Raw genomic sequence first — 72,089 nt, forward strand, 5'->3', positions numbered from 1 at the left:
GTGAAAAGAGTCATCAAAGATGGCAAAGACCTTCCTTTCTTGTACAGCTCAAAAGGAGATCCAGCCTTGCTTCCTAGAACTAAAAGCTTTGGTAAGTACAAAAAGGTTAAAGAAAACTTCAACAGAAGGAAGGACGTCGAGTTCATGACAGAGGAGTTGATAAATTTTTAGAAAACCCCAAGAGTTGGAGTGGAGTTGGGAAGGAGTGACTTTACAGAGCCTAAACCCTCTCTTCAGGATCAGCAACTATGACCTCATATCTACGCTTATCTTCCCAGTTTTCACACAACCTATGATGCCTACGAAGGGTCTCAGCATACTCATTATCAATAACAGGAACGGTAGAAAGAACAAATACATTTACCCAAGTTAATTCGGATGAGACTTTAGACGACATATTGAGCTTTACTGGACGAGACATAAAAGCTACACCTACAGTACAACAAAAGAAGATCATCACAATAAGTTGGAAAGTCGGATACAACAACACAAGTATTCAGGCAAGTCCGCAAGCGGTCAGGTCGTCTTCAACAAACCCAAAGAACGTTATATTCTTACAACCTCTTGTACACAAAACAAATACAAAGCATTGCCAAACATAGAAATAGCGCCATCTTCGATAGATAAGGTGGCACCATTTGGGGCACAAGGAAAAACCTCACACTCAGATTCACAGTGGCAACAACAATTAAAATTTAAAGAAAAGAAAATTTTTAAACATGTAACAAGTGAACAAAGAATCATCGCTGAAATGAAAAAAATGATTCAAGACAGAAGCATACCATCAAGAATGTAAATACAGAGAAGGAAGACCAACCTTGATTGAAAAGCGAAACGAAGCACACACAAGCAAGCAAAAATATGAATGTTCCTCTCAAAGTCTTTAAAAGATAAGTAAATCTTGAATAAAAGAATGGTCACAGTAAAGAAGTTGAAAAATATGAAGAGAGGAAAAGAGATGAACAAAAACGTTTCAGAGGGAGCGAAAAAAGAAGAAAGAGAAACCGTTTGGGTATTTATAAGACACTAAGGGCAAAAGAGTAAGATCATGCCCTCTTATTTATGGCGCACGGTTACCAAGGTAACCATAGGGTAACGTGCGCAAAACTACGAAAAGACCTAACACCTCAACTTTTAAAACAAGTCGAGTAGCTGACCTAGCCCCAAGGAAGGCGGTTTGCCCGAGCTGATGTTCTAATCCACAAGAAACCAATCAGACCTACAAATGCTCGAGTTTGACCTCGTAAAGCTCAGATTTAAACAAGGGCATTGTTCATACCCTGACCCAAAAATATAGCTAGGTCCAAAATGAATAAAAGTCCACCCAAGAGAGTTGGCCTCATCTACACCTACCCGATCTCATAGAGGTCAGGCACAATGACAAACAGCTCAGCTCTACTTATCTGAACAAGTAACTAATTTTTAAGATATCTTTCACTCATCTAGAAAAAAAATCTCAACAACTTTCCTAGAAAAAATGAACGGTCATCCACCATCCTAGGTGGAACTACTCTAAAAGGTGGGTTATCTACTTTACTATAAATACACTGACACTTTCAGGTATATTGAGGACTCAATCTACTAAAAAACCTGCTTAAACCCTTACTAACTTAAGTATCGGAGTTCCTTGCAGGCACCACCCCTACCTCCTCACAAGGAACTCGGACGGCGGCACCTCGACACCGAACGCTGTTCTAAAAGGAGTCTGAACCTTATATTCAAGCCCAAAAATAACCCAGTTTCAAATAAACTCCAGAAAAATTGTATAATTTTAAAATTTTATAGATTTAACTATCTAATTAAGTGACAACCTAATTTTTTACCATATATCCATAGGAATTAAATTCGTTAAAAAAAAGTATAATCAAGACACTTAGAAATATTAAATTTTAATATTTAGTTTAATATATTCTGTAAATTAAAAATTTAAAAACTTACTTTAGTTGGATCAAAATTTTTTGAGTAAATAACTATTTTCGACCACAAAAGATTTAAACGCCGATAAAACTAACCATAAAAAAATAAAGTAAACCTTGTTTCATAAATTATGGGCTATGCTACACATTTAAATATTTTTTCATCCAAGTTTTATTCAAGTAGGTCCAACACCAACAAAAATCACTCATTAAAAGAGTGTCATTACATGCGCTTTATCTTCTTCTCCTCCCCCGCGCTTCTTCTTCTTCTTCTTTTTCTTCTTCTTCTTCTTTCAAATACACGCATACGTCATCTTCTTTTTTCAAATTCACGTATAACTCCTCCTCCTCCTCCTTCGTTATCATAATCACCAACAACACCAACATTTTATTAATAGATTATTTTTTCAATCGATTTAAATGGATACAGGTGTTCAATTGAATTGAATTGATAATCTCTAAATTGTAGCCAGAGGTATTTCGAATTTGATTTTATATAATGGATTAATGTTTGTTCATTCAGTACTATACAATTGTTTTACCATGAGTACGTGTTCGGTTCATTATGTCAAAAGCTGTTTGAATTTGAATTTATATAATGAATAATGTTCCATTCGTTTAGTATTATACATTTGTTTCACCATAATAACATGTCCGGTTTATTTCTGTTTTGCACAGTTCAAAACTCTTCCTGCTCATCTTCTGCGGAAAAGACAAAAAATACAGCAACAACAATAAAAGAATGATAATGATAAAGAGAAAACACGAGAAGAAGAAAGATCGCGAAAAAAGGAAGAGAATAAGAAGGAGGAGGAAAGAAGGCGAAGAAGAAGAGGCTAAACCAGCGTGAGAAGAAGAAGAAGAAGAAAAGAAGCATGAGGAAAGTAGAAAGCGAAAAAAATGCGTGATCTAAAATTACTAAAATTGCTTGGATGAACTTGAATTTAAAATTATTTGGACGTGGAGATATCTCATAAATTATCCCTCTTATTATCTTTCACACTTTTTTTAATCTCTTCCAGAGTTGAATTTTCTCCTCCTCTGTACACATCCACCTTCTTTTTGCTTTCCCAACAGAACCCTTTTACCCGCCGATTTCCCTCCTCCTCCACGAAACAGCAGAAGAAACAACCATCGGAGGCTACTCCACTTTTTCTGTTCCAGGTGCAGGGGAAGAGTGATGTGGTTTTGGCGGTTGGGGTGCAGAGGATGAGGAAGTGCACAAATCTCCGAACTCATCGTCATCTACAACTCATCCCTGTACGGACCTTATAATTGACGGCCTCGATGACGTCGCTGCCGTGCCACTGGAGCCAGTCGTAGGCGCTAGGGTTCCCCTTGGCAGCAATGCTGAAATCACCCCAAGGGTTTCTCTGGATTTGAACCGCGGCAAGGAATTGACTTCTGGCGTGGACGCTGGGACAAAAGGCGATTGTGGCAGACGGTGATCCGAATCAGGAGGGAAGGAGCAAGACTGGGGAGAGAATGCTGCATTGCCTTCTGATGGCGAGACGAAAGATGCCGAGTTGGCCAAATCCAGCAGTGGAGTGGCTACGCCACTCAAAATTGGGTATAGCGGTCATGGTTATCATCCATTCCATTCACAATATGAGATTAGTGTGTTGTGCTGATTGTAAAGCAATTACTTGTGTTGAGGTTTTGTTTCCAACCGCCACAACCACATCCCTCTACCCCTGCACCTGGAAGATGGACATGAGCGACGTCTTCGAACTCATCTCTCCCAGAGCCACTCGCCTCTCATCGCAGTTCCCGCAAAGCGCATGCTCTTTATAGGGTGACTGTGACTGAAAAAAGGAACATTGGAGCAAGCTCGATGAGGGATGGTGAAGCGGAGGAATTAGATTCAGGGGTGAAACTATTTTGTTGGAGGATATGTGTGTCCAAGAGGAAGGGGCTTTAAGGGACTTGGAGGAGTCGGGATGTTCGGATAATGACGTTGACAGGGAGCCGTACCAGGTAGAGCAAGGTGGTAGTTGGGTTGCAGATTTGGAGATAAACAGAGTAGTTTGGGATTTGGCGATGGAATCAGGAGCTGTTTCTTATGACGAAGAAGATGATATTATGGCTACTCTTCAAACTCAGAATGAACTTATTGTATAGAAAAGGAAGCAAGCAAAACAAAAAAAGAAAGCAAGAAGAAGTCGTCCTAAAAATCGGAATAAGGTGTGTAATACAATTTTTAAATGATTTTAGTTTTTGGAATGTAAGGGGCATACGGGGTGTTGGAAGCTTGGGTATGGTGAAAATTTGAAGACAAAATATAGTTTGAACATGTTAGGATTAATAGAGACGAAAAAGCATATGAATACAAAGTTGATGCAGTGTAATTTTGGAAAAATGATGCAGTGGGTTGGGTTCTTGTGAGTTTCGGACGGTGCTGTTAGAGGTTTTTTGTTGTTGTGGGACGTACTGATATTTGACTTGCGTAACTGATGGTTGTGTGTGAAAGGGGTGTTGAGTGTTAACGAACAAGAATTTTAATTGTGCGTTCTGCTGGTTGAGTTTATCTATGGTTTGTGTCAAGTTCCCATTGATGACTTAGTGAGGTTGTGCAAGTGGAAGAAAGGAAATGAGCTAGTATGTTTACAGTATCAGCAGTAGTTTTTTAAACATGGATACAAGATATGGAGCTGGTGGTTCTAGAGCTAAATGATCGGAAATTTATGTGGTTCCGGGGTCAATCGTCCAGTTGCTTTGATCGGGTATTAACGTGGATGGATTGAAGAGTTTTCTGAGACGATGTTGAAAGGCGAGCAAAAAGGTTTATCTGATCATTGTCCTTTGATTGTGGAGAATAATAGATTGCTAGGGAATTCGAGGCTGTTCCGGAGTTTAAATTCTTGGTTCACTCGAGGGATTTTTCAGCTGTTGCGGAATTTTTCAACAAATCAATTAGGAGTTACAAGAGTGGACTGAGATTTGATCTTTTAGTTGTTGATGGCATTGGTAGATACTATGGAGGGATATCTGTTTATTTGATTAGCATCTGTTTTTTGTTTAATTGCTCTAGTTGTGTTAAGCTTTTTCTTTGAAAAAAAAATAGTAATTTTATTGTTCACAGACAATTGAGTTGAAAAATTTAGAAGGTTGAAAATGATAAAAGAGGTAAAGGTAATTTGGATATTTTAATTAATTTTATAATGAAATTAATAAATATTTATTTTTGTTGAATATAATTCATCCATCTTTTATAGACACGTTAATTTTATTTTTTTTATAGACACGTTAATTCATCTTTTATGCGTCTAAATCTTTAATGATTGAAAATGGTTATTTACTCTTTAGTATTTTTGTAAATCAATAATGGATGTCATAACTCATAAGGCCAATCAATATTCAAACCCTTTGTCTCAATAGTTAAGACCAGTTCCTTGTTTTTCATGCATATGCCAAGTTATGTGAACGGAAACACACGGCCCTGAACATCGAATTGTTATGTTCAGGCATAGAAGTCTAGAAAGAACTACTTTAATGTTCTGCCCTTTATCCCTGAAAACTTCAAATTGAGAAGCAAACTCCTGCTAACATTTTTGCACTGAAATTCTACGGAGTTGATTATTTATAACATACAATATTCCCATATCCGTATAATTGACACAGTAAAGTGAAAAGTGGCAAAGGGATGGGGAAAAATCATGCTACAAATGCATGTTAATGCCAAGGCCATCATCAATGCTATTTATCTTCTAAATAAAAACCACCTCTCATAAACAACTTTAGGAGAGAACAATAGGTTTGCCACACAGCTGCTCCAACTCAGTTTCTAAAACTTCGTACAAGTTTGCTTTGTTCCGTCTATAAATCCAAACTTTACTCCCTTGATCCCAATCAAACCTTGAGGGGCCACTGCATAAGATATGGATTTTTGTTTAGATAGGTCTTAGAGAGTGTATAAAATGTACAAAGATGTCATTTTGTTTTTATGCTTAGATAGCATAGCAACATTCTAGGAAATTAAGATATCACTTAGCGATGAATGTATTCTGGTGATGATTATAAATGCAGGGAAGGAAGATTCAATAATTGTAAGAAATTATCTCGTATGGAATTCGCTGACTTGATTGCTTCGGAAGTTCGGATACACTATTGGATATGTTAAGATAACACCATTTATACATGTAAACTATGAACAATGAATCTATTCACTAATCTCAGTTTACTTAAGGAACTGTGAATTCTTTATGAAGTTAGATAGATAAACATGTTTAAATGATCTTTGGCATAAACTTTCACTATGTTCCCACACTGTCTAGTATCCAGCTAAGGAGCAATTTAAATAATTGTACAGTGCTTCATGAATCATGAATTGTCCCATCTCTTTGTAAAACATGTTAATATACTTCAATCATGCAGATTTTCCTCAACAAGTGCACCATCATTAACACTTGAGACAATACATTTGGGGAAAAATATTATATTGAATTTTTAAAACCCAATTTCCCAACTAATCACATTTCTTTAGTTCTTTCTCATGTATAAAGACACCAATAGAAATATATGTATGGCAGACGTATTGCAACGCATAACTAACACAGTTTGGTTATATATCTACATGCAATCTATTGTATGAAGACTGATGTAAAGCATAGTAAAACATTCTAAAAGGATTGGAAGTGCACTTGATCGAATACCTTACAGGAGAAGACAACCAAAGTTGCCTATTTGGTGTTTGTTTGTTCAAGACATAGGTGCCCAGATTGCCGAGTTTTACAGTCAAAACATCATTCTGAAATGAGAAGCAATGTCAAATCAATCAACAAAACACCCAAGCAAGAAGCAACTTGTTAGAACAATAGATAGAAATTAATTAGGATCATTAAAATAATAGTACAAAAAATCAATTATTCAGGAAAGACCAAATTGTGTTTTAAGTTTTATCCAACAAAGGGTGTTCATCTCTCATCAAGTTATAAATGAAATAATTCGAAACAATTGCAGTTACACCAAGATAACTATTAAACACTTTAATCTTTTAAATACAGACGACTTCCATGATACTTCTTTTTCATAATCAGTCCCTTATAAATCATTTCAATATAATAAAAAAGCAATACCCACCCCATAGTCTATGTCAAATCCATCAACTTCAACATCATCTCCGTAATCCTGCCAAGCAACAAGAAACCAGAAATAAAATCTTCAGTTGGGACTTTGGATCATATAAAATCGATGTTTTGACATGTTAATGTACCAATTGGAGCTAACATTACTCTCAAATGAAGCACATTAGGCCTAGTTTTATCAAATTTGCAAATTTATTAACATAAAGCAAATGCTAGGGATACCTCAAGTTTCTCCTGTAGGCTATGTATAGTGGAATCAGCAAGATTGTGAAATTCACCCTCCTGCAGTAGAGAACTGCATTCACATTAATCATTAGCAAATTCCATCTCCACCCACTTTTAAGAAAAAAAAAATTAACAAAAAAAAAACTTTACAACCATTTCTTTCAACACTAAAAGATCCCATCTCCATAAATGCTTTCAATTTCAAAAGTAATGTATATTAAAACTAGCTAGAAATTTGAAACAAAAATAACCCCAAACAAACAAACAAAAGTTTCAACTTTGTTTCAATTGTCTCAGGGAATCAAATAGGAAATGACAGGAGCTGAACAAACAGAAAAGGGTGGATGACATACCGGTAATCAATGGCGGCGGGGCCCTGAGATTCATCTAGAAGTTTCGAACTGCGAGAACAGAAGGTTCTGGAAGAAGGTGATAGCGGCGGGGGTGGAAGATGCGCGTTGTGGCACATTTTACCAAAGATTTCTGATGAAGCTTTAACATAGAGAATCCGGAAAGAAGAAGGTGAGAATTGCGAGAAGGACCTAGAGAGACTTGCTCTTGCTCTCTTCAGAAGCAACTTGGTGGCCATATGGCGTCTCAACGGTGAATCTTGTTTTCGCTGTGTTCCCAAATGAATGAAAAAAAATTCCCAAAATGGGCTTCAAGAGCCTAACAGGCCCGAATCGTATCCAATCCCCCCAAAAACTAAGATCCTAACGCCGTCAATCCAGTGAGCAATGAGCCGGAGAGAGCTTAGCGGCAGATTGGCTGTAAGAGGAGGATCTTTTTCCTCGAAAAAAAAAAGGAGGCCAGGAGGGGGCAATTAGTTTTACATACAATTTATCTAAACCTATTACAAATTAAATCAATCAGTTTTACATACAAATACAATTGCATATTTCATATTTGCATCAATTTGTCTCTTGACTCTCTTTTAAACAAGGTTGCGAGAACTAGACCGGTCAATGAATCGGTAAGGTGACTGGTTCACTAGTTCAGTGGTTCAATCAGATTCAACCGGTTTAATTAAATATTAAATAAATTTATTAAAAATTTAATATATAATTTCAAATATTTAAATTCAATGATTTCTAAACTAAAAATTTAAAATTTCACAATTTCACATAATAAATTATTCATAATCTATCATTAAAAGCTCACAAACAACTTCAAACATCAAAGTTTATAACTAAAAAAAATCAAAATACACATGAATGACAAACATATAATATTAGACTCCCAAAAAAACAACACTAACAAACTATTAACTAAACAAAAACGCTATTCATCATAATCATCATTAAGTGTTCCAATATCTCCATTATAAATAAGTAATCTAAAACCACCATCTTCAGAAGTACCATCAAAAGAGGTCGTATTTGAAGACTCAATTACAAATTTACAACACCAAAAAACATTTCAATATATAATTTATTAACTCTCTGAAATAAAAGACTAAACAAACAAGTTTTACGGAAAGAAAAGACCAATAAGCACAATTTCAAATTAAGTTTTCAAGGTTAAGAGTCTCTATAGAAAGAGACATTGTCAAAATCCATATGGATGCAAATATCTGAACAACAGTCCTAGAGAGTAAGCAATCCAGATGCAGGCTAAACAACTCATCCAGGAATTACAATTGTACTGAAGTTTGCTATACCTTACATAGAGAGCACATTTAGAATGCCAATAGTTTATGTATAACATTGTAGCTACAGTAAGTAGTAAACAGAAAAATAATAAACTAATATCAATCAATATACATTCTTTCTAATATTGTTCAGTCTTCTCTAGCTCTGTTTGGTAAACATAACTGCAGCATCAATATAAAGAACAAGCCAATCAACCAAGGAAATTAACTCAGAGAAACAACAATTAACTTAGAAAACAAGAATAGTTAAAAATACCTTCCAGAGCATAGAGCACAGAGGCAAGGGAGAGGGAGCACGATGGACACACGAGACGGAGCGTGGGGAACTGGAGCAGGGAGGGCTGGAGCACGGCAGATCAGGGGCTGTGCGACGGAGGAACGAGGACAAGAGAAATTAATATAGAATAACTATATAAAAATAGAGGAGGTGCTATCTCAAGAACATGAAATTACTGTACAAGAGAAATTAGATGTCACTCAAGAACAAGGAAGGAAACACTCGAGTTTCAAGGGCTGTCTTCAATACTAGTTTTCCTTCCTTCCTTGGAAAGAATCTTATTCATATATAAAAACGTTGATCTGCTATAGTAGAGGGAATTCTTTCCTCATTTTGATCCTCTTAGCCGTTGCATATATCAAGGTTGAGACGGTTGGTAATAAAAGAGGAAACTTCCTTGTTTTTCTTGATAATAATGTGCAGCATCTTTTTTTTATTGTGTTTGATCTGATATTGAAGAGTATTTTCTTAATGTGACTGATTTGCCTAAGATCTTGCTTGTTGGTTGATTTACATTGAATACTTTTCAATTAAGACTTACAATACTCATAACAGAAAGTTAGAAAATAAGACAAATTCAAATGTTGGTCATCATCAAAATTTATTTCAATTCTTGACTCAACATTTTTTTTCTTGATGATATACATTTTAAACTGCACAAAGGGATAAGCTAAGCTAACTTCCCTAAAAGTACAAGAAGCTTTCACTGTCTATGTGCTTTATGATAAACAAATAAACTAGAAAATCAGCACAAGAACAATCTAAGCAAATCCTCCAATAATCAAAGTTCAATCAAAACATATGAAAAGGTCATAAACCAGTTTAATTTCTCCCTCTTTTTGTCATCAAGGGGGAAAACAAAAAGCACCTACACAAGAGAAAGTGTTCTAGCAGACTAGCAGTCCAGAATCAAAAGAAATTAAAAAAAAAAATAGAATATAGAATAACTATATGAAAAAAAAACTCACCTCAAGTACAGAAGTAGAACTAAAGTCAGCAGTCAGGGATAGGTTGGGTCCATTCCACCATTGCAGAGGCAGGCCACCAGCGAGGAGAGGTGGCCACACAAGCAGAGATAGAGGAGGCACAAGGCGGAGGCAGAGAAGGCGAGCCACAGCGGAGCCAAGACGGCCGGGACAACGCAGACGGAGGCGCGCAGGTGGACGAAGCAGATGCGAGCAGCGACTGGCGGCGCGGAGACAAGGCGGTGATCGTGCGGTAACGGTGAGTGAGGTAGAGAGGCGAGAGTGTATGTGCTTCTGTGAGAGAAAGAGAGTGATTGAGTTTGGGGATAGGGAGGGGGAGCCGTGGGAAATTAGGTTTTTTTTTTTTTTTTTTTAAACCGATAGTCAAGCTGACTGTAATTGATGGTCGGATGATCGATTTTCGGTTCGTCCAAGTAGATTGGTTTGGTTTTTACAACAATACTTATAAAGAAGAATAGGAACGGTCAAAAATAGTTCGTGATATTACCCATAAAAAATAAAATATATGTTGTTGAATACCTTAAACATTACACATATATGAAGTTTTTAAATTTTTTTTTTTGCTAATAATAATTTTTGATAGTATAGTTAGCAAATTCTTTTGTTTTTAGAATAATACTATATGATCAGTAAATATTATCATTTTAGGTTAGCACTTGATTAACAATAATTTCTATCCATATTTATCGGAGTTCGCACACAAAAAATATATAGTTTGCACATATATTTATTAGAGTTTGTACACATAAATTAATACAATTTGCATCCACACTTTTCATAATTTTAACCCGAAAATCGAATTCATCCCTAAGATTTTTTTTTTTCATTCAAATTTGTCCATAAGATTCAACTTGGTTTTAAAGTCGACATTTCTTTAATTTTTGGACAAAAATACCCTTGTATAGAAGCACACTTTCTCTCACTTTTTTCATAGATCCACCATTTTCGCCCGCTAAAATTTTTGACAATCTCAAATTCAAACAATTTCAGACAAGAACTGAACATCTATACAAGTAACAAGAAGAATCAGTAACAACAAGAACAACAAAATATTAACAAAGGCCGAAGAAGAAGAACTAGCAACAACAAGAACAATTAACAGAGGTTGAAAAAGAAGAATTAGCAACAATAAGAACAATAATTAACAGAGGCTAAAAAAAATTAGCCACAGATAACAACAAGAATCATCACTAGAGACTCAGAACACAGCAACAAGAGGCTAAAGAATAAAGCCTAAGGAAACACAAATGGGGGCGACCATCGCCGTGAGCATAGCTAAAGGCAACACGAGAAGAGGACGACGAAGACAAGGTGATGAGCACGATGGAGGAAGACCACGACAGGAGAAGAACGTGGCGATCGGCTAGAGAAGAAGCTAAGGGAACGGTCGACATCTCTGCTGTACCCTCCTTCTTTCTCTCTTCCCTCGTCTTTTGATTCTTCATTGCTGTGCAGTCCATCTCTTTCTCAGCCTTTCTCTTCGCTTCTTCCTTCAACAATGACGGCGACGATAGCACCTTGGTTTGCTGACGCTGACTTCTCTTTCCTCCTCCTTCATTTTCTCTTCTCTTCCCCTACTTCTCTTTCTTCCGATCTTTCTTTCTTTCTCAGAGAGTAAAAGAGTATTTTTGTCCAAAAGGACAATTTTAAGACCAAGTTGAATTTTAGGGATAAATTTGAAGGAAAAAAATATTGGGGACGGATTCAATTTTCGGGTTAAATTATAGGGACCAAAATCGTAATTAACCATAACATATATTTTTTAAAAGAGAATTTATTATTTGTGCTGATTAAATGATAACCAAAATTAATATAAGTTGTTGCTCCCAAAAATTTCTCTTGTTTTATATTGTAGTTACTAGTTACAATATGGTATGCAATTTTATTAACAAGTTTTTAATTATTGTTTAGAAGTAGTTAGTTTTTATTTTATGTTAATTAAATTTTTAATTATTAGTAATAACTCTATTTTTTGATAGTGTAGCAAACAACTTATTTTTTTTGTTAATAATATGGTGTTGCAGTTTTATGTTACTAATAGATATTATGATAGTATTAATTGATAAAATGATTATTATATAGATATTGGGCTATGAAAAATTGCAAATAAGCCTAACAGGAAAAGTCTCTCGTAAAATTTAGGATTTTTTTTTTACTTGTTAAACTAAAAAAAATGTTAGCAATGTGTTTGTATTATTTTTATATGGTTAAAAGAGAAAAAATTATTGTGATTTATGAGGACACATGAGATATTTGATCGAGGTGATACATGTTTTTGTCATTTTTATTACTGCTACTGTAGTTCTTTGTTGTCCTCTTCTTTCGCTACTCCTACCATCTTCTTCCTGCTTTATCTCTACTCACAATAGGTCTTTGACTCCCAATTGCTTCTACTACCCACAGACCAAATGCACAATGTCACTATTTCTCTCTCTTTGGCCACTACAACTAACAAGTCTTATTCAAATCGGTAATAACTAATGACAGAGTTTTACTTTGGTAATGTGGCCATGGCCCCCCAAACCTTTCATAAAAAAAATTAGTAGTTCTATTGCATATAGTACTATTTGTTTTAATTGATTTTTTTATTTTTTAACTCAACTAACAAATATATAATATTGGACTAATCTATAGAATAAGTTTGGATACAGGATGTAGCGGTTTATAATATGTATGTAATCTGCTACAGGATGAACGGATTACATTGAAATTTGTGTAAAATAAAAACCTTTACAGGGTATTACGGTTTTTAAAAAAATTTGGCTATGTATAAACCGCTATAGGGTTTAGCGATTTATGTAGAAATAAGGTGTAGGGTAATCTGTTGTAGCCTGTAATAAATTATGTGTACGTAAATTCTCTAACATTAGACATGTTTTCCAAAACTTGTGTGTTGAATATAGGCTATGGCTTAAATAAATGGGAGTATAACAAAGACTATAAATAGTGAAACAAGTTGGAGTAAATCACTGAATGCAAGAAGTTCTATCATATAACAATTTGTCATATCTTTTATTTACTTATTTTATTTGAAGTCTATTAGGTATATTTTGGTTGTTAGATTTTATGATATTTTTGGTATAATTTTGTATTATTTATGATTTGTGATTGTACTCGATAGCAATAAAGAAGGGGATAATTTATAAATTAAAACTCTTCTCCCCAAACTTGGGTGGAGTATTAATAAACTATCTAAAAAAAACAAGCTAAGCTAATTCAACAAGCATCAATTGTGACCATGCCTTTGAAAAGAAAAACAAAAGTCATACTATATGGAGTAGTTTATTCTTGTTCACTTAAAAAAATTTTGAATTTTGTAACAACATATGTTTTTGTTAAAAAAATTATAACAAAATATATATGGTGTTATAAAATGTGATTATTTTGCATTAATATGTAATTTTTATTACAAAATATCATAATTTGAAATAAATTTAATTTTTTTATAACAATTTTGTTACAAATATAGTTTCTGGTGTAAATATAACTGATGACTCGTATTCTCAACTATATCAACAAACTATTATGTGATGTTTACCAGTTTGTAAAGTAATTCTGAGAATAAATTGATTTTTTTATTATTAATTTAAGTTAAAATTATTTTAACATAAAAAAAGTGAATTATGTTTGTCAATTTCATGGAAAAATAATAATAACAAAAAATTTTTTACAGATGCTGGAGCATTATTTTATCTTTGACTTCTATCTAAATCAATTTTAAGACAAGAATATAATCAATTCTGAATTGGTTAAAGAAGATAAAATTTGAGAGTAATTTGGACAACAGTTTGTAACCCAGTTAAGAGAGCATCTCTTCTTGATTTTTCTTGTGTTAATTCTCCCAACGGATTATGTGTACATGGATTTCTCTATATATCCTTTTACTTTTCTGAATTCTTCTAGAGTAATGCAATAAAGCTAGGAAACTCTTCTCACTATCAATTATGAAAATGACACTCTACTTCTTCACATTTGTCTTCCACTGGCATATATATAGAGAATCTCACACATAATCCGCAGGCGGTAGCAGATTACCCTACACCCTATTTCTACATCAACCGTTGGATCCTATAGCGGTTTATACATGGCCCAATTCCTTTAGAAACCGCGATATCCTATAGCGGTTTCTACTTTGTACACATTTCAATGTAACCCGCTATACCCTATAGTGCATTATGTGCATGTTGTAAACTGCTACACACGGTAGCAGTTTACATAAATTAAAAAAAATACAAATATGTAATTTGTTTTAGAAAGTCACAAATTATTTACGTAACTTACCCTAATTTTATCTACTAAAAGTATCACTTAAACAAATTCAAGTACAAAAACCTTTTCTAATTTTGTCGCTTGCGGTCTCGGTGAGTGAGATTAGAATCTTTTTTAGTCGAATAGTCATTTTTTGTGCAACTAGAACACTAAAGTTTTGAGATTTATCACTCGTGGTAATTTTTATTTCTTTCTTTCTTATACACTTAATTTAGTTTTATTTTATTCTTTATGAGTTTTTTTACTGAATTTGTTTAGATAAAGACATTTAAATATTCAATAATTATTGTAATTTTTAATATTTATCATTCTAACTATAATTTCTCTAAATATTTTTTAGTTTATCTATTCTAATTTTTTTTTACAACTATATAAGGAAAAATAAAAAAAATTGATACAATTTTTAAAAAAAAATGCTAATATTCAAAAACAATAAAATATAACTTACAACAATAATTGTATTCATAATTTTTATCTGTAAAATTGTTCATTTATTACCACACTAGTAACAAATTTTAAAAGTATTTATATTTGTAAATTTTATTTTAATATAAATATCATATAATTTTCCTGTTAAATTCATCATTTGCAAAAAAAAATTTTCAAGCAAGCTTCACCACGGGCAGTCACTACAAAAAATAGTTTAAAATGCATTAAAATATTGCAATTTTGTAGACTCGTTGTAATATTTGGGTAATAGGGTGTAAAAATAGATTAAACGCATAAATCGCCATTTTATTTAAGTAAAAATAGCTATCTACCATTTTAAATAATGAAAAATGACATTATATCCTAAAAAAATGGCAATTTTAAACTGTCATTTTAACCAATCAAAAATCACATTTTTACTCGGTTAAAATGGTAGTTTGAACCATCATATTAAATGTGATAAAAATTGCCATATTTACCTTGGTAATTGTAGCGATTTTTTAAAAATTATTTTTTAAAAACCACCGCAATAATCAGAATGGCACTCTCGATTACAACAGTTCTTAAAAATGTCTTTCTTGGGTATAACAATGGTAATTACCTCAAAAAATTACCGTTTTAACCATAACTTTTTTTAGTGAGTGACTTTTTCGGCTAAGATGGAGACAAGAAAGAAAAAGACGATGGTGTACGCAATATAATAGAGGCAAAACCCATCTCATAAGAGTAAAGAGCAGCATATGGCACAAAGAGATACCATACAGATACCATCTAAAGTGGTTCTTGATAGAATGTCATTAGAATCTTAACTTCATTTTTCTATGACTTTTGGCCACTTTGGGGGTAGGGATAAAAGATGGATGTTGGTTGGTTCTGGTAGGAGTGACTAGAGTCTAGATTACTTATCAACACATCACAAACATTAACGGGAGTATGATCAATTTAGATATAAATATTAGTAAATATTAGTGCACTACTAATTGAGGATGAAGTTGAGAATTATCTGGTGGATGCAAACAATGATGATGGTGGTAAGCCTAGTGCAGGTAATCTACTTGTGTTACATTAGATTGAATTCATTTTAATATTAGATGTTCTTATAGTGTAAGAAATCTAGTTGTGTTTATATTAGAAATGCATTTTTATTTTATCTACTAAGTTTTGTTGGTAATGATATGAACTAATAAAAGGTATCAATTTATGTGTAGGTAATGCAAATATCGATGTAGATGGTGCTTTAAGTCCAAATATTTAAAATAAGGACTATGATATCAAGATTGGTCCATTACGGTGAAGCAAAAAATAGACATATCCCTTTGATAACTAAGAACATAATAGTTAAAAAATATACAAAGATGATAAAAATATAAAAAAAATTGAACAAATAGAATATACTTTTATTTGGGTTTGCATGATTGATTGTGATGTTTGAAGATATGATTTTGAGTTAATGATTAATATGAATTTGTTTGTAATGCTTTGTTAATTAATTTTTAGGATTAATATTGAGTTGATGATTAATTTGAATTTTTTATGCTTTGTTGGTTAATTAATAGGGTTATATTTGTTCATTTGTTATGTTATGATTATATAATGATTTAGAATTAATTATTCTATAGTTAATAATGTAGTTACTAAAATGTTGAATTATAAATTTTGTCTAAAATCTTATTTTATTTTAATGCGTCATTGTTTGATATATAAACATTAGAAAGTAGAGTAAAAGACATATCGGTCCCTAACCTTTTTAAAATTGGACATTTTCGTCCCTTAAGATTTGAAAATACTTTTAACCCCCTCACCTTGTAAAATCTGGGACAATTGAACCCCTCCATTGATTTGGGTTGGAAAACGTCACCGGAGAAGGCTGATGTGGCTGGGGGGAGTGTGACCTGTCCGTTTAGGTTGCTGAGCTAGATGGGATATTAAAATTCGTAGGACAAATCGATCCCTCACACACAAAACGACGTCGTCCCCTTCCCTTACCCCTATTCAGATAATGTTATTCCTATAACACCCAGAAGCCACACCTGTAATTACTGAAAATCCTACCAGAAGACAAACAGTTTCTTTCTCCCTCCAAAAAAAGAACATCTTCAACTCGTTGAGAAGGTGTTGTGTGCTCAGTGGATGTTGCGGGTGGCGAAGGGTTTGACAGGCTTCGTCTGGCAAGAAGCTGCCGTCTGCTACAGAGGTAAGGGTATTAGTGGAATATACTGTTCGTTCGTGTTTAACTATTTGGTAGAATATAATGCATCGGGTTGGGGTTAGTCATGATCGCATACTCTGTTTCGGGGATGAGACTGGAAAAAATTCTATAGGGATTTAACTGATTTAAATTTCTCAGGCACTTGATCTAGGGTTTAATGTGTGATTGCTATATCTGTGCATAATGCAGATGGTTGATATATATGCTGTACCTATTTTTCACCATAGAGGTCATTTTGGTAGAGGACCCAGTGGCACTCTTGAGTATATTGGTGGGAAGGTTGAGAAATTTCCAGAGATGGATTTGGACTTTGTGAATTTTGGGGATTTGGTTACACTATTCAAGGGTCTAGGCTATGCAACATACAGGGCAGTGTATTGGTATGACCCAACCAGCAATGATCTTGAGTCTGGACTGCACATTCTGAGAGGGGATGCAGGAATAAATGAAATGCGAGAGAACAAGCTGAGAAATTCAACTAGCAACGAGTTCTACATTTACTTCGATCACCCTGTTGATGAGCCGCAGATTGTGAAAGAAGATGCTGTTGCCGAACAAGGGCCAGAAGAATTTGATGATGCAGTTGATGTAGACAGTATCATGCGGGAGCTTCACTCATCACCATCAACAGCAGGGGATGGGAATGGTAGTGGGGAGGACGAGCTGTATAAACCTCCTCCGAATGGCACTGGAACTAGTTCTGATGATGACTCTTCTAGCTGTGATGAGGAGAATGATGTTATGAAGAAAAGAAGAACTCTGAAAAGAAAGGAGAAAGTGCTACCAAAAAGAAGGGTCAATGTCAAGGAAGGGCCAGGGACAGAGTCAAGTGGGAACAAGAGAGGTGCTAGGAGAAAGACTGCAGGTGTGCCTGATGGCAAAGGTACCAGGCCAGCTGCCAAGCCCAAAGGAACTGGGCCTAGTGCGAAGCCCAAAAGAAACAGGCCTACAGCCAAGCCCAAAGGAAGTGTGCCTAATGTCAATCCCCAAAGAACTGGTGCTACTATGCATGCTGAAGAAGATGTCCCATCTGTACAGCCCAATGACAGGCCTCCAATAGGGCTCTATGTGAATGAGGAGGATTCAGATGATGATGACCCAGTTTATGAGTATGCATCTGAGGACCTTCACACACTAGTATCCTCAGAGGATGAGGGAGACAAGCATGAATTTCCAGTCTTTAATGAAGAGTATGGGTTTGGAGAGGGGAGATTTGAGGTGGGTACCAAGTTTGCAACCATTGATGGTTTCAAAGAGGTTGTCAAAGATATGTTCATAGCTGAGGGGAGAGAACTGTTGTGGATAAAAAATGACAAGGAAAGGGTGAGAGTTGCCTGCAGAGGTGAAAGCTGTCCATGGCTAGCACATCTATCTTACAACAAGACACTGCTATGCTTCTAGGTTAAGACTTACAAGTCTGAGTACACATGCGCAAGAGATCTGGGTAGTAATGCTGCTGATCAACACTGGATCAGTAAGAAGGTGGAAAAGAGAATGGGAAGTCAACCTCATATGACAACTAATAAGGCAATTGATTTCCTCAGAGAAGAGTTTAACTTAGTTGTGCATCCGAAGATGGTATATAGGGCAGTAAAGGAAGCAAAGGAAAGGCTAGTGGGAAACGAAAAAGAACAATATGAAAAGCTCAGGGATTATGGGATGGAGATTCTCAAAAGTAATCCTGGGTCGACAGTAAGAATTGATGTAAAGCCTATCCGTCAGTCCCTCCCTGTCTTTGACAAGATATATATCTGCTTCGAGGGCTGTAAGCAAGGCTTCAAGAGTGGATGTAGGCCTTTCATCCATCTAGACGGAGCCTTTCTTAAGACATACCATGGAGGCCAGTTACTGTCAGCAGTGGCCCAGGATGCCAACAACCAGTTCTATGTTGTGGCATTTGCTGTTGCAAGATCTGAGACCAAGGAGTCATGGAAATGGTTCCTGACACTAGTTCAGGAAGATCTGGGTGATGCCTCCCAATTCGCTTGGAACTTTATGTCCGACCAGCAAAAGGTAAGACTCTTACTTTCCTTTATGTGTTTAGTTGTTGGTGTTTATTGAAATAGCCTATAATATGCTTAGTTATTGGTGTTTATTGAGATAGCCTATAATCTGTTTAGTTGTTGGTGTTTATTGAATTAGCATATACCCTGTTTAGTTGTTGGGTTTGTTATGGTAGGCTATAATGTGTTTAGTTGTAGGGTTTGTTAGGGTAGGCTATAATGCTGTTTAGTTGTTGGTGTTTATTTGTTTTCAAAAATATATTTGAATAGGGCCTGCTACCAGCATTAAAAGAGGTGATGCCAAGGGCACATCATAGAAACTGTGTCATGCATATATGGAAGAACTTTATTAATCAGTTCAAAGACATGCACATTAGAGACATTGTGTGGGAGTGTGCTAGGTGTACAACTGAACCAGAATTCAAGGAGAAAATGGATAGGCTGAAGGGGGTTAACAATGCGGCATGGGAATATTTGATGAAATTTGAACCTACCACTTGGGTTAAAGCCTATTTTAGTCATGGACCCAAGGTGGATAACCTGACTAATAATATGTGCGAAGTGTTCAATGCAAAGGTAGTAAAATACAGAGTTAAACATGTGTTGACAATATGTGAGGAGATTAGGTGCTACTTAATGAGGAGGATGACCAAGCACATTAGATTGTTAGAACACCATAGTGGTAAGCTAGCACCAGTTCAGGAGAAAAGGTTGCAGATGAAGATAAAACCAAGCAGTAGGTGGATAGCTGATTGGGTGGGGGATAATGAAAGAAAAAGGTTTGAGGTAACCAGAAAGAAGACGAAAGTGGATGTGGATCTAGTCAAACACATCTGTTCATGCAACACATGGCAATTGACTGGTAAATAGTTTAATCCAATTAATATGTGCTCGTCTTATGTAAAGTTATGCTGGTTTACATGTAAGTTTTACTGATTATGCAGGCATGCCGTGCATACATGCTATTGCTGCTATCAGAAAGAGGCATGACCAGGTTGAGGATTATGTGCATCCATGGTTGTGTATGGAGTCCATTCACAAGACATATGCACATTGCATCAAGCCCGTTCCTAGTGAAGAATTCTGGGCTACAACTGAGCAGCTGAGGCCTGCCCCGCCACCTATCAAAAGGCCTATTGGGAGGCCAAAGGTGCACAACCGCAACAAGGACTCTGCTGAGGCTCATATTCAGGGAGACAAGCTGAAAAGAAGCTTCCAGGTTACATGTAGCAAGTGCAACGAGAAAGGGCACAACTATAAAACTTGTAAAGGAGCTCCAAGCAACCCCAACTGGAAACCAAAGAAGAAAAAATCCAAGGAGACAGTTGACAACTCACAAGCTCTGGTGCTGCTTCCCCTTTCACAATCAGCCCCTCAACCAGAGGTAAGCCAGCACAAAAAATACTTTAGGACCATTTTATACTTCTTATTAGAGAGTCACTTCTAAAAAATTGGTTAGGTTAAGCACTAATTACCCTATTTGGTTACATTGCTGTCTCTTTGTTACATAGGATCAAAATCAATCACAGGGTGAAAAATTGACTGAACCTAGTGCTGGGGAGGCATCTGGGTCTGCACCAGTTTCTGCACCAGTTCCTCCATCCCAGCTGCCAAGAATGGACCAACCAGTCTCCAATGCTGCTTCACCTACTTTCAGACCTAAGTAACCAATTGTCCGACCCCCAACAAGTGCAAATCCACCACCAAATCTAACACCACACACAACAAACTCAAAGCAGATACACCAGCAGGGGACCCTCGAAGGAGACCTTGAAAGCAGCTACCAGTGCCACAAAGAGAATTCTCAAGCCTCAGAGGAAGTGAACAAAGCAGCATGATTTCTGTGTTTTTTATTTTTGGCTAGTTATTAGCATGACATTAGACAATGTTTTTTAGAAGAGTAATCTTGGAAAACTTGTTTACATGCCAACCAGACATTTTCATATTTTGGATTTAACTCATGCTGTTTAGCAATGTTTTGGATTAAATCAGATACATTGTCATTCTAACATTTTGGTTAAAATCTATCCAGAATTACTATCTTGTATAATGCTTGGAATAATGTTTAGATGTTCTAAATACAAAACAAAAATGGATTCAATCCACTAATACACTTTTCATTCAAAAGCCACCAATGGCAAGTTCCATTACAACTAATTCCATGTACATCAATCATACCCCTTCAACATACATACAGCAACAACAACAACTACTATACCAATCACAGTTATATGCCACAAACTCAATTTTTTTTTGCTTTCAATAGACAATAGCTTTCTCTCTAACTCTTCTATTTTTTCCTCAATATCTTGATTTCCAAGCAGCTGTTCTTCAACGGCTACTCCCTCAGCTTCATCCACCGCACCCAAGGCTTCAGGCTCCACGGCCCTAATTTTTTCAAATGTTCATCCATCCAGACAAAGTACCGGCAGTACGGTTCTTTAGCCTGGAACAAAATTTCAATGAATCACCCATCAACACCCAGCACACTATAACCCAACTATTGTAAAAATCGCTCACTTACCTTGAATAATGGACACCCAAGAAACACTCTATTAGGGTTACTAGTCGTTCTTGACTTGTACATAATGGCATAAACGCCACAGTAGCACTTGGGCGCAATCGCAACTCGCGAACATCCTCCTAGCACAGCGCACGAAGATCCCCTCCTTGTCTTGTACATGAAGAGCTCCCTTCACTCATCATGGACGATCGCAGCATCAACACCCATGTCTTCCTCCAAGGTTATCGATCAAATAGGGGTAAGGGAAGGGGACGACGTCGTTTTGTGTGTGAGGGATCGATCTGTCCTACTTTGTTGTTGTTTTTCAGATGCAGGTCGCAACCCACCTCGGTGAGTTATTTGATGGTGACAGAGCGGAGGACCTTATTCCATTTTTGTTGCCATTTTGGCCACTTGACTAGTTCTTTCACTTTTGTGTTTATATTGCCTTAGAGGCTTACTTTGAGAGAGGTACTTTGTATAAGCTGCTTTACTTTCAAAACTCTATATGTCTGTATATTCTAGTCGACTTAAACTCCGCGAGCTGCGGCTAGTTCCTTATAATTATTATACTCTTATATCTATATATGTTCTATTCTCTTGCATCTATACCTTGTATCTTATGCGTTAGCTTCGTGTGAACGTTTTGCGCTTTTGTAATTCTATTTTTGAGCTTAATCCTTCATCGGGCTTCTAAAATATATTATTTCCTTCTATATAAATATGTATAAGCCTTAGAATTGTCGTAACTTTTGATTAACCTTTGCTAAGGCTTAGGGTAATTTGGGTGTTATAGTATTCATTCTGAGACATAATTGGTTGGCTCATGCCAAGTCCAACCTCAGCCTGACCTTCATGTTGAACTTTTTGGTGTTGAATTAAAGGTAGATTGTGTAAATCCTGAGTAATTAGTAAATAATTCACCAATAAATTAATTATTTAAAAAAATTAACTATAAAATTAATATTTGATCAGTTAGAAGAGTAGAAATATCAAAAATACAAATTTTAACACTAATTTCAAAAATTTTAGCCTAAAATTAGGCCAACGGACTAAACTGGATGAACCGGGTCCAAGTAAGCCCAAGCCCACACACTTACCCATGTATATAAGCTTTATTCAGCTCGCTCTCCCCCTTCCATCAAGTGAAACACGCTGCATATTGAGGGGAGGAACCAAAAACCAAAATCATCTTCCACTTCAATCTTCCATCGACCATAACTTCTAATCTGAAGCTCCGATTGATGAACTGTTTGTGGCCACGCATTCGTCTCGGAGTCCTCTTCATTTCTATTTAAATAAAGTAGTAAGAAACTTTGTAAATTATGAGCAGTTTCTTTCCCCTTTTAAATTTGCATTTTAGTATGAATCTTGAGTGATTTTGATGATTTTGGTGGTTTATGTACAATTTAACACTAGATAATTGTTGGGTTTTGCCTCAATCATCAATGGATAAGGTAAGAAAACTCTAAACTCTTGTAGTTTATCCAATTTGATGTGCCCTAGTACTAATTTGAGTAAATTATATGAACTAATTTGAGTTTATGTTGAATTGGAGTTGAATTAGCAAATTGGAGTTCTTGGGACAAACCTTTGGGGACTGGAATCATTGAATTTGATTTGGAGTCTTTGAAACTTGAAGTTTGGCATTTGAGCTTAAGAAGGAATCGGCCAAGGTATGTTTTTGGTTTCTCGTAGTTAATGTTTAATGTCACGTGAAAATTTAGGCAAGTTGACCGTAGGATAAGTTGAATATGTGAACTTGTTAAGGTTTAGTGATTTGGTGAAAGTATTGAGTTTAGTTATGTGAATGTGTTGATAATTGATGATTATTATTATGAATGAGGTTGGTGATAGTTAATGATGATTGTGGTGATTAACGATAATGATATATTATTGTTGATGATAATAAGTGATGATGATAGAGTGTGTGGTGGAGTTATGGAAGGAATGGAATTAAATGAATTATGATGATGATCGGGGGTATTGTGGGGGTATGAGTATGAATTGGTTGAATGGGTATGAGTTGATATATGAAAAATGTTGTTGGTTAATTATTGATGAGTATTGATTTTAAGTATATTAAATTGAGAACTTTGAATGAATTGAGAAATTGAGAATTGAATAGTTTAAATTGGTTGAATGATTGATTAATGCTTGATGAGTATTTGGTATTGATTTTGAGTGTTTTGGAATTGATTCAGTTTATAGTGGTTTGGTTTGGAAATGAGAATTTGGAAAATAGAGGTTTTGAACTTTTTTGGGCAAAACTTGATTTTTAATGAACTTCAGCGGTTCATAACTTTAGCCTCGAATTTTGGATTTGAATGGATTTTGATTCAAATTAAATATAGTTTTAAGAGCTTAAAAACGATATAAATTTTATAGAAAACGGAGTTTTGTAGAGGAAGTTATGGATGTCAGAAGTTGGGTGCTGAAAACTAAACTTTTCCTAAGTTGCAGAAAACCAGGGTTTCTGGTGTGTGTTCGTACGCAAGCTCGTGTGCACACGCACAGACCAGGGAATGCATTTCGGCTCGTGCGTACGCATGAGAGGTTGTGCGTACGCACACCCTGAGGATTTTGCAAGTGTGCGTATGCACAGGAATGGAAGGCCACAATGATGCGTGCGTACGCACGACATGGGGAGTACGCACAACACCCTGTTTTATACTAAAATTCTGTTTTTTGTTATTTGACCTCTCTGGAAAGTCTGTAAACCTCTGAAACCACTATTTTGATGAAAATTCACCGTTTTTGAACTATCGGCCATTCCTCTGATTTTCCAAACCTTTTTTACACTTGTTTAAGGTTTGTTAGCAAGCTCTTAAGCCTTAGAACGATGGTGAGTATGTCAAATAAGTTGAGAGAATTTTTGGAAGGGTTTTGCGAAATGATAACTAAATTAATGAGGCGTTGGTAATGGTGAATGAGAGGAGATTGATAAAGATGATGAAAGTAATGATGAATAGCCATTAAATGAGATATTGTGACCGGGTAAGAGGCAGTGGTATTGTCCACTTGCTCTGGGTAAGTGATAAAGAAGGAGAATAAAAAGAATATTAAAAGTAATTACGAGGATAATGATTATGATTGAACAGTGTGACGGATACTATATCCCAAGAGTGTGCTGGACATTATATACCTGATAGATAGTGACTGTGACTATGATGAGGTGGATTGACAAAGGATTATGTTGAGTTGTGATTTCTGCTTGTAAGATTGGTTGTGTGTAATATGTTCTACTTTTGTTGCATCATTTTCTCTCTGTTGTAAAGTGTGTTAGGCACTTTATCCCATGAGTGTGTCGGGCACTATATCCCAAGAGTGTGGCGGGTACTATATCCCAAGAGTGTGGAAGCACTTTACCTTGTGAAGTGTGTCGGGCACTATATCCCATGAGTGTTGCAGGTACTATATCCCAAGAGTATGGCGGGTGTTATATCCCAAGAGTGTGGGAACACTTTATCCCGGGAAATGCAACGGGTACTATATCCTATGAGTGTGATGGACACTATATCTTGAGAGTGTGACGGGCACTATATCCCAAGAGTGTGGAGGCATGTCAGAGAGACGATATCCGAGTTAGCTACTGGGTGTGTTGGGTTCTGGCAAAGTAACTAATACGTGAGCTCACGGCCAGTAGGACAGGCATACATCACATGCATTTGTCTGTATTGTTTGAGCGTGCATTACTTGGGTTTGCCTAGTTGATTATCTATGCTTATCTGCTATATGTTCTATCTGCTATGACTGCATTCTATCTGTATTTTTCCTTATCTGCATTGTATGTGTTTGTAACTGAGAGATCCCTTGTTTGGTGGAGGAGTGACGATGGTTGTTCTACCGGTGATTTGAAGGGTTGGAGGAGACAGAAAGTGAAATGTTGGGTTGACAAGAGTGGAATAGTTAGATTAGAATTTGGATCCCTGGATAGATTACCAAAAACTTATGGTTTAGTATAATCTTTAAGTTTAAATCTAAATGTTGGAGTTTTAGGATTGCCTCTAGCTTTTCTGGGACCTTTTATACTAACCATGCGAGCACTTTACCATACTGAGAACCCCCGGTTCTCATTCCATACATGTTATTATTTTTCAGATGCAGGACGTGATGCACCTTGCTGAGCGTACTGGATGTTTCTTGGAAGCAAAGATCTGTATTCTGGGGTTTTCTATTTATGTATTAGCTTTTATATAGATGTATATTCTCCACTGTTGTATTAAAAACATGTTTTGTCCCTTTTAGAGGTTGACTTTCAAGAACTTGGAATTGTATTTGTCTTTTGGTTTATTTGTGGGTTGTGTATATATATATATATATATTTTAGCCGACCTTTGCTTCGCATGTCGAGTTTAGAGCTTGATTATGTATCTATCTTTTGAAACTCTGTTTATATACTTGTCTCTTTAGTTTTTTGTATAAGCCTTTTATCCTATCGCCTTTCGAGTGTGACGCGTTTTTAGTCTTGTTTTGATCTTTCTTCCTTCTAAGGCTACTAGTTAAACTATTCTTCATATATATTTACGTATTTTTATTTTAGAGGTCGTAGCACCTCACCACCTTTAATTTATGTCTTAGGTGTAAAGTTCTGTGTGGTAGGGTGTTACAGATTGTCATTAGGTGCACCAACTTGATATGGTACATCAGCAGGTGGAATAGCATGGGCAGGGTTCACAACTGGAGCAGCAGTGGTAGGAACGGTAGGGTTGGAATTTCCACCTTTAGCAGCAGCAGCAGCCGCTTCTTCAGCCTTTCTCTTTGAGCAATTTCTCTTGGTGTGAGCTTTTTCCCCACAATAGCAACATGAACCTTCTTTATAAATTCTTTTAATCTTAGTCTTTTGCTTCTTGCTTCCATCGGGGCCCTCATCAGCATCCTTTCTACATTTTTTCTTAGATGCTCCTGGCATCTTTTTGAATTTCGGAGCTTGTAGTCTATTGAATGGAGACTTCTCCCACATTGCTTGGCCAGGAATAGGATTTAAATGGAATGCATATGTGTCATTATATGCATCTATTGTCAACCACTTGTGGCAAAATTCATCAGGATATTTTCCGGCCTTAGCCAATACAACACAAACATGGACACAAGGCATCCCTACACACAGAATTACAAATGATACAACCAACAATATATCAATATATTTGTATCAGAAAACCAAAACATGGTATCATATAAGATGAATCTTGATCATGTAACAAAAAAGAATTCATTAACTACCATTTAGTTGCCAAAAACCACATGAACATAACGTCTCTCCCAAATCAACTACCATATTGGTTGGGTGGCCAATGACTTCAAACTTTTCATACTTTTCGTCTCCAAACCATACAAGATTTCAACTCTTTTATTCCTTCCTTAACTTCTCTAACCTACTACACTGTATTGAGGGTAAAATTCCAATGTGGCTCCTAAGTTTCACCTTATTCCTAACAATTGTCCTCATAGCATACATTCTAACTTCTTCCAATAGTGTGATGATAAGTTTGGCTCTGGCCTCCTTAGTCCGTGAGTTTGAAATCTCATAGGCATTGTTGCAAATATTGTTCATCTTGGGTACATTATTGAAAAAAGATCTACTCCATGCATCCTTTGGCCACTTGCTCAAATATGACCATGCCTCTTCATTGAGCTTCTTAATTCTTCTCATTTCCTCAATTTGCCCTTCTTGTGTTGTTGACCTTGCACATTTCCACAATAATCCTCTAAGCTCATTGTCCTTCCATTGCTTGTTAAAGTTTTTCCACAGATGCCATACACAAAATCTATGATGGGCATTTGGAATAACTTCCCGAAGTGCTGGAATCATCCCCTGTACAAAGTTAAACAAAAAACCACAAAATGTAGTTACTGTCGAGTCTCAGAAAGGTCCTTAAACTAATTTAAATAAACTCAAACTGGTCTTTAAACTAATTTTAATGAACTCAAAATGGTCTCCCATAACAAGCTAACACAACCACGATGTTAAAATAAGAATAAATTAGTAACAAGGCCAATCCACTACTAAGTATGGTTAAATATAATATTATTAAACGTGATTAAACATTACCTTTTATCAATGTCTAATTCAATTAGTAAGACATAACATGATTAAACATTTTCCATTACGAATATCTAATTCAATTAGTAAGACATAACATGATTAAACATTACCTTTTGCATGTTAAAAATGAAGGACCACCCAAGTTGGTAATCATCAAGATCTTCAAGTAGCAACTCCAAGAACCATTTCCAATTCTCTTTGTTCTCTACACTCACAATTGCATAGGCTATTACATAAATTTGGTTGTTCGCGTCTTATCCAATGGCTAATAAGATTTGTCCACTAAAACGTGTCTTTAAAAAATCTCCATCCAGCCCTATAAAAGGTCTACACCTAGTCTTAAATCCTCTCTTGCATCCATCTGAACATATATATATATTTTCAAAAATAGGATCTTCATCAGGGCTTGGTTGAAGGATAACCCTAATTTTAATTATGGACCCAGAATTGCTCTTAAGAAGGGTCATACCGTAGTCTCTAACCATATTATGTTGAACAGTTGCATCTCCATATACTATGTGCCTTGCATCTCCTAAAGCCCTCGTAAGAGAAGATTTATTAAGATCTAAGTCACATTTGTTCTTAAAGTAGGCAAGAGTTTAAGAATGCTTTAGATTAAGAAACTTCCTTAACTTCTTCACCAGCTTACATACTAACCATCTTCTGTTTGCCAGCCTGTTTTTACATTCTCTTGCACAGGTATGATCATTATTAAAGGTTTTTATCTGCCAGCAAATTCACTCACTATCATTTGAGTCATAAACCACCCAGTCACAATCTTTGGTCTTGCACAGGGCTCTATACCTAACAGTATCATTCTTCTTATACTAAATTCTCCTACCTTCCTGGATACAATACTCCCAGATAGGCTCTTCAAATTCCTGCTTTGTGTTAAATTTCATACCAACTTCAAGCCATAGCTCCCTAAATCTAGCACCTTTGTTAAACACAGGAAATACATCATCAGATTCCACCTCAGATAGCTCGTCTTCAGAGGCTGGAGGTTTCTTCATTTCCTCCAAATACCGTGAATCTCTTCCATTCGAATAATCATGATAGCCATCATGAGCATCATACGCTACGACCACATCATGTATTGCATCAGATCCACCAAAAAGTAATTATCATTCTCACCGGAATCAGACTCTCCCACCACTAAACTATCATACTCTAACAAAATCTTTCTCTTCTTTTTACTTATATGGCCCTGTGAAACATGTTTTGATTTGAATTTCTTTATTTTAGCAGCTGAAATCTTCAATGAATCTTTGTCTTCATTTGAGCTTTCCTCACCCCATGCTTATAAAGGCTGTCTTCCGCGCTATTATAGCTATCATGGCTGTTCGATGAGGAATCTATCTCTATATGAATTGCCTTCCCTTTAGATGATAATATTGTTGGAGACCCTTTGCTTACTTGCCTTATCACATGCCTTCTAACATATCCTTCACCCTTGTTCAAATTCATTTTTGCTCTACTATCTTTGAATTCAGTTAATTTCTTAGGCTGGTTTGATTTGTTGAATTGGGTTGATTTATTGGGTTGGGTTGGGTTAATTTTTTGGGTTCAGTTGATTTCTTGGGTTATAACTTTGGGTTGCAATTAGGCTTGGATTTGGGCCTAACTTCAGTTACTGTGTTTGGAGTTTTGATTCGGGTAGAGGTGGATATTAGGATAGGAATTAATTTTGGATAAGAGGTGAGTGTTGGTATTGGGGGCATGGGTGGGTATTGGGATGGGAGTTGGTTTTGGAGTAAAGGTGGATATTTGTGTGGGAGTTAGATTTGGGGCAAGGGTAGGTATTTCGGTGGATGGGTCGATTCATCTGAATACATCAATTCTTTTTCCTTAGCTGACTTAAATGGTTGTTGTTCTTCAACATAATCCAGTTCAGAGACTCCAAACTCATAATACACATGAGCAACTCCGTTGTTTCTCTTAGCATAGAAGCACATTTTTAGCATCTCATTGTCATTAGTCAGGATCTTCAAACCAGTTGTCAGGAGCATGTTGGGAACCAACCACCTACATTGCTCGACCTTATCATAGCCAAGGTGTTTGTAGTAGTTCCTGACTGAAAAAACATCCAATGTGTCTGTATCTAACCCAAGTAACTCTAAAATTTGCTCTTTGTAATATGTCAAGCTTCCATCTTCATTTCTGTTAAATGATCTGCCGTGGTAATATATAATTTTAATGAATTGATCTCCCATCTGCACACAGAAAATTTAAAAAATGATCAACAACAACAATAACTAAAACTAGTGTGCTTGATATATATATATATATATATATATATATATATATATATATATATATATATATATATATATATTGTTATGTCAGTGCAACTAAGTAGAATTCTCAATTCATTCCACCACTACAATTTCAATAGTAAATATAAAAAACCAACAAAATTCACCTCAATGTTTATTCATAATTCAATTGATTTAAAGAAAGAGAAATGCAATACGACAAAAGAATATAATTTGACTACTCTTTATCATATCTTGACAAGGTTAGATTTGGTAAAACATAAATTGCATTGTTATTATGAGACAACAACAGACCAAAAATAGTTCATTTAAAAAATCAGATCAATTACTCTATATATGATTAATAATTAAATCTTCTGGATCAATTACTCCATGTTACAAAATACAAGAAACAATTGATTTAATTAACTTGGCTACATATAGAGATTAAGACTTTGATAAAATTGCACCTCTCTTTTAAATAAACAAGAGGAAGAATCAAATGTAACATATTGCATATGACAATATGATTCTATCCTTTTATTTCTTAATCCACTGATTCTCAGATAAACACACTAATATTAAAACCCTAACCCAAAAAAACTCCCCTAAAATACTTTAAATCAAATAATGGTATAGAAACAGAAATGATTGAAGATCTAACTAATAAGCTAAAAAATTAAATGGTAGTCACTGAAAACATAAACCTTAACAGAGAATAAGCACAAAATTAACATATACTAACATACAAAACAACATGCATTTAGTTAGAATGTATACAAAAGAAAAAGAGGAGGAACCAAAAGTGAAGCAAAAAAACAAAGTATTATCATGGGTATAGAAAAATTTTTTTCACTATTTTTCTTACCTCAAACTTAGTCAACGTAGGTGAAGAGAAGACGGCCGATGCAATGTGAAGTGGTTGAAGAGAAGAGAACCGTGACTTCAACGAATCTGATAAGTCAGACTCGCAACAACGCCATTGAAGAGAAGAGAAAGAAGAATAGTCCTATTATGAGGAAAATATGGTGTAGTGCTTGTTTAATTAAAACGTTTGCCATCTCAAAACATGATACGGCATTGTTTTGGGCTCTTTAAGCGCCAAACTAAAACGACGTTGTTTTAGTGGAGTCCAGCGTAGTATTCTATTGTACACGTCATCTCTCCAATAATGACTCTGTGATAAAAATTTAAAAAATTTAGAGACTAAATAAAAACAATTAAAATTTTAAATACTAAATTAAGATTCGATTATAACTTCTGAAACCAAATCGAATATTTTCTCTAAAAGATCTAACTATTTTTTTTCAATAACTAATTAATCCAAAATTAAAATCATTAAGGAACTAATTTTCACGAGGTTGTGCTCAATGACAATCCCAACCTCAACCTCAGGCAGCGTTTGGTTCATGTCCATGTCCACTAGAGACATGGATACGGTGGAATGTGTACACTGTTTGTTTGTTGAGACACAAAATTTTGATGGACACAGTTACACACAGATGTATATGAAATACATGTATTTTGTGTATCTCCTTCAAGCTGTGACATTGAGACATAACCCATGAGACACAAATTTTTTCAATTTTATCCCTAGTTATTTTTTAAATTCCAATTTTATCCTTTACCCTATCTTCATAACTCTCCCTCTTCTTCTCCAATTCATTCCACCTTCCAACCTCTATTCTACCCCTGCCTTCTCCTTCCACCATTGTCACCGCGATCACTACCGGCGTCGCCATCGCTTCCTTCCTTTGTCCGCCTCTCTTCCTCTCTTCTTCTGCTGCCACCCTCATCTCCCTCTCAGCGTTGTTGCCATCACCATCGTTGTGCTGCCTCCCTGTCGCCTTCCGTCATCCCCATCGTCGTACCGCCTCCAGATCTGCCTTGGTTCGCCTCTCTTCTTCGTCGCTTGTGTCGATGCCTCTATTGCCTTGCCTTGCCTCTAGATCTACCTTCACCTACCTCCATTGCCTTTGTTGGTTCGTGTCGGTGCTGACGCCTCCGTTGCCTCTTCCTGTATATAGATCTGTCTTCACCGCCTCCATATCTGTTTTTTAAATTGTACTTGTTTTTTGTATTTTTTTCATTATTCTTTTTCATTGGATATATTTTGTTCAAGTTTCTTTTCTTGGATATCTGTTTTAATTTTTTATATATAAAAAAATTATTGATTTGATTATTGGATTAAATATTTTAATGATATTTCATAGTTATTTAGATTGAGGCTGAAAAATTATTTGCAGTGATGGTAGAAAGCAATGTTGGTAGTGATGTTACAGTGATAAAGGTAAATATGATATTTAGTTAAGATCAATGTGTCTTGTACATCATTACCAAACATAGCAAAAAAAATTGTGTATTTTATGCTATGATGCATGGACACTGACACGGACACGGGACACGACACGACACGGGACACGCCGACACGCGGATTTTAAAATTTTACATGACACGGGGACACACATACATATAAAATATAAAGTATTTTTTAGATAAATTGTAATGATATTTTATTGATATTAAAATATAAATTAAAATTTTTAATTATTTTTAATGTCTTATTTTAATTATATCAAGTATTTAAAATATTTTTTGTTTTAATAAATAATAATATATACTATATCTAAATTTATTTTAAGAATATATGTTAAGAATAAGATTGGACACGCTTATACGTCATGGTATTTAGATGTGCCAAAGCATGTCCGGAGAAAAATGTTTTATTTTTTATTAAGACACAGTTGAACACAGCAGACACGCGTGTCGAACGAGTGTCGGTGAGTGTTGTATTCGAAATGTATTCGATACGCGGACATAACAACTCAGCGAAGTGTCCGTGCTTTATAGATTTTGTGTCTGTGTCTTCCCGTGTATTTGTGTCTCAAAGGTAGCGTTTGTTTTGAGGTACTGAGACACAGACTGAGAGACTGAGACTCAGTATTATGTTTGTTGGTTCAGAGACTGGTACTAAAATTTCTGTTTCTGTCTCTAAAATTTCAGTATTTCAGTACTTCCAAAAAATAGGAACACAGTGGACTAAAATTTTTAAAGATAGATACTGAAATTTTAATGACATTTTATACCTAAAATACCCTCATTTTAATTAATTAATTCTAATTTTACTCTTTTTACAAATTAAATTAGAATTTTATTCTTGTTTCAATTTCTATCTCCCATTTTACACCAAACAAAATACTAAAATTTATTTCAATCTCTGTGTCTCTTAGTCTCTATCTCTCATTCTCAGTCTTTTTGTCTGCGTCTCTCCATCATACGCTACCAAAGAGACTATCCAAAACACTGCCTCAAGTCACGCTCTCCCAAGAATCCCAGCTTCACTTAGACACTCACTCTCACTTCTCTACCTCACTCGCCGCACGGTCACTGCCGAACACAACGGCAGCCAACAACGGAGGTCGTCACTCGTCTCTCTCCTCGCCGGCTCCTATGTTTCTCCCCGCGCCGTCAGTGTTTGCTCGCCTCTGCTTCCTCCGCTCGTCTCTGCCTCCTCCGTCTGTCGTCCCGGCCGCCTTGTCTTCGCCGTGCCTCGCCTGTCTCTGCCTCCGCCTCGTGCCTCGTCTGCCTCTGCTCCCCCGTCGTCATCGTGTTGGCAACTCTTCGAAGCTCAGCTCGTGCCGAAGCTCTGCTCTCTCTCGCCGGTGGCTTGCTCTGCAACGGTGTAACACTGCAACGACCCGAAGTTGGAAAATCGTCCCTGACTCTGTTTCTGGCTTTCTGCTTCTGCTGTAGGTGAGATTATTTATTTAGTTATTCTTATTAATTTTTTTATACTTTTTTTTTTGCTGTTTTAATGTATTGATGCTAATTGTATTTGTATGTACAACTGGTTGATTTAATTTGTAATAGGTCTAGATCAATTGCATTTGTAATTTTGTATGTAATATTGATGCTAATAGGTTCTGTGAATCAAGAGATTGGAACTGGAAGAATTTTTCATTGATATTTGATAGTTTTATTAGATAATAGGTGCTGTGCGTGTGGTTCTTTTATTTACTTTTTATTTTTTTATACGTTTTTCTTCCCTCTGTGATTAGGCTTCGGAGGCTTTTGGTGGAAAGCCTGAAAAAGGGTTTAGGGTTTTGTGCTGATGGAATAAGATAGGTGTTTTAGGAGAAAACCCATTAAAAAAAAATTGCCATACATGTAATGCAGTCTTGTGTGTTGTGTGTCATCTAATCATCTCCTCAAACGCCAAACACCACCGTTTTGGCCTTCCTACCTGACTCCAACAAAAGCTCCTCCTCACACACACACACAGAATTGTAGCATTATCCTATTTTTTTCCTTTCCTTTTAGGAAGATATAATTACCATGGAAGCTCAACAAATCCTCTCTAGGTTTTGCCCCAAACCCTCGTCACTCCTGCTACCCTCTCATAAAAAGCTTCATACTTTACCTTGTGTTGGGCCCAAGAACCTTGGGATTCAGAGATTGGGGTGCAGTTACACTGAGGGAAAGAAGAAGAGGGTCTTTTGTGTAAGGAGGACGATAGAAGAAGAAGAAGTGAAGGAGGTGAAAGTTGGGGCCACTATGCCGGTGAGGAGGAAGAAGCTGGCAGTGTTCGTGTCCGGTGGAGGGTCCAATTTCAAGTCCATACATGAGGCTTCGTTGAAGGGTTCACTCCATGGTGATGTTCTTGTTTTGGTCACAAATAAACATGGTATGCTTCGAATCCTTGAACTTTTTCATTGCTTCTTTTATTTTAATTTTTTTATATTTCTGTTATTCTTCAATGATAGTTTTTTTAAATGAGATTACTTGGATTAAGGGTTCGAATGTTTCAGCTTATTTTGGTAAAAATAAATTACTTTTTGTTAACTAAATAAAATTCTTTTTCATATATTTATATGAACTTTTAAAAGAATTAGAGAGTTTAGTACTTTATTAATTTATTTTATATATTACGGATGAATGAGCTGAACTCAATATTTCTATTAGATGCTGCAATCTTAGAATACGTTCACCAATCATTAGAAACTATGTGAATCTATTCATGTACTGATGTACATACTGAGCTTAGTTTAGAGGACAACTACCAAAGATAAATAAGCTGAACTGAACCTGTCTTGCATGATGTGTTATTGTATTTGTGCCATCATTTCCAGGGTGAAATGTTGAAGAAATTTGATAAGGGACGAAATCATTGTCATCTTTTTCCTTCATTTAAAACAAAAAGGAAGCAATTTTTTTCTTTTTTTTTTGTTGATTAGAACATTTGCTCTTCCAAAGTGCACTTTATCTTCAAGTTGGAAGTATGTTAACCTTTTGTGTCTTGGTGTACTGAAAGTTTCTTTTGTTCATTTGTTTTATTCCAGATTGTGGAGGTGCTGAGTATGCAAGAAATAATGGTATCTCAGTTGTTTTGTTCCCTAAAGTAAAGGATGGATCCGATGGGCTATCTCCAAGTGAGCTTGTTGACACACTAAGGTGCGGTGCGGTGCAGTGCAGTGCTTCTTTGTTAAATTTGCTGCAATGGCTTCTTTGGTTTACTCTTCAATGTGTTAATCTGTCTCTTTATTACAATTTTATGAAATACTTTCACATTCCTTACGTGCAAGATCAACCATGTTGTATAAAAATGTCTTTTTCTATAAAAATAGAGGTAAGTATACCAGAATTTCTCAGAAACAACAAAATTTAACTCAAATAGCTCCTTTGGACCTCTTGGACGGAGCCACCAAATCTTCCAAGTGAATATGCACTTGCAGAAAATATGATTATTGCTTTGAATGCTTTCCACCTTCTCAATCTGAAATTGTTCAGTGCAAAAATAATAGCTTTATCAACATAGATAAGAACATCATTTTAGCTAATTTTTCATCCTCATATTTGCATGTGTAGATCTCAAGCATCATTTGCATCTTTTGTGGATATCACTTATCATATGAAGAAACTCGAGTTGTGATTTATGGGAAATTTCTACATGATGTGTCCAAGAACATATGCTATAAATTATAAACTTGTTATTTTGTTATCTTTTATGATTGTTGTGTATCTGTTGTATTGGCTTGTAACCTTGTATCTACAAGTAAAAATCTAGTAGACTGGTTGGTTTTCATGAAACACAAGGCAGTCTGTCACAGGATTTGGAACACTCTCTTCCTAATCAGTACATCGGAAGTGCCTAAGTAACCTAAGTAACAAAGGGCATAGTATACTCCGTGAAATTATTTACCGATATGAATCTATTAAACAATAGAGTGTAAATTCTTTTTCCTCTTTTTTTTTTTTCCGGTTCGTTTCTGGTACTGTAAGTCGTGTCATAAGGCGGATGTGTTACTTTTAGATTGAAAGGCATCTGCATTATTAGTATAGAAGAGATGCCAAAAAAGCTGCAACTTTGCATAAGCAATAATTTTGATATTCCACGTAGATGTGGTTATACTATTGAGTCTTAACGTAGTACTTTTTCTCTTCATCAGGAGTTTCCAAGTTGATTTTATTCTTTTAGCTGGATTCCTCAAACTTATACCTGTTGAATTGATTCGGGCTTATGAAAAGTCCATATTAAACATTCATCCATCACTTCTTCCAGCTTTTGGAGGCAAAGGATACTATGGTCTGAAGGTGCACAAAGCAGTTATTGCTTCGGGTGTAAGGTACACTTCTCGCCAAACTTCTCATGCTGTTTCACTTGAATTGTCACACTTCGTATGGGAGACAGGTGTCTCTGCTTCATTTTTTCTGGGTTGGTTAGATATTCAGGTCCTACAATTCATTTCGTTGACGAACATTATGACACGGGGCGTATCCTTGCTCAACGTGCTGTCCCTGTACTGGCTAATGACACTGCAGAGGAGTTGGCTTCCAGGGTTCTCAAGGAGGTAATAGCATTTTATATGTCTTTAAACAAGTTCAATCCTAAATGAAAGTTCAGCAAATTTATTTGCCACAAGAAGCATGCATGAACCTTTACATTGATGTAATCAAAAGCCTAGCGATTCGTTGTTGTCTTATGTTTTCATTTTTGAACTTAGGAACACCGGTTATATGTGGAGGTGGTCAAAGCTTTGTGCGAAGAGCGTATAGTTTGGAGGGAAGACGGTGTCCCTCTCATTCGAAGCAAAGATAACCCCAATGAGTTCTGCTAATTATGGTGTAAATTTAATTTGCCTTTCAATTACACTTTCGTTTCATAACATTAGGGATAAATGACATTGATCTCCCATGAGGTTAAGTGATATTACGTATGACACTTCTTAATATCGTAGCTATCAAGGGTGTCTGTGTATTGAGAGCCATATAATCTAAATCTTAAGGAGACTAGTTTATACTTTTGCCAATAGTGAAGTGCTGTGTGTAATATCACTTAATCTCAATTCTCAAGGGTGGTTGATATCATTTACCTTAATATTAAGAGTAAGGATTGAATAACATTGAGTGTAACCTTGAGTAATTAGACTTTTGTTTCTGCTGCAGGGGATTTTGCTAGCTATGGAACTTCACAAATACATAAATAATTAGGTAAATGAAAGAATTAATAAATGAGCAATTAGGGGGGCGATCCTTCAAGGGGTCCACAAACCCTTGAAGAATAATCTAATAATCTAATTAGGAAGCCACAAACATTTCTTTTATTGTATATATAAACTTGTTATAATTTTTCTTTCCCAATAGATGATGAGGGCTGATGACTTCATAATTTTGGACCCCTTTTACCCCATACAAACTAGAAACATGGCATCTCATTATTGTTATTTTTTTGGGTGAGCTCTATGACATCCAAATTCAGTTATATATATTTGTATCACATTCGTAGTTTATTCATCATTTGATTAAGTCTCTCTCTATCTCTGACTCTCCTCCCCGTCGGGGCCAATTTTTTGGGGCATATTTATCCTTGAGTTTTGATTCACTTGTGTGGGTCAACAAGGATGTGTTTGGTCGTCAGAACAAGACAAGATATGACATTGAAAATAAAATATAAATGATAGGCATGAAAATTAGCGTTTTTGTATTTTGTTTGATGATAAATTAAGTATAAGAAAGAATAAATTATGAAAGTCTATTTATTTTAATTTTTTTCCATACAAAAAATATAAAAAGAAAAATATAAGGATAAAAAATATAATTATGAAAAATTAATAAGAATAATAAAAAATAAAAAATAAATTGTGATTTTTGTTAGTGTCTGTGTTCCTTCTATCCTTCTTATATAAAATATAATAATTTAGTATCTCTTGATACAATTTCAATGTTTATGTATCGTCAAATATGATTTTGTATCTGTGTTTATAAACACATGCAGTCTAATAGATGTGAGAAAGTTGGCCTTTTTATTTTTTATTTAAATAAAAATTTTATTATTTTCCCATGTTTTGCTGGATTCATACAAGATTTCTTTTTTAAACAAAAAAAAAAAAATTTGACATGTATCAATTTGTAAAGAAATCAAAAGGTTTTCAAATGTGGGCATTATCTCTATGTTCCATTATTTCATAAGCAAGGTAGCGAAATACCCAAAAATAAAAATACCTATCTCCTCTTTATAGCAAAATGTCAACAATTAAATCATATTTTGTATCATAAGCTGTGAAATAATAGTATTTTGAGTTAAATTTTAAAGTGGTCCCTGAAGTTACATTTTAGACTCAAAGTAATCCATAAAGTTAATAATTATCTATTTTTGTCCCTGAAGTTGTACTATGGGACGCAGAGTCGTTCTTCAGGCACATTCCGTCCATCTGGCACCATCGGAAAGCTGATGCCATCGGAAAGCTGATCTGAACTCTAACAGTCAGTTGGTGTGGATTAGTAATCTTTTTTCGTGCAATTTGGTATTTAAATCAAAATTAAAAACCTTATTCCCCAAATTTAAGAATCCCTCTCTACAGTATCCCTCTCTTCTCTTCTCTTCTCTTTCTACGCTAGGAGGTTGTTCAATAAGATTCCGGACGAGGTGAAAAACACGTGACATGGATTGTGATTTGATGGGTATGCTAGGAATGGGGATATGGAAGCTGCCAGGGAGATCTTTGAACAGATGCCAATGAGGAACTGCTTTGTGTGGTCATCTATGATTTGTGGTTATTGCAAGAAGGGCAATGTCGAGGAGGCTAAGGTGATTTTCTAGGCGTTCCAAAACGCAAGGTGGAGATTTGGAATCCAATGATTGCTAGGCATGTCCAGAATGGATTTGGTGAAAAAGCACTGCAGTGTTTTGAGGAAATGAAGGGTGAAGGATTTTGGCAGATTGAAGGAATCAAATATAAAGCCTGATTCAATAACCTGTCTCATTGTGCTCTCTGCTTGTGCTCATGGTGGTTTGATAAATGAGGCTTTGGAAATAACAACTAAAATGGAAAGATATGGAATTGAAATAGGAATCAGATATTATGGATGCATGGTTGATCTATTGGGAAGAGCAGGGAGGTTAAAGAAGGTAAAGAGAATGCCAATGAAATCGAATGAAGCTGTTTTTGGGGCACTGGTTGGTGCATGCCAGATTCATTCAGACGTGCAAATTGCAGAACAAGTAATGAAGTTAATTGGTGCAAGCACTGTTTCAAGTTCTGATTCTCTCAATGTACTTCTGTTCAATACCTATGCAGCTTCTGAAAAATGGGAGAAATGTGAACAGATGAGGAGGATTAGAGTACATACCTGATTTTGATAGAATCACATTGGTCTATCATTTTTCTTTCTTTTTTATCCATTGCGCTTTTTCTTCGGATAAGAATTTCATTTCCAACGTTTGTGAAATATTCAATGTTCAATCTCGTTAGCCATAGTGATGTTTTACATTATACTTTTTAATCTAAAACATCAAGCTATGTAAACTTCCAAAATGATTGAGTCTAAATATTGTTTGTCAGACCAGACCTAGCCGAATAAAGAAATTAAACTTTTAAAATAGCTTGAGTTTAAAGTTATTTAATGTTAAACCAACCAGACTATAGGCCAGTCACTTGATACGCTGTTGGCCTTTTTCCACTCTTAGCTATTAATTTTATTTATTCTAATAAAAAAAATATATTTAACCAATAGTGTAAATGCAATTAGTCATAGGTAATAGTAATACACAAGGATAATGACTAAGGAGAGAATTTTAGAGGATCATGACAATTAAGGGTGTGTTTGGATTTGTATTAGAAAAGAGAAAAGCGTGTTTGAGTTTTTTGAACGTTTTATTTTTATATTTGGCAACTTTTTTGTGTGTAATTGGATTACAGTTTGTAAACAGAAGTTTACATAAAATTGATTTTGCAAACTTGATTTTGATGAAAAGTAAATTTATGTTAACGTGATCTATATTTGGCAATTTTTATATCAAAATGAATTATAGTAAAATAGATGTTATTTGAATTATATTATTCAAAATCACATTTAGATAAAAAATTACTAGAAGAGACATCAATTTAAATAATTTTTTATATTATCCTATCATTTTACTTTAGATATTTGAATAAATCTTATTAATTTATTTTATAATAAAATTAATATTTACTTACTAAATTAAAGTAATATATAAAAATTGACAAAATATATTTTAAAACATTAAAACACTAAAGGGAGTACTATACATTTTATAATGTCAAATAAAAAAAATATTTTATAATTTTTTTAGTACCGTTGGTATTCTTTAATTTAGTATCATTTTAGATTATAAATTTTTATTATTCATGACTCTTTTGTTACTTATAATTAGTATATAATAAAAACAAAAATAAAATATAGTATGAAGTACAATAAAAAAAACGAAAAAAATTTCCTACAAACATAGTATATAATAATTACAATCAACAACATATATCATATGAACAAAAAAATTACAATAAAAAATAAATAAAATTCATATGAATAAAACTAAATAAAAAAATAAAAAAATTTTATACACAACATAAATATAGTACAATAAAAGATAGAAAAAAATTTATATAAACAAAAAATAATAACATAAAAGTTAATAAAAATAATAATTTATATCAACAATAGTTGTCATATGAATAAAAAAATACAATAAAAAAGTAACATTAGAACACTAAAAAAATAATATCAGAACACAAAAAAATAATATAAAAATATTTTTCATATAAATAAAAAAATATAATAAAAAACATAAAAATCAAAATATGAAAGAGAGTACAAAAAATAATAAAAAAATTAAAATATTTATCTTGGCAGTGATTGAAACAAATCTGAAAGATTTTGATAAAAAAAAAATTGGAACGAAGAACATACACAAAGAACTAATGTGAAAGTTATATGATTACTTGCATCCTTTTTATAGAAGAAAATGAAGGGTAGGGTTGGTAGAAAAAGAATAAATTTTTCACCTAATTTAATCAGCCTTCCCCAACGTGAACGTAAAAGCTAGAATTTTTAGCTTCACGTGAATGTATGTTCAGAGGTAAAAGCACTTCTGGATTCAGAGTTCCAAAAAATTGTCAAACATAAAAATTAGACGTTCAAGACACTCAAACGGCTTCTCTCTGAACCCAGAAGTGATTTTATAACACCCTACCACACAGAGCTTTACACCGAGGATGTAAAACAGAGGTGGTGAGGCGTTACGACTTCTAAAAATAAAGTATATACGTATAATAATTGGAAGAATATAATATACGAGGAGCCTTGAAAAAAGGGTAAAGCAAAAATTGCAAAATTAAAAGCGCAACATTCAAGATTAAGGATTACTTTTGTATGAAAAAAGCTAGGGTTCATAAACATATATATATATACAGAAAGTAAGAACAGAGGGTCAAGAGTACAAAATAATAAGCTCCTAACTCAGCCTGCGAAGATAAGGCTGGCCGGAGAATATTTACACACATATATACATAACCCACAATCCAAAATGTATACATAAAGTCCTAGTTCTCCATACGCCTCTAAGAGGTATAAAAGTAAAATAAGTATATATATAGGTCAAGAGTACAAAATAATAAGCTCCTAACTCAGCCTGCGAAGATAAGGCTGGCCGGAGAATATTTACATACATATATACATAACCCACAATCCAAAATGTATACATAAAGTCCTAGTTCTCCATACGCCTCTAAGAGGTATAAAAGTAAAATAAGATATATATATATATATATATATATATATATATATATATATATATATATATGAGGAGAGTCTATACAGATATAACAAAAGCTCAAAAGTAAAGTCCCAAAATATCCACTTCGCCGCAGAACTCCAGACGTCTAGCGAGGTGCCTCTCGACCTGCATTTGAAAAAAAAATAATATCATATGGGATGAGAACCGGGAGTCCTTAGCATGGTAAAGGTGCGACGTACATAAGATATAATGTCCTGGAAATGCCAGAGGTAATCCTAGAATACCGACACTCAGATTATAAAACTTAAAGGACTAAAACAGAAACCATAAACGGGTGGTTATCTAAGGTTCTAACTTAACTCAAACCGTACTATAACCCTCAAACCCTCCGCCTTTCCTCCAATCTTCCAACTCCGGTGCACAGACAAGCAAAATAGACAAATCAAGTACATACAGAAAGCATAGATAACAAGTAGGCAATTAGCAATTAACATGAATAAAAAATTAAGCAAGCCAAGACAATGCACACTCAAACAAAGCATACAAATGCACATGATGCATGCCTTTTCTACTGGCCGTGAGCTCACGCGTCGGTTAACTGCTAGAACCCGACACACCCGGTAGCTAACCCGGATACCGTCTCTCGACTGCGCATCTCTAAGAGGCATAAAATTAGGGGGTTAGTGCCCTACCACCTTCTCCTGGAGGCATACACCAGGGGAAAAAATTGGGGGATTAGTGCCCTACTACCTTCTCCTAGTGAGGCCATGCCATACTGGTCGAGCGATTAGTGTCCTACCACCTTGTAGACAGAGAGAGAAAGAATGTGAGGGAATACGTCGAGGGATTAGTGCCCTACCACCTCCCTCACATCCCATAAAACACAATCACTATAAATGCGGGAGAATGAATCGAGGGATTAGCACCCTACCGCCTTCCCCACATCTCACAAAACACAATCACAAGGGGTACGGGAGAAAAAGATAGAGGGATTAGCGCCCTACCGCCTTCTCCGCATCCAACACATCAATATCATCATCATGTTCATTCATTCTCAAGTTCGACGTTATTACCTCTTTACATTATTCATAATCATTGTATAATCATTCAGTATAGCCAAGGCATTATATATACTTCCGTTCTCTGCAGTTTTCATATTTAAATCATCATTTTTCAACCTTACTTTATCTCCAAGTTACCACCCCTTCCTAGCTTCTTCTCATTAGTCATTACTAGGCATAATATTAAGATTTAGGGCTAAGAGAATGAAAATAGAGGTTTACAGGTTTGGAATTAGACTATAAAACACAAAATCCATATTTGCTAAAATTGGGGCCATGCGTACGCGTGGGAGTGCAATTTAGCCCATTTTGTGTACGCATAGCCTTGTTCGTGTATGCATGTACGCTGGACATAAACGACGCTTTGCGAATGAGGGGTATGCGTACGCATACACTGCAGTTTGATCAGAAATGGCTAAGTCTGCAGAATTTCTGTACATACCGAACTTCTGGCGCGCATAACTTCGTCGTTTTAAAACATTTTTCATCCGTTCTTCGAACGGCGTAAACTTCACGGACCCAATTTTTATATGAAATAAGTTTAAAACAATTGGGGGGTCTGGAATCCGAGTTATGGCTCACCAAAGTTTGGCTAAAAATAAGATTTTTCACAATTATTTATAAACCTCTATTTTCACCAAAACAAACTCAATTCCAACATTCCACTTACACAAATAGCACCACAACATACCGTTTTCAGCCCCAAACTCTCCATATTCTATCATAATCAAATCACACTAATGCAATCATTTATATTCATTTATCTATGTCCATTATTCTCATTTATCACCATAAAAATCATCATTCATCAATACTATCATCACATCAACTACATTTACGCCATAAAACCAATAAATTTGTTATGCCTCATCAAATCACACACATTCATGGTCAACTAACTATCAATCAAGTTCATCAACACTCCATCACCTATACATATTCATTATTATTAGTAAACCATCATTTAGCATTCAATTTCCATTGTCAACACAAATCACCAAGCCAATACTCAATATTTTTCAAAAATTATCAATTATCATCAAGGGTACTAAGTACTTGACATCCTCATGCATTCCACCTAACCTATGGTCATCTAACCTAAGTTTTCACAAGACATTATATATTAAATACGAGAAACCAAAACCATACTTTGGCCGATTTCCCGATAAAATTGGAACACCTCAAGCATTTTCCGCACCCCAAGCTATCAGCCTCAGCTTTCAAAATTGATCTCAAGCTTCAATTTCCTTAAATAAGTTCCAATTTCACAAGTTTGACCTCTAATTAATTTTTCACCAACAATATTCAATCTAATCCACATATCACTATAATTAATCTCTAAACTCAAAATCTCAAGAATTCACAAGAGGGTTAGGATTCTTACCTTGTCCATAGCTCAAGTGAGTCAAACCCAACAAAACTCACAAGCTAATTTGAGCCTAAACATCAAAATTATACAAAATTTAACATACTTTCACATTGAATTTCGAAATTGGGAAGGAGAAAACTGAAATTGAGAAATGGTTTCCATACCTAATCAATGATTGGAATTTTTAGAGCTCGTCGCGCTGATCGCGTGGCCGCAAACGGTGCGACGATCAGAGCTCCGAATCGAAAGTTATTTGGATTTGAATTTAATCAAGGGTTTGTGTTTTGAAAGAGTGTTCTTCCCCTTTTTCTTGAGTTTCCCAGCGTGGAAATGATGATGAAGAAGGGAAATGAGCTGAAGCTCATTTTATTCATGGGTTTAGTTGGGCCCTTAGGCCCATTTTGGGTCCGATTTGACCAGTTCGGCTCGTTTGGCCTAATCTTGGGCCAAATTCTTTAAAATTAGTATCAAAATCCTTATTTTAATTAGATCTATCACATAAAACTATAAAATTAATATTTCTAATTTTTTTATTAAAAATTAATTTATTGATTAATTTTTCGCTAAATTTACGGAGTTTACATCCTACCCACCTAATTAAGAATTTTGCCCTCCAAATTCATATTTAATTACCTAAAAAGAGGTGTGGGTAGTGGTGTCATTTTGGATTCAATACATTTCGGTCTTAGTCACTTGGTCTTAAATGCTCACCGTTCCTAATCTTGTTGAGATAACTTCCAAGAAAATGCAACTTCCCTTTTACAACCGTCTAGGTCTTCACTTCTCTCTTCTACATAATTCTTTGGTTAGCATCGCACAGTTATAATCTTAGTTCGAATTTACTAATCTTTTTCCCATTATTTCAGTTATCACTTGGGACCTAGGGTGCTAAATCTTCTGGGGTTAGATAGATACCAGAGTGACTAACGTACCGCACCACCTTATAATTTTTCAAATGTATAATCTCATCATTTTGTTCGATGATTAGTTTTTCTCTGATAGGTGAAAGGTAGTGGACTTGTCATTCGATTTATGACTATATAACAGTATTAAATTCTTCAATCCCTGCTCAAACTCTTCCTACCGGGGCGTCATCCCAACATCATGATGTTGCATCCGCTCTCTTCCTATGTCCTCAGGTAAGGTGTTATAGTATTTCTGACTGGTTCACTAGGTTCAGGCATGATAAATTTTGGCACAGAGGTCGCTCTCTCTCTCTCTCTCAAGGTTCGAAACTCCTTATATTTAGGCATCCGTATAAATGGTGCGTCCTAACGCATCGATTTAACCTCAGACAATATGGTCGGCAAAATTAAGGCTCTAAATCTCTTCTCGTTGTGGTCTACTACACATTCCATCTTCCGTATTTAAAATTTTTGCTCTTCATGGGTTATCACCTTGATATTTATACTTAGGAACTATACTAGATGTTTATCAAGCTTGAGGTAACTTTTGAAAGACATCAATCTGAGAGACGTTCACACCGCACAAACGGTGTTCACACGGAATGAAAAAGGACATTTTGTATGGTGACCGTACTAAGTCTCAAAACGAATGACAACATGCACAAGGAGAATAATCAAGGTGCATAGTAGGAAAGGAATTCAACTTGAACTCGTGATAGAGAGAACAAGGAATATCGAGTCAAGTAAGCCTCAACTGACTCTTGGAGAATACAGATTGCGAAGGTGAGCAACTCCACTCACAACGAATTTCTCAAGTTCAGAATTTACGCAAGTATGCCTAGACAACGTTCATGCAAGTAAGGAGTAAAATTTGAAAGATGGTCAATTCATTACGAATGTTGCAAAACTTATCGAGTAATCGCAGACTGTTTTGTATGACCAAATGACGAGAGCTGATAGAGTTGAGAATTATGGGAGATAGCGAGCAGGCTTATGATGAGATTGGTTCTAGTTTGTTTGATGATATTGTAAGGGTTGAATTCGTGATTGATTGTGATGAAAGTTGACTGTATGTGAGTTGAGGACAAGTACACGGCTGTATTTTTCAAGTTACAATGTGTAGTTAAGGCATATAGGAGTTGAGTAATTTAAAAGAATAATCCACTCTAAATGCTTATTGGATTTTATAAGTAGATGAAAATGTGAACTAAGGATTAGAATTGGGAGTGATACTGAATAGCCAACTATGATATTGAAATAGGTTTGAGTAGCGATTATGGAAATGTTTGGACAACTAACTTGGGTTGTAACCATGGTACATGGATGACTTGTCAAAGGTGACATTGTGATTGGTTGTTATATTGAACTGTAATAAGTTGATTATCGAAAATCTTCTGTCTAATAAATTTTTGAAGATTCAAGAAGGAATCCAAAATAGAAGTTCCAATGTAAGTCATAAAAGAAGGGCTAGGTTGGATTGCGAAGAAGCATCGACGCAATCCCTCAGTATGAGTCTTTCTGTTGTTATCTTCCTCTTCCACTGACATCACCGGTGTCTCACACTGTGAATGCTTAATTGAACGAACTTCATTTCTACTACTCACTTCATCTAGCTCTCTAAGTTCAGTTGACTTTAACAGTGTTATCGCACATAAAGTAATCAAGAATGATTCGGTCGTCGGCTCCAATCTTTATCGCTACTTTCTCTCGCCACTTAAACATTTGGCAGCTAAAAGTTAAATCCGTGTCATGCCCCTTCTCGCAGTTTTTGTTCTTAGGTTTAACACTTAAAATCCTAGTTCAACTTAACTACGGGTAAATGCAATGTCTCATTTTTTATAACATAATTAAAATTCAGATATCAGTTCCAACTTACCTCCTCCTTGTCATGGTCGACCGGCATCTTGACCCTTCTTGCATGGACAAACTATAGCTTTGTGCCCTGATATGCCGCACTTGAAGCACCTCAACTCATCGGAATGTGTCCTTATCTGTTTTTCCCTTCCATTTCCGTTATGATTGTCGTTCCGCCCGTAATTGTTTTGGCCTTGCGGACGTGGAGGGAAGTAACCATTTCTCTTAAAATTTTGACTTCTCGGCTTAAGATTCTTTCCTTGGTTCCTCTGAAAAGGAATCCCTTAGTTTTCCTTCTCCACTACTGCCCTCCTCACACACTCCTCAGCCACCCGGCTCTTATTCACAAGCTCAGAAAATACTCTAATCTCCATCAACGGAGTTCAGAATCTCGCTCCGAATTCCTCCCTCATACTTTATGTACTTCCATTAAGAAAAATCCTCTGGAGCACCTTGGCAAATGCGAGAAAACCGGCATAGTTCTTCAAACTTGTTAGTGTACTCAGTAACAGTCATCTGGCCTTGTTTTAATTACAGCAACTCAAGCTCCTTGGCATTTCTAACTGAACTGGAAAAGTACATCCTATAAAACTCTGTCCGGAACACCTCCCAAGGTATTACAACACCATCAGTCTACAGAATACGTCGTGTTCCCTGCCACTAGTATTGGGCCTCACGTTGTAACTGATAGGTCCCGAACTCGACCCATTGTTCCTTAGGAACCTGCTAAGCCTGCAGAGCCCGCTCCGTCACTTGAAGCCAGTTATCCACTTTAGTAGGGTTTGTGGTCCCCCTGAAGGTCGGAGGATGCACCTTTAGAAAAGAGACAAGCGTCATTGGCCCCTCATCACCATTGTTCCCATTGCTCCCATTGTTCATCTGATTTCCTAATGCCTTGGCTGTCGCCTGTAAAGCCGTAGCCATGTTTCCTAGGGTAGCCTTAAAGTCTACAGGGTTGTTCCCTATTGGTTCAAAGTTTGCATTGCCTAATCTACCCCTGCCTCGCCCGTGACCACGTCCGCGAGTCAACATCTGGTTCCTGTTCACACCAAACAAGTGATATCAAGTTTATCAGTCTCAATATTGCAAGTTTTGTACTTCCAAATCCTAAATGCATCCTCAAGGACATTCATGCCATATTTATCAATTAGATAACCTAATTTAGCATGTATAAACACTCAGAGTATGCCCAGAAGCATAGTCATTTCGTCCCTCACGCACTATAGGAACGAACTGCTTTGATACCATAATGTAACACCCTACCACACAGAGCTTTACACCTAGGATGTAAAACAGAGGTGGCGAGGTGCTACGACTTCTAAAAATAAAGTATATACGTATAATAATTGGAAGAATATAATATACGAGGAGCCTTGAAAAAAGGGTAAAGCAAAAATCGCAAAATTAAAAGCGCAACATTCAAGATTAAGGATTACTTGTGTACGAAGAAAGCTAGGGTTCTTAAACATGTATATACAGAAAGTAAGAACAGAGGATCAAGAGTACAAAATAACAAGCTCCTAACTCAGCCTGCGAAGATAAGGCTGGCCGGAGAATATTTACATACATATATACATAACCCACAACCCAAAATATATACATGAAGTCCTAGTTCTCCATACGCCTCTGAGAGGTACAAAAGTAAAATAAGTATATATATATATATATAAGGAGAGTCTATACAGATATAACAAAGCTCAAAAGTAAAGTCCCAAAGTATCCACTTCGCCGCAGAACTCCAGACGCCTAGTGAGGTGCCTCTTGACCTGCATTTAAAAAATACCAATATCGTATGGGATGAGAACCGGGGGTTCTCAGTATGGTAAAGGTGCCACGTACATAAGATATAAGGTCCTGGGAATGCCAGAGGCAATCTTAGACCATCGACACTCAGATTATAAAACTTAAAGGACTAAAACAGAAACCATAAACGGGTGGTTATCTAAGGTTCTAACTTAACTCAAACCGTACTATAACCCTCAAACCCTCTGCCTTTCCTCCAATCCTCTAACTCCGGTGCACAGACAAGTCAAGCACATACAGAAAGCATAAATAACAAGTAGGTAATTAGCAATTAACATGAATAAACAATTAAGCAAGCCAAGACAATGCACACTCAAACAAAACATACAAATGCACATGATGCATGCCTTTCCTACTGGCCGTGAGCTCACACGTCGGTTAACTGCTAGAACCCAACATATTCGGTAGCTAATCCGGATACCATCTCTCTACTGTGCATCTCCAGGAGGCATAAAATCATGGGATTAGTGCCCTACCACATTCTCCTTGAGGCATACACTAGGGGGAATAAATCGGGGGATTAGTGCCCTACCACCTTCCCCTAGTGAGGTTGTGCCATACTGGTCGAGGAATTAGTGCCCTACTACCTTGCAGACAGAGAGAGAAAGAATGTGAGGGAATACGTCGGGCGATTAGTGCCCTACCACCTTCCTCACATCCCATAAAACACAATCACTATAAATGCGGGGGAATGAATCGAGGGATTAGCGCCCTACCACCTTTCCCACATCTCACAAAACACAATGACAAGGAATGCGAGGGAAAAAGATCGAAGGATTAGCGCCCTACCACTTTCGCCATATCCAACACATCAATATCATCATCATGTTCATTCATTCTCAAGTTCAACGTTATTACCTCTTTACATTATTCATAATCATTGCATAATCATTCAGTATAGCCAAGGCATTGCATATACTTCTGTTCTCTGCATTTTTCATATTTAAATCATCATTTTTCAACCTTACTTCAGCCCCAAGTTATCACCCCTTCCTAGCATCTTCTCATTACTAGCCATAATATTAAGAGTTAGGGAAAAGAGAATAAAAATAGAGGTTTAGAGGTTTGGAATTAGACTTTAAAACACAAAATCCATATTTGCTGAAATTGGGGCCACGTGTACGCGTGTGAGTGCAATTTAGCCCATTTCGTGTACGCGTAGCCTTGTCTGCATACGCATGTACACTGGATAGAAATGACCCTTCGCGAATGAGGGGTATGCGTATGCATATACTGCAGTTTGATCAGAAATGGCTAAGTCTGCAGAATTTCAGCCTTACATACGGAACTTCTGACATGCATAACTTGCTCGTTTTAAAATATTTTTCATCCGTTCTTCGAACGGCGTAAACTTCACGGACCAAATTTTTATATGAAATTAGTTTAAAATAATTTGGGGGTCCAGAAGCTGAGTTATGCCTTGCCAAATTTTGCCCAGAAATTAGATTTTTCATAATTGTTCATAAACTTCTATTTTCACCAAAATAAACTCAATTCCAACATTCCACCTACACAAATAGCACCACAACATACCACTCAGCCCCAAACTCTCCATCTATGTCCATTATTCTCATTTATGACCATAAAAATCATCATTCATCAATACTATCACCACATCAACTACATTTATGCCACTAAACCAATAAATTTGTCATGCCTCATCAAATCACACACATTCATGGTCAACTAACTATCAATCAAGTTCATCAACACTCCATCACCTATACATATTCATTATTATTAGTAAACCATCATTTAGCATTCAATTTCCATTGCCAACACAAATCACCAAGCCAATACTCAACATTTTTCAAAAATTATCAATTATCATCAAGGGTACTAAGCACTTGACATCCTCATGCATTTACACCTAACCTATGGTCACCTAGCCTAAGTTTTTATAAGACATTATATATTAAATACGAGAAAACAAAATCATACCTTGGTCGATTTTTCGATAAACTCGGAACACCTCAAACATTTTTCGCACCCCAAGCTATCAGCCTCAGCTTTCAAAATTGATCTCAAGCTTCAATTTCCTCAAATAAGTTCCAATTTCACAAGTTTGACCTCCAATTTATTTTTCACCAACAATATTCAGTCTAGTCCACATATATCACTATAATCAATTCCTAAACTCAAAATCTCAAGAATTCAAAAGAGGGTTAGGGTTCTTACCTTACCTATAGCTCAAGTGAGTGAAACCCAATAAAATCCACAAGCTAATTCGAACCTAAACACTAAAATCATACAAAATTCAACATACTTTCACCTTGAATTTCAAAATTGGGAAGGAGAAAACTGAAACTGAGAAATGATTTCCATACCTAATCAATGATTGGAATTTGTAGAGCTCGTCGCGCTGGTCGCGTGGCCGTAAACGGTGCGACGATCAGAGCTCCGGATTGAAAGTTATTTGGATTTGAATCTAATCAAGGGTTTGTGTTTTGGAAGAGTGTTCTTCCCCCTTTTAGTACACTTTTTCATATTTTGATTTTTATGTTTTTTATTGTATTTTTTTATTTATGTGATAAATATATTTTATATTATTTATTTTATTGTTCTGATGTTATGTTTTTAGAGTTCATATTACTTCTTAATTTATGAGTTTTTTTTTATCATTTACTGTACTATTTTTTATAGGTATATTTTTTATGAAGTCTTTTTTTTATTTAGTTTTGTTTATATGATTTCTTATTTATTTTTATTGTATTTTTTTATTCATATGACAAAAATTATTGACCTTTTTTTAGTACTGTGATCTCTTGGATATTTTATTAATTTTTATGATATTTTATTATTTTTTATTTATATAAATTCTTTTTTTCTATCCTTTGCTGTACTGTATTTATGTTGTGTATAAAATTTTTTATTTTTTTATTTGATTTTATTTCTATAAATTTATTTATTTTTTATTGTAATTTCTTTTTCATAATTTTATTAGAAGACATTCTGAAACTGATACTGAATTTAATCAATATGAACATGCAAACATTCTTGATGGAGAAGATAATAGTTATGTTGGTAAAAGTTTTGATCAAATTTTAACTGTTAGATCTTCTGCAGAAATAGACTGTGTTCGAGACTCGATTAGGGATCAAATTATCAATCACATGCAGTAAAAATAATAGTATTTTTATGTACTAATTTTGTATAAGATATTTTTTATGTATTTTATTAGTATTTTATCTTTTAATTTAATATTTATTAGTGTTTTTATGTATTAAAATTTATTTTGTCAACTTTTATATATAACTTTAATTTAGTAAGTAAATATTAATTTTATTATAAAATTAATTAATAAGATCTATTTAAATATCTAAATTAAAATAATAGAATGATATAAAAAGTTATTTAAATTGATATCTTTTTTGATAATTTTTTATCTAAAAGTAATTTTGAATAGTATAATCCAAACAACATTTATTTTACTATAATATATTTTGATATAAAGATTGCCAAACATAAATCACGCTAACACAAACTTATTTTTTATCCAAATTAAGTTTACAAAATTCAATTTGTAAACTGTAATTCAAACACACACCAAATTTTACAAATTCTAAAAATGGGTTCAATTCTCAAGTTTTGGTGATACCAAGGGCTCTTTATGTTTAGTTAACATACACATTTGTTTTTGTTTCCTTTCCCATATAAAATTGAATTATTTGCATCAAGCTGTTTATATTTTATATTACACTTTTTAGGTGCAACTCTCTTTCAAATACTACGAGATAATGTATATATATATATTAAATTATTTTGCCCTGTTGTAATTTTTTATAGAATTATGCTAATTATTAATTTACCAAACAACGTGTAGTCCAAATTGACACTTCTCTTCTCGTTGTAATAAAGAGGACATAATTTGAGGGGTTACATTCATATATTCAACCACTTGAAAAAATATTAAAACTATCACTATTTGTCATGATATCACTCATCTTAAAATTTAAGTTGGTCGAAAAAAATAGCATAAATAATTATATCTCTAATAATTCATCTTAAGTAAGAGTTTGTTTTGAATTTGTTTTATTTTTGCATAAACCTTTTTTTCTCTTTTTATTTATCTTATGCTATATTGGTACTTTTTTTATTTTTAGAGTTTACCAAATATCGAACTCTAGACCTTTATCATATATCATGATACCACTTATTTCCAAAATTTAAACTGATAAAAAAAGACAACATAAATAATTATATCTCTAACATTATTCATTCATTTAGCTTAATACAATTTCCATCATTTTATAATATTTGATAATAATTAAAAATCATGTGAATAAATTAAATTAATCTCATATAAAAAGACTTGTGTCTAAAATACTACAAACAATTTTATGTGCATTACATGCGTCATTTTTATAAATCATTAGATTTTATTAAAAAATGAGAAAATGAAACAAAAACTTGTATTGATGGTTTTATTAAAAACAGAACATATTATTACATAAATAAATAAATATATAAATTTTATTTTTGTATAATATATTTCAAATGACAATTAAAAATTTTTAAATTTTAAATAAATAAATTTTTTATTCACTAAAGTCGATGAGTATTGAGTAAAATATTTATTATTTTAAAATAAATTCATATTAAGATGGCATTTTAATTAGAGAATATAAAATATAACATAAATTAAATTAAATTAAATTTATATTATTTGACAGATGTCTAGCTAGATTATATCATATTAAAACTAAAAACATATTAAATAACTATTTATTAAAAAAAATTTATGTAATATAAATTTAAATGGTTAATGGTTGTGATTGGGGTATGTAGCTGGTTGTTGTTTTTCAATGCAAGTAAACAAGTTTGATGTTGATAAAAAAAAGATCTTAATAGACACTATAAAACCTTAACAGAATACTGTAAAATCCTACATGGCACTACTCATTATTTTACATAAATAGTGAATTAAATTATTTGATTTCATTTTAGATGAACTCCATCTTAGTTAACTATGATACTATATGTACAAGCGTTTTTTTAACTAACTCCAACCAAGTAGACATAAGACATAAGTTTAGCGAAATAAAAAATGCATGCATGAGTCACCGTTTCTTCATTTTTATGTTTCTTCAGCACAGAAATTTTTGTTGGAGAGCACAGAAACTTATTGATATAGAACATAAAATTTTTCACATAGCACAAACTTACACTACAAAAAAGGACAAGAATAGTGACCGATTTTAGCGATTGAAAAAATTGGTTGCTAATAGCGACCGATATAGAATTTTCAGGACAAAAAAAATGTTGGTTGCTAAATTACATTCAGCGACCGATAAATTTTAAATACAACCAAAATAAAATTAGTCGCTAAAATCGGTCGCTATCTTTTAATTTAGCGACCGAATTAGTAACCAAAACAAAAGTAATGTATTTGGGATAGTTGATCACAAATTCGGTCACTATATTTTATTTTAGCGACCGAGTTTGCAATTAATAACAAAAAGAGTGAGCAAAAGTTTGGTCGCTAAATCGGTTACTAAGATACTAGTCACTAAATCGGTTGCTAATTGTTAAGTTAGCAACTGATTTTAGCAACCAATAGATGGTCACTAATAATCACTGAATTAGCAACCGATAAGTTTTATAAAACCAGAATAAATTTGGTCGCTAAAATTGGGCGCTATTTTTTAATTTAGCAACCGAATTAGCAACCAAAACAAAGAAAGGAATATCCTTGGGACTCTTGGTCACAAAATCGGTCGCTATTTTTTAATTTAGCGACCGATTTTGCAACCGATCGATAGGTAAATAGACTAAAACCTAGTTGGTTGCTAATTCGGACGCTAAAGTTGTGGTCACTAAATCGACTACTAATTTTAAATTAGCGACCAATTTTATAAGCTAACTAGTCACAAAAACGGTCGCTAATTTTAAAAAAGATATTATCTGAATTACTCTCACCCTAACTCACCAACACCATTCTCATCTTCTCCAATCAGATACCATTGTCGTCTCCAAGCGCCATTGTCGTCTTCTTTGCCGCCGTCTTCTGCGTCTCACCGCCGTTTCCTGAGGTCCCGTCAGCGTCGTCTTCTGCGGTCTCGGCGCCGTCTCCTGAGGTCTCGTCACCGTCTTCTTCTGCAGTCTCGGTGTCGTCGCTTTCATCGTTGAGATCTCGGCGCCGTCTTTTGTCTTTTGATATCTCAGCGCCGTCTTCGTCGTCTTCAAGCAGGTAATCTCCTAATCGTCGATTCCGATCCATTCTGTTAGGTTTGGTTTTTTTGCCCCTGGTTAGGGGTTTTAGCGATGTGCTTTGTTGAATGAGAAATATTTTAATGCACGTATCTGTTTGATAAATTGCTTCTAGTTTTGAATGAGAAATATTGCACATGACCTGTTTGATAAATTGCTTCTACTTTTGAATATAAAATATTGCACATGATCCATTTGATAAATTGCTCTTGTTTTTGAATGAGAAATATTTCACATGATCTGTTTGATAAATTTCGAATCTCCTTTGAAAGTTAATTATCTCAGTGTTTAAAAAAAAGGATAGGAATTGTTTTAAAATTTGTTTGGCTGATAATTGAAGAGACTACAATGCACTGTATTGCCATTGATTTGTCATTGTAGTGAGGATTTTAAGTTTCCTTTGTAAGAGACTTCATAATCCAAGGGACTAGGATGAATTGCCGTTGATAATTAATTATAGTGAGAACAAAAGGAAAACAATATAATATAATCAGAGAGTTAAGTTGGCAATAAAAATAAACAGAATGAGTGTGGTGCTATGTTTTCTTTAACATCTTTTTTGTTTGTTTCTTTTTGCTCAAGAAGGTTCTTTCCAATCTGTACAAACAAATTTAAGCCAAATGGGGATTGTCTTTCTATGTTGATATGAAGTTATATATTTACCTGAGCCCTGCCTTTTCTACATGCTATATGCAATGGTGTGTTTCCCTTATTGTCAACAAAGTTTATAGTTGATAGATCTCCTTTGATTAACTCCTCCACCACCTTAAGATTCTGTCCCTTCACTGTCATATGAAGTGTCGTCTGCCTCAAAATTTTTAACGTATTTATTTTACATTTTGTAAACTAAAACATTCAAAAAAATTTACTTATTAATTAAACCATTTTTCTATTAAAAAATAGGTTGGAAGCCTTGTCTTTACTTTGCTAGAGGGTACTTGATGTGGGCGGAAATTAACCGATTAAGAAATCAATATAAATATACGTTGCGAGTATAGTTCTTAACTAGCAAAAATCTGCTTATCAATTTAGAAAGGTTGTCACAAAATTAGAATAAAAATACTGGGAGTATGAATCCCATGTCGTCTCCCAACGAGTTGACAAAAGAGTGCTATTTTATTAATTAAGAGTTTTCCGAGAAATTTTGAGAGTTGAAGACAGGAAAATAAAGGATTGTGAATTGAAGCAATATAAATTAAAAGAGATTTATATATTCAGAATAAAAAGCCTTGACCGGGGGTATGATTAATTGGAAGTTCTATCCTTGTTGGATTTTCTCAAGTGTAGTATCAAAAGGTTGTTATTTTCACTTAGTTAACCCTTACTAAATAAAGAAAAGTCAAGTGATTGAGCTAACTCTTATTCGCAAATCTTAGTCCTCTCCCTTAGGAAGGACTAGCGTTAGTAAATAGAGAATTAGCCAACAACTTCCAATTTAACTAATCACTTGAGCATTCCAACTCAAGGGTCTCCTTTTAATCAACCCCCAAGTCAAGTTGGGAGTCTACTCTGTCAACATGAATACCATCTTCGTGGTTTTATAAGAGAAGTAAAAAGGGAACATAGTAATTAAGATCAATTAGAAGCAATTAAACGAATAATAAGATTAAATGGAAAAATACTTCTTGCATTAATGAATTCTAAAAACAATCCAATTGTAACTCTGAACAAAGATTAAGGATATGGAAGAGTAAGAGAATAAGAAAACAAACTAGAATAGAAACTTCAACAGAGGTAATGACTCTTCTCAATATCCAAAGCAAAAGCATAAAACTAGAAATCTATGAATGTAAAAGAAAACCTAGAGGAAGAGTAATTTTTCTCTAGATTCCCAAACTAAACTAACAACTATGCTAATGAGAATCTGTGTTGAGTCTCTGCTCATCCCCTGGCTCTAGTATGTGTTTTTGGGCCAGAAACTGGGTCCAAACTCGGCCCAAAATTGCCCCCAGCATTTTCTGCAGATCGCGCATGTCACACGTGTCGTTTGGTGATTTTCCTTGTCACGCGCACGCGTCAGGCACGCGCACGCATCGTTGTGCGAACTCCAATTCACGCGCACGCGTGAGCCATGCGTGCGCGTCGCTCCTCGCTGATTGTCTCCTTTATTTCTTGTGCTCCTTCCATTTTTGCAAGCTTCCTCTCCATCCTCTAAGCCATTCCTGCCCTATAAAGCCTGAAAATATTGAACACACAGATCACGGCATCGAATGGTAGAAAGGGGAATTAAAATACACAAATTAAAGGCTTAGGAAGCAAGTTTTCAACCATAGGACAAAACTAAGAAGGAATTATAAAACCATGCAATTTGTATGAATAAGTGTGCAAAGACTTGATGAAACCACTCAATTGAGCACAAGATAAACCATAAAATAGTGGTTTATCAAACTCTCCACACTTAAACACTAGCATGTCCTCATGTTAAGCTCAAGGAGATCAAAAGAATAAACAGGAAAAAGTAAGACTCATGAAATGTAGCCTATATATATGAATGCAACTATATGCTAAAATGATTCTGTCTACTTGGTTGAAAGTAAATGAGTTCTTCAAGACAAACATAAATCAGATATCACTAATTAAAATCATACAGTAAAGACAAGTAAACTTGTAAGAAGATAGCTCATGAAAGCAGGGAACATAGAATCAAGCATTGAACCCTCACTGATGGTGTATATGCACTCTAATCACTCAAGTGTATGGGGTAATTCACTCTAGTTTTCTCTAGTCATACTTTCTAAACTTTGTTCTTCACCTAACCAATCAACAAATATTTAATGTACTAATGCAATCATCATGAGGTCTTTTCAAGGTTGTAATGGGGCTAAGGCAAAGGTGAGGATATATGTATGGCTAAGTGAGCTATAAATTGAATCCTTGACTAACCTAAGCTCTCACCTATACACACACACACACACACTCTATATAACTTCTAAAATTATGCCTAGCTATCCAAAATTTCCACTTTTTCATCTCATACTCATGCATCAGCTTTTCTTTTAATTTGTATCACATATGCATTGATCTTTTATTAACTTAACATTGGGGTAATTTTGTCCCCTTATTTATTTATTTATTTATTTAATTGAATATTTTTGGGGTTTTTTTTAAATGTAAAAGTAAACATAACATATCAATGCACAAGGATTTTTAATTTTTCTGGTCTCACATGAGTAGGTACCCAAATTCCTAATATTTTATCAAAGTAGAAACATAACACATTCCCTATTAACCCATGTTCCCACAGTTTCCCCACACTTAGTTGATATACAATCTCTATCTTAAGCTAACCGAAGATTTAATTGGGGTATTTAATTATTTTTCCGCTTAAGGCTAGTGATGTGGTAAAATATAAAACAAATGGGGATTAAAAGGCTAAAGTGGCTAACAAAGGTAATTAAAAGGGTAGGCTATTTGGGATAAGTGAGCTAGTAACAAATGATGGCCTCAATCATATGCATGCTGATGAACGAAAGATTGATGGTTTAGAATTCACAATAAATTCTCGTTGCAAGTATAGTTTCTAAACCAAGTAATAATCCTTTCATACAAAAACTTGTTTGTCACTTAAGCAAACCCAATAAAATTGATAACCGAAGTATTGAAACCTCGGATCGTCTTCTCAAGGAATTGCAGGGAGGTATGATTTATTATTGGTTGTGTAAAAGATATATTTTTGGGTTTTTGAAATAGGGAACAAGTAATTTAAATGGCAAGAAAGATAAATTAATAATTATAAAATCTCTTGGCAAGGTATGAGAACTGGAAATCCTATCCTAGTTATCCTTATCAGGTGTGATGAGAATTGGATTTTGCTCCCACTTAGTTAACCCTTATTTAATAAAGGAAAGTCAAGTGGACTAATTAATTTGATCCTCAAGTCCTAGTCAACTCCTGTGGACAGACCAGCTTTAGAGCGATTCGAATCAATCAGCAACTCCAATTTCAATCGACAGCTGAGTTTGATAACTCAAGTGTTACCAATTACTTAACCAAAGCCAAAAAGGGAAATAAATCTAATTTGAATTGGAAGCAATCATAAATAGAATAAAATAATTATTAATCTGAAATACCTCGAATTATATTAAATAGAATATTCAAATCTAACATGGAAAAGTTCATAAGCCAATTCGGAAAGATAAATATCAATTAAAGTAATGAAATAAATAAAAGTAGAAAATAAAATAAATTAATGGAACATTGAACCTGTGATTGGAGAGATCATAGCTTTAACATAATAGAAATCCTAAATCCTAATCCTAAGAGAGAGGAGAGAGCCTCTCTCTCTAAAAGCTACATCTAATCCTAAAATTATGAATATTGTATCTATCACTAAGTTGTTAAGTTGTTTGATTCCTCCATTCTCTGGCTTATATTCTGTGTTTCTGACTTGGATTTGGGCCGAAAAAGGGTCCAGAAATTGCTGGGGGCGTTTTCTGCAGATTCTTGTATGTGGCATCTGTCACGCGTTCGCGTCATTTGCGTTCTGCTCAAGGCGCACGTCCGTGTCATCCATGCGTACGCGTCGCTGCCATTTCGCGCTAGGCACGCGTTCGCGTCGCTTCCTTTTCTTCAAAACTCCGTTTTTGTGCTTTCCTTTCATTTTTGTATGTTTTCTTTCTGTCCTCTAAGCCATTCCTGCCCTGTGAGACCTGAAAATACTTAACACACAAATCACGGCAGCGAATGGTAATAAAGGATAATTAAAATTAATATTTTTAAATCATAGGAAACATGTATTTCACATATATCATAAAATAAGGAAGGGAAAGTAAAACCATGCAATTTACATGAATAAGTGGGTGAAGAATTGGTAGAAACACTCAATTTGAGCACAAAATACATCATAAAATATGGGTTTATCACATGCATATAAATACACTAAACATTGGACATATAGAGTGGAACAAACTATAGATTACAATTATAGAGAAGAAAACACACAAGAATAAAATGTTATGGTTCAATAGTGTAACCATGTAATTAAGCTCAAATCTCACAGGTTGTGTGTTCTTAGCCATAATTCATGTTCCAATTTATAGTCTTCAAACAAGTTTAACACAAATTTTTCAATTTAAATTAGTGAAATATTATAAAATAGGGTCTTGAAAGAAGTTTATTACTTTAACCAAGCAAACATACATGCAAACAATTATTATCATGCAATCTATTCTATCTAACAAAAGAAAAACTAAAATGTTGGTGTTAAGAGAGAGATTACCTCCGGAAGTCAGGTACTGACCGACCTCCTCACACTTAAAGCTTGGCACCGTCCTCAGTGCCATCAGTTAGGAACAAAGGGGGGCTGGTAACAGTATTTTCACAGTCGGGGTTGTCATGGCTCCTGGTGCTGGTAGTTGAGGTGGAGTCCGGAGTGTTTTGTTCTTCTTCAGGTGGGTGGTTGCCAACAATCAGCTCCTTGAGGTATGTAAATTGGTGCTTGTTACGGCGCTCCATTCGCTTTGCCTGCCAGTCGAGCCGGTCCAATCTCTAAAGTATCTGAAGGAGCAGGTGATATGTTGATGGTGCTTGTGATGTGGAAGGAGAAGGAATATCTCCGGCCGGGTCTGCAATTCGGCTAGTAGTGGTTGCTGGGAGTCTGATGTACTTCTCATTGGGGACATACTGATCGTCCCGCGGAAGTATGGTCTTGGTGTCCCCAGCTCTGTAGGAAACTCCAGCTGCCGAGACTAGATCTGAAACCAAGGTGGGAAAGGGTAGGTTGCTCGCAATCTGTACGTGTCCCATGGTATGCCGGAAGTGTCTTGGTAAGTTGAGAGGCTGATCTGTAAGGATACACCAGAGGAGAACAGCCATATCTGCAGTGAAGTAGGACTCATGAGTGCTCGAAAAGACGTAGTGGGACATAATCTGTGCCCACACTCGAGCCTCCAAGGTAAGTGTCGAAGCCAATATGCCCTTCGGTTGGGATCGATGGTATCCATAGATCCATCTGCTGCCAGGTTGTGATATAACTCTGAGGACGTCGTCCTAGTCGAATTGGTATGTCTGGCGCTTGACAGAGGCTTCTTGGTATGCGTCCAATCCTTCTGGAGCAGGAGGGGAGATCTAAGGCTTGCTGAATGGCCCCTTCTGATATAGGAACTTACTTTTGACGGACATAGACAGACTGTAGGGCTGGCATGTGAAAATTGGAGTAGAATTCAACTACCCATGAGTGGTTGACCTACCGTGGCTGTCTCCGTAAGAATCTCCATTGTCTGCGCTCAATGCGGGGCTCTACAAATTCAACAATGTGGGTAGGGAGGATGAGTAGGTGCTCATTATTGTAGTTTCGCTCAGCCAGGATAGGAAACATCTGCTCACAGTAGCGGTTAGTGAATCGCGCAGTGTCCCTTGCTGGGAAGGCTTTTTCGGTTTCATCGACCTTGATGATCCTCTTGACCCGCTTTGTTGTCGGTTTAACTGCTGTTGAGGATGGTTCCGCAGCTGGTGCTCTTTTTTTTCTTCTCCTCGCCAGTGGTTTGTTAGAGGCTTTCTCTTTACCCTTCCTGGTGGCCATCCTGAAAAGGGAAAAAAGAAAAGAACATGAAATAAAATAGCTAGAACTGGGAGGGGGAAAATACAAGGGATAATCAATGCCAAGGTAAAGAAGAGTGTCGTAAACACATGGTCGCGATTCCATGTAATTAGGACATCAATGGAAACATAGCATGATAAATTAAGACAATTAGATGCAAGTTGTTTATTAGCATGCCGGCAAAGGCATGAGTAGCATAGATCAAGCATTAAGAGCTTAATTTGATTATCCAATGTAACAAACTAACAATCACGTTTGTATTGACAATTATAATTAATTAATAAAAGGTTGCAAGGGTTTTGTGAAAAACAGGCAGTAGAGTAGAAGAATAGAATAATTAAGAATTTACAATGCCATATGGACTTTTCACAAACACTTGGTATGCATGTAAAATATGTTAGGGAAAGTATGAAACCCAACATGCAAGCAACCCAAAAATTAGTACTAATTGTCAAATCTCAGCCTACTATCTCCACAAGCAAAATATAGAAGAGAACAATCACCCAGTTAAATTTCTAACACCAACAAAAAATAATGCATGGAAGAAGAAAGAAAATGAAACCATAGATAATGGAAAGAAAAGAAAATAAAAAGAAGGAAACATAAATGAAATTAATAATAAAAGAGTAAAAGGGGGAAAAAGAAAAGAACCTGGATGAAGAAGATGAAGAAGGGAAAAAGAAAGTAATGGGAAGTAAGGAAGAATAAGGAAGAAGAAAGAAAGAAGAAAGAAGAGATAATTAGGATTGAATTAGGATTGGAGGGGTGGAAGATTTGAAATCAGGCGCTGATGCATTTTAGTTGTGCGTCGCATGCGACGCGTACGCGTGCCTCACGCGTATGCGTGGGGTGCACAAAGTTCAGGCGACGCGTACGCGTCCCTGACATAGGTTGTGCAATTGGCGCGAGGGCAGCCGCGCGCATGCACAACTCTCTGTTCAGATATGCTTATGTGCCAAAATTGCATATGACGCGCACGCGTGGATGGCCTGGATGGGAAAATGATGCGTGCGCGTCAGAGACGCGTTCGTGTGATAGGAATTGTGCTTCCAGCACAATTCCAGCCCCACACCATCATAACTCTCTGGCCATACACGGATGATTCCGATTTTACAATTTCACGCGTGCGCGTCAGGGACGCGTACGCGTGATAGGCATGATTCGCAAGCGACGCGTACGCGTGGGCTTATTTGTGCCTAAAGCACACTTCCAGCCATGCTCCCGCGTAACTCTCTGTTTACTTTCTCTATATCTCGTACGCACATATGACACGGGCGCGTCATCGACGCTTGCGCGGCGTGCGCCCTTTTTTTTTATATGCAGAATGCAAAATGCAGCATGCAGATGAATATGCAGAAATTATGGATGAATGCTAATAAAAAGAAAAGAAAATAAAATAAGACTGAATATAAAAAGGAACAATCATACCATGGTGGGTTGTCTCCCACCTAGCACTTTGCTTTTACGTCCTTAAGTTGAACGGTCTCCAAGCTCATTGTGCTTCTGTTGGTGCGTCCTCCAAGAGGAAGACCTCTAGCTCTTTATTTTCCTTCATCTTCTCACCATGATAAAGTTTTAAGCGATGTCCATTGACCTTGATGAAATTAGAACTGGAAGGATGACTCAGGTGGAAGACTCCATATGGCTCTGCCTTCTCTACTCTGTAGGGTCCTTCCCACCTTGATCTCAGCTTGCCTGGCATGAGCCTCAGCCTTGAGTTGTAAAGGAGAATTAGATCCCCAGGTCTGAACTCTCTCCTCTTGATATGCTTGTCATGCACAACTTTCACCTTCTCTTTGTACAGTCTGGAATTGTCATATGCTTCGAGTCGAAGGGTCTCCAGTTTTGTCAGTTGCAGCTTCCTTTCAGCACCAGCTTTCTCAAATCCCATGTTGCATTCCCGCACAGGCCAGAAAGCCTTATGTTCCACCTCCACTGGGAGGTGACAAGACTTTCCGTATACTAAGCGGAAGGGACTCATCCCAATGGGTGTCTTGTACGTTGTCTGATACGCCCAGAGCGCATCAACCAGTCTGGTGCTCCAGTCCTTCTTATGAGGCTTTACTATCTTCTCCAGAATGAGCTTTATTTATCTGTTAGACATTTCTGCTTGCCCATTGGTCTGGGGATGGTATGCTGTTGCCACTTTGTGAACTATCCCATGCTTCTTCAGTAGTCCTGCTAATCTCCTGTTACAAAAGTGAGTGCCTTGATTACTCACGATTGCTCGTGGTGATCCAAAGCGATAGATAATATGGTTTCTAATGAAGGAGACAACGGTGTTAGCATCATCAGTACAGGTAGGAATGGCTTCCACCCATTTAGAAACATAATCTACACCTACAGTATATAAAGGTAACCACTAGAGTTTGGAAATGGACCCATGAAGTCAATGCCCTAAACATAAAAAATTTCACAGAATAGCATAACCTATTAGGGCATCTTATCCCTCTTGGATATATTCCCAAATCTTTGGCATAGGGAACAAGATTTACAAAAGGTAGTAGCATCTTTAAAAATAGTAGGCCACCAGAATCCACAGTCTAAAATTTTTCGAGCTGTTCTTTGAGGGCCAAAATGTCCTCCACTCTAAGAGTGGCAGGCCTCTAAAATGGACTGGAATTTTGATTGGGACACACACCTTCTAAATACCTGGTCAGCACCACACTTCCAGAAATATGGGTCATCCCATATATAATATTTGGACTCACTTTTCAGCTTGTCTCTTTGATGCTTAGTAAAATTAGGAGAGAAAGTATGGCTAACTAGATAATTAGCTATAGGTGCGTACCAAGGAACTACTTCAGATACTGCGTGCAAGCTATCAAATAGAAAAGCATCATTGATAGGAGTGAAGTCAGTCTTAATGTGCTCAAGACAACTCAAGTGGTCTGCCACTAAATTCTGGGAACCACTCCTATCCTTAATTTCTAAATCAAATTCTTGCAGCAGCAATATCCAACGTATTAGCCTTAGTTTAGACTCTTTTTTAGCTAATAAATACTTCAGAGCTGCGTGATATGAGTACACTACCACCTTAGTACCAAGTAAATAGGCTCGAAATTTATCCAGAGCAAAAAAATAGCCAGAAGCTCTTTCTCAGTGGTAGTGTAATTAGACTGAGCAGCGTCTAAGGTCTTAGAAGTATAAGCAATTACGAAAGGATCCTTACCTTCGCATTGAGACAACGCTGCTCCTACTGCATGGTTGGAGGCATCACACATAATCTCAAAGGGCTGGCTCCAGTTTGGTCCTCTCACAATCGGAGCTTGAGTCAAGGTGGTACGCGGAATCGTGATTACACTTTAATTATGTAAAATTCATTGCTCTTTCTTTCCCTGGAAATGGCGCCAAAAACATGATGCCAAGACCATGGTTCACAACTCCGTGTAACTAACCAGCAAGTGCACTGGGTCGTCCAAGTAATACCTTACGTGAGTAAGGGTCGAATCCCACGGAGATTGTCGGTATGAAGCAAGCTATGGTCACCTTGTAAATCTCAGTCAGGCAGATATCAAATGGTTATGGAGTTTTCGAATAATAATTAATAGAATAGGGATAGAAATACTTATGTAATTCATTGGTGAGAATTTCAGATAAGCGAATGGAGATGCTTTCGTTCCTTTGAACCTCTGCTTTCCTGCTATCTTCATCCAATCAGTCTTACTCCTTTCCATGGCTGGCTTTATGTGATACATCACCACTGTCAATGGCTACTTTCGGTCATCTCTCGGGAAAATGATCCAATGCCCTGTCACGGCATGGCTAATCGTCTGGAGGCATCACCCTTGTCAATGGCTTCATCTTATCCTCTCAGTGAAAATGGTCAACGCACCCTGTCACGGCATGGCTATTCATCTGTCGGTTCTCGATCATGCTGGAATAGGATTTACTATCCTTTTGCGTCTGTCACTAACGCCCTGCAATCGCGAGTTTGGAGCTCGTCACAGTCATTCATTCATTGAATCCTACTCGGAATACCACAGACAAGGTTTAGACCTTCCGAATTCTCTTGAATGCCGCCATCATTCTAGCTTACGCCACGAAGATTCTGATTAAGAGATCTAAGAGATACTCATTCAGTCGAAGGTACAACGAAAGTGGTTGTCAGGCACGCGTTCATAGGGAATGATGATGATTGTCACGTTCATCACATTCAGATTGAAGTACGAATGGGTATCTTAGAAGCGAAACAAGATGAATTGAATAGAAAACAGTAGTACTTTGCATTAATCTTTGAGGAACAACAGAGCTCCACACCTTAATCTATGGAGTGTAGAAACTCTACCGTTAAAAATACATAAGTGAAATGTCCAGGCATGGCCGAGATGGCCAGCCCCCAAAACGTGATCACAGGATCAGAATACAATCCAGGATCCAGGATGTCTAATACAATAGTAAGAGGTCCTATTTATAATAAACTAGTCACTAGGGTTTACAGAAATAACTAATTGATGCATAAATCCACTTCCAGGGCCCACTTGGTGTGTACTTGGCCTGAGCTTGAGTGTTGCACGTGTAGAGGTCCTTCTTGGAGTTGAACGCCAGCATTTGTGCCAGTTTGGGCGTTCAACTCTGGTTTTGGATCCTTTTCTGGCGCTGGATGCCAAAATTGGGCAGAGAGCTGGCGTTGAACGCCAGTTTGCGTCGTCTATTCTTGGCCAAAGTATGGACTATTATATATTGCTGGAAAGCCCTGGATATCTACTCTCTAACGCAATTGGAAGCGCGCCATTTCGAGTTTTGTAGCTCCAGAAAATCCACTTTGAGTGCAGGGAGGTTAGAATCCAACAGCATCAGCAGTCCTTCTTCAACCTCTGAATCTGATTTTTGCTCAAGTCCCTCAATTTCAGCCAGAAAATACCTGAAATCACAGAAAAACACACAAACTCATAGTAAAGTCTAGAAATGTGAATTTAACATAAAAACTAGTGAAAACATCCCTAAAAGTAACTAGATCCTACTAAAAACATACTAAAAACAATGCCAAAAAGCGTATAAATTATCCGCTCATCACAAGGTGATCTTAAGCTTATCAAACGATTCTATGCAGTCTTCACTGAACTCGAACTCAACATCCTTCTGCAACAGTCTGGATAAAGGTAAGGCTACCTTACTAAAGTCCTTGATAAATCTCCGGTAGAAACCTGCATGGCCAAGGAACGAACAGACTTCCCTCGCGGAGGAGGCGTAAGGTAAACTAGAAATGACATCTACCTTTGCTGGATCTACAGAAATACCAGTATTAGAAACAACATGTCCTGGTACAATACCTTATTTTACCATAAAGTGACATTTTTCCAAATTCAATATAAGGTTTGAACTAACACACCAGTCTAATACTCTAGCTAAACTATTCAAGCAAAGGTTAAATGAATCACCATATACACTAAAATCATCCATGAAAATTTTCATACAGTTCTCAATAAGATCTGAGAAGATACTCATCATGCATCTTTGAAAAGTAGCTGGTGCATTACATATGCCAAAGAGCATCATTTTGTATGCATACATTCCAAAGGGACATGTAAAAGTAGTCTTCTCCTGATCTTTAGGAGTTATATGAATTTGAAAATAGCCTGTATAACCATCTAAAAAGAAGTAATGTGATTTACCTGACAGGCGATCAAGTATCTGATCAATAAATGGCAAGGGGTAATGATCCTTGCGAGTAGCTTGGTTGAGACGCCTGTAATCAATGCAAACTCTCCATGAATTCTGCACTCTAGTTGTTAGGAGCTTTCCATGCTCATTCTTCAGTGTTGTGACTCCAGATTTTTTGGGCACCACTTGTACTGGACTGACCCATTCACTATATGAGATTGGGTAGATGATATCAGCCTCCAACAGTCTGGTCACTTCCTTCTTAACAACTTATAATATGGTGGGGTTCAACCGCCTTTGGGGTTGACGGACAGGCCTTGCTCCCTCTTCTAAAAACATCCTGTGCTTACAAAATTGAGGGCTGATGCCTACTATATCCGCCAAGCTCCACCCAATTACTTTCTTGTGTCTTCTCAGCACACTAAGCAGCTGCTTCTCCTGTTTGGAAGTAAGTTCCCTTGAAATGATAACTGGGAGCTTCTGATTATCACAACGTATTTCTATATTTAATAATTTTGTCACACTTATTTGTGAATTCTAGACCACGCAAGGAATCCGTTTGTCAAAATGGCGCCGTTGCCGGGGAGTTGCAAACGTGTGCCTTATTATTGGTTATTGTGAATAACTTTGCTTTTTCGTTTCTTTATTAGTGTTTCTAGTTTTAGGAGTTTATTTTTATTAATTCTTATTAGTTTTTGTTTCTACTTGCTACTATGAACTCTCACCCCTTTGGCTATGAGTTTGGTTACAACTATGTTGCAGGAAGAGGAGATTACAATGAGAACATGCATCAAGAATGGAACAATCAAAGATGGGAGGAGCCATAAGGATTTGATCAACCCTCTTGGCAACAACCTCCACCAAATTACTATGGTCAAGAGCCATTCCATGGTGCATACCAAGATGATGAATATGGTGGACCCCCTTGTAGTTACCAACAAGCCCCACCATATGCTTATGAACCACCTCCTCAACATAACTCTGAACCACCACACTCACAAGTCCCTTGCCACCAAACACCCCCATATAACCCTAATTCTTACCCACCATACCAAGAGCCTTATGAGCCATACTTAGAACTACCACCTCAATATCTACCATCTCCATATCCTTATCAAGAAGAACCACCTCCGTATTATGAGCCTTTTCTCCCAACACACGAACCCTCCTATCCACCCCAACCTCCATTGGTTAACAACACATTTATCTCTAATCTCATTGGTCTCACCTCTAAACTCCAAAATCTTATATCCCGCAGAGACCAAACCTCTACCTCCAATATTCAACCCTCTAGCTTTAATGCACCACCACCCTCCGTGCAAGAACACCTATATCCATCAATCCAAGAGAAAGATGATCCCAATTATGCTATTGACATGGAACAAGAGAGAAGGGATCGTCTTCACGAACTCATACTTCATAAGAAGCTAGAGGAGGCCCTATAGGAACAAGAGAGAAGGGATTGTCTTCGCGAATTCATACTTCATAAGAAGCTAGAGAAGGCCCTACAGGTGGAGGTAGTAGAGACCCTTGAAGGCGAAGGAGTGGTTGAAGAATTAGTGAAGGAATACATCAAGGAGGCGTCTGATTTTGTATTAGAGCGAGTGGAGAAAGCCAAAATTATCACAGAAGAGGAAGAGGTTGAAGACTTGGGAGATGCGGAACCTCCATGGAAAAGTCCAGTCATAGAGCCTCCTTTCAAAGTGTTTGATGTTGATGTTGAGGAGGGTGTACAACCTCCAAGGCATATCATGGTTGGAGACTTTACAGAGGTTGATCAAGAGATGGAGATTAAAGAGGAAGAAGCACAACCCCCATGCCCTTGGTAGGCAATAAAGAAGAGATTAAATTGGAAGAAAGCTACCAAGAGGAAGCGGTTGAAGTTGAAGAGGCTTGCAAAGAGGTAGAAGTTGTCAAGGAAGAGCTCAAGGGAATGGAGCTGGAAATCACCTTGCCAAAGTTGTTGGAGACCTCTCCCCTAAAGCTATCACCATCAATTCCTTCATTCAAGTGGGTAAATCTTTCATCTCTAAGCTTAATTAGCCAACTTGAATATGCTTTGCTTGAGACGGATGGGCAACTTAGAGCTCTATGCGGCTATAAGATCAAGCGGAAGATGGTTAGTGATAGGAATTGCCATACAAGGTTCAATATGGTTGCACGCTCCAAGTTGAAGTGCAAGGATTGGTGTAGAGCTCGATTGAATAGGTCTAGGAAGTCGTTTGGGTACTACATTGAGAATTCAGATTGCCTGTCACCCGGGTGGAAAAATGATGATCAACAAGAAGACGGGTGCAAAAGCAAGGTTTGGGACCCCGAAATTCATTCCAACAATCAACACTCTTGGGGCCATGTCACTTGCTTTGATTTGCTTGAAGGCTTTATGTGCCTAGTTTGGGATCCCAGAGGCTATTGGAATTGAAAACATTAGTGGGGATTCCTGGATGAGTTCAAGCACAAGCCACCATGACAAGGAGCTCACCAAATGTCCAACTTAAGGACTTTAACTAAAAGTGCTAGGTGGGAGACAACCCACCATGGTATGATTGTCCCTTTTTATTCTCAGTATTATTTTATTTTATTTTTATTAGTATTCATCCATGATTTCTGCATATTCATCGGCATTCTGCATTTTCCATTCTGCAAAAAAAAAAAAATGGTGGACGACGCGCAAGCGTCACTGACGCGTGCGCGTCATGTATGAGTTCGCACCACCAAAGAATTGACCCGAGAGTTGGGCCGGAGTGGTGCTGGAAGCGTACCTTGCGCATAAGCAAGTCCACGCATAAGCGTACCCCACGCGTGCACGTCGCTTGCGATGTTGCCAATCCACGCGTACGTGTCCCTCACGCGTACGCGTCACCCTGGAATTCGGCGTAAATTGGTGTTTGCCCCAGAGTTGAAATTGATGCGGGCGAAAATTAACCGATTAAGAAATCAATATAGTAATACGTTGTGAGTATAGTTCTTAACCATCAAAAATCTGCTTATCAATTTAGAAAGGTTGTCACAAAATTAGAATGAAAATACTGGGAGTATGAATCCCAGGTCGTGTCCCAACGAGTTGACAAAAGAGTGCTATTTTATTAATCAGGAGTTTTCCGAGAAATTTTGAGAGTTGAAGATAGGAAAATAAAGGATTGTGAATTGAAGCAATGTAAATTAAAGGAGATTTATATATTCAGAATAAAAAGCCTTGACCGGGGGTATGATTAATTGGAAGTTCTATCCTTGTTGGATTTTCTCAAGTGTAGTATCAAAAGGTTGTTATTTTCACTTAGTTAACCCTTACTAAATAAAGGAAAGTCAAGTGATTGAGCTAACTCTTATTCGCAAATCCTAGTCCTCTCCCTTAGGAAGGACTAGAATTAGTAAATAGAGAATTAGCCAACAACTTCCAATTTAACTAATCACTTGAGCATTCCAACTCAAGGGTCTCCTTTTAATCAACCCCCAAGTCAAGTTGAGAGTCAACTCTGTCAACATGAATACCATCTTCGTGGTTTTATAAGAGAAGTAAAAAGGGAACATAGTAATTAAGATCAATTGGAAGCAATTAAACGAATAATAAGATTAAATGGAAAAATACTTCTTGCATTAATAAATTCTAAAAACAATCCAATTGAAACTCTGAACAAAGATTAAAGATATGAAAGAGTAAGGGAATAAGACAACAAACTAGAATAGCAACTTCAACGGAGGTAATGACTCTTCTCAATATCCAAAGCAAAAGCATAAAACTAGAATCTATGAATGTAAAAGAAAACCTAGAGGAAGAGTAATTTTTCTCTAGATTCCCAAACTAAACTAAAAGCTATGCGAATGAGAATGTTTGTTGAGTCTCTGCTCGTCCCCTGGCTCTAGTTTGTGTTTCTGGGCCAGAAACTGGGTCCAAACTCGGCCAAAAATTGCCCCCAGCGTTTTCTGCAATTTCTGCAGATCGCACATGTCACGCATACGCGTCACTCACGCGTGCACATCGTTTGGCGATTTTCCTTGTCACGTGCACGCGTCGTTGTGCGAACTCCAATTCACGCGCACGCGTGAGCCATGCGTGCGCGTTGCTCCTCGCTGATTGTCTCCTTTATTTCTTGTGCTCCTTCCATTTTTGCAAGCTTTCTCTCCATCCTCTAAGCCATTCCTGCCCTATAAAGCCTGAAAACATTGAACACACAGATCACGGCATCGAATGGTAGAAAGGAAAATTAAAATACACAAATTAAAGGCTTAGGAAGCAAGTTTTCAACCATAGAACAAAACTAGGAAGGAATTGTAAAACCATGCAATTTGTATGAATAAGTGTGCAAAGACTTGATGAAACCACTCAATTGAGCACAAGATAAACCATAAAATAGTGGTTTATCAAACTCTCCAACACTAGCATGTCCTCATGTTAAGCTCAAGGAGATCAAAAGAATAAACAGGGAAAAGTAAGACTCATGAAATGTAGCCTATATATATGAATGCAACTATATGCTAAAATGATTTTGTCTACTTGGTTGAAAGTAAATGAGTTCTTCAAGACAAACATAAATCAGATATCACTAATTAAAATCATACAGTAAAGATAAGTAAACTTGTAAGAAGACAGCTCATGAAAGTAGGGAACATAGAATCAAGCATTGAACCCTCACTGATGGTGTATATGCACTCTAATCACTCAAGTGTATGCGGTAATTCACTCTAGTCTTCTCTAGTCATGCTTTCTAAACTTTGTTCTTCACCTAACCAATCAAGAAATATTTAATGTACCAATGCAATCATTATGAGGTCTTTTCAAGGTTGTAATGGGGCTAAGGCAAAGGTGAGGATATATGTATGGCTAAGTGAGCTATAAATTGAATCCTTGACTAACCTAAGC

The 72,089-nt window shown here is 36.1% G+C and overlaps 3 protein-coding genes across 7 annotated transcripts; 2 read left to right on the forward strand and 1 right to left on the reverse strand.

Annotated features, from left to right (window-relative positions):
* Window positions 1–5,440: 5,440 nt before the first annotated feature.
* On the reverse strand, window positions 5,441–10,555 carry LOC112754727 (frataxin, mitochondrial). Of its 2 annotated transcripts, none has more exons than XM_025802479.3 (7): window positions 10,122–10,555; window positions 9,133–9,239; window positions 7,579–8,015; window positions 7,223–7,295; window positions 6,996–7,043; window positions 6,569–6,663; window positions 5,441–5,783 (listed from the first exon to the last, which is right to left on the reverse strand). In XM_025802479.3, the coding sequence occupies exons 3-7, from the start codon at window positions 7,812–7,814 to the stop codon at window positions 5,654–5,656; spliced, it is 582 nt and encodes a 193-aa protein (XP_025658264.1). In that variant the 5' UTR covers window positions 7,815–8,015; window positions 9,133–9,239; window positions 10,122–10,555; the 3' UTR covers window positions 5,441–5,653. The 2 variants fall into 2 exon arrangements, with proteins under 2 accessions (XP_025658264.1, XP_025658263.1); XM_025802478.3 differs by having other exon boundaries at window positions 7,579–8,008; window positions 10,122–10,554.
* Window positions 10,556–33,114: 22,559 nt separating this feature from the next.
* Window positions 33,115–37,647, forward strand: LOC112754728 (phosphoribosylglycinamide formyltransferase, chloroplastic). Of its 4 annotated transcripts, none has more exons than XM_025802480.2 (7): window positions 33,115–33,606; window positions 33,912–34,537; window positions 35,193–35,304; window positions 36,300–36,476; window positions 36,575–36,701; window positions 36,855–36,973; window positions 37,297–37,647. In XM_025802480.2, exons 2-6 carry the CDS (start codon window positions 34,189–34,191, stop codon window positions 36,966–36,968), a joined length of 879 nt encoding a protein of 292 aa, XP_025658265.1. In that variant the 5' UTR covers window positions 33,115–33,606; window positions 33,912–34,188; the 3' UTR covers window positions 36,969–36,973; window positions 37,297–37,647. The 4 variants fall into 4 exon arrangements, 2 of the variants coding, with proteins under 2 accessions (XP_025658265.1, XP_029149845.1); XM_029294012.2 differs by having other exon boundaries at window positions 33,159–33,606; window positions 34,174–34,537; XR_011874442.1 differs by having other exon boundaries at window positions 33,138–33,606; window positions 36,300–36,701.
* Window positions 37,648–38,830: 1,183 nt separating this feature from the next.
* Window positions 38,831–39,484, forward strand: LOC112757406 (pentatricopeptide repeat-containing protein At1g77170, mitochondrial-like). The gene is made up of 2 exons (XM_025805996.1): window positions 38,831–38,938; window positions 39,059–39,484. Exons 1-2 carry the CDS (start codon window positions 38,831–38,833, stop codon window positions 39,482–39,484), a joined length of 534 nt encoding a protein of 177 aa, XP_025661781.1.
* Window positions 39,485–72,089: the final 32,605 nt, after the last annotated feature.

This window comes from Arachis hypogaea, chromosome 16 (assembly GCF_003086295.3).
Source record: "Arachis hypogaea cultivar Tifrunner chromosome 16, arahy.Tifrunner.gnm2.J5K5, whole genome shotgun sequence".
NCBI lineage: Eukaryota > Viridiplantae > Streptophyta > Magnoliopsida > Fabales > Fabaceae > Arachis > Arachis hypogaea.

Bases quoted from the DNA above. Each gene is read 5' to 3' on its own strand.
- LOC112754727 (XM_025802479.3), bottom strand. From the start codon at position 7,814: ATGGCCACCAAGTTGCTTCTGAAGAGAGCAAGAGCAAGTCTCTCTAGG. The intron at 7,296-7,578 runs GTATGTCATCCA...ATGTGAATGCAG, and splicing joins CCCGCCGCCATTGATTACCG to TTCTCTACTGCAGGAGGGTG. The intron at 6,664-6,995 runs GTGGGTATTGCT...TTCTCATTTCAG, and splicing joins GATTTGACATAGACTATGGG to AATGATGTTTTGACTGTAAA.
- LOC112754728 (XM_025802480.2), top strand. From the start codon at position 34,189: ATGGAAGCTCAACAAATCCTCTCTAGGTTTTGCCCCAAACCCTCGTCA. The intron at 34,538-35,192 runs GTATGCTTCGAA...GTTTTATTCCAG, and splicing joins TTTGGTCACAAATAAACATG to ATTGTGGAGGTGCTGAGTAT. The intron at 36,702-36,854 runs GTAATAGCATTT...TTTTGAACTTAG, and splicing joins CTTCCAGGGTTCTCAAGGAG to GAACACCGGTTATATGTGGA.
- LOC112757406 (XM_025805996.1), top strand. From the start codon at position 38,831: ATGGAAGCTGCCAGGGAGATCTTTGAACAGATGCCAATGAGGAACTGC. The intron at 38,939-39,058 runs GTGATTTTCTAG...TGAAGGGTGAAG, and splicing joins GCAATGTCGAGGAGGCTAAG to GATTTTGGCAGATTGAAGGA.